Source organism: Lygodium microphyllum, chromosome 10, assembly GCF_053477565.2.
Source record: "Lygodium microphyllum isolate KBCC chromosome 10, Lygodium_microphyllum_v1.1.10, whole genome shotgun sequence".
Taxonomy (NCBI): Eukaryota; Viridiplantae; Streptophyta; class Polypodiopsida; order Schizaeales; family Lygodiaceae; genus Lygodium; species Lygodium microphyllum.
Window position 1 is genome coordinate 83,703,481 of NC_141144.1, and position 72,089 is coordinate 83,775,569.

Genomic DNA, 72,089 nt, shown 5'->3' on the forward strand with positions numbered 1-72,089 from the left:
AGACAAAAAATCATTAAACCTAATAGAGAAAGAGAGAAAAAGAGGGTGAGGGTGAGAGAGGGAGAGGAAATGAGAGAGGGAGAAAGAGAGAAAGGGAAATGAGAGTGAAAAGGAAATGAGATGGAGAGGAGAGAGAAAAAGAAATATGAGAGAGAGAGAGAGGAGAGAGAAAAAGAGATAAAAATCATTAAACCTAATAGGGAAAGAGAGAAAGAGAGGGTACCCTAGCACCTCCTACATAGTATCATAGTACTGGGTACTTGGCACTATGATACTAGAGTACTAGGTGCTAGATACTAAGATGCTATGATATTATGTGCTAGGTACTGAGTACTAGGTACTAAATACTAGTGTTCTATGATACTATATGCTAGGTCATAGAAAAAGAGAGAGATGGAAGGAGAGGATAACAATTTAAGAAAAGAAAAGAATGATAACAAAAACAAATTGTTTGTTGTAACATAAACAAAATGGAAAACGAAGAAGAGTTGTTCAAGATCGCGAGGCGTATCTTATTCAGCGTGTCCCATGTCCTTGCTCTCAATGCAAGCTGGCAATTAGATGAAAACGCCGATTGTCTATAGAACACGTACGATGATTTGGCGAGTTTCAATCTGAGATCATTGATCAGGTGATTGCATATTTTCAGCAAATGGTAATTTGAAGTTAATATCAATCATGCATTGTACTCACAAGCTAATTGAATACCATATACAATAAGATTGGGTCTCGCTGGAAAATTTTCTATCCAGGGAGGTGATGTCTCATCCCAAGCAGGAGTGCACCCTTTGCGGCCAGGAGCCAATCCACCACTTGCAAGGCCAATCTATACCGTCAATGCCAGAGGAGACATGCAACCTTCAAGACCTACCTACAATCTTGGAGCCTAAGATGGAGACAATGATCGATGCATTGATTCCCATGGATGTCGAGACTTCTGATCCGCTTAGAGAGGAAGCATCCATACCATTATATGATGGGTGCCGAGTATCTTGGCTGAAGACATTGCTTGCACTCTTAAGTGTGCAAGCAAAATATGGGTGGAGAGATACGAGCGTGACCGAGTTGTTCAGGTACCTTGTACATACGCTTCGTTGAAATTTTTTTTCGGCACTATTATTACAAACATTTGTGCTTTTTCAAGTGTTTATGATTTTTTTAAGGTTATTGAAATATCATATATTACCACCTGCAAATACCATGACTGAGTCTCGTAATGATGCAAACATGTTTTACAAAAGCTTGGCATGGACTACAATAACATTCATGCATGTATCAACGATTGCATACTGTTTCGAGGAGAATACAAGACTATGGAGACATGTCCAAAGTGTGGTGCTCATACCTATCGACAGGACTTGCAAGGGCAAACCATCCCTCAAAAAGTTCTCAGACACTTTTCGCTTATCCCCTGCATAAACCACATGTTTCGTACTTCCGGCATGGCCAGCTTGACAATGTGTCATGCTCAGAATAGGTCCACGGATGGAGTTCAACGAATATTAGCGGATTCACGCGCATGGAGCCACATTGACTCTACCTTCCCAGGCTTTGCTCGAGAGCCAAGGAATCTTCGGATCGATCTTGCAATGGATGGCGTGAACCCATTCGGTCTGCGCTCAACTTCTTACAGTGTGTGGCCTATAGTCCTTGTCAACTACAATATCCCTCCATGGCTTTCTATGAAGAAAGGACATCTCATCCTTAGCTTAGTCGTCCCCGTTTGCTACAAAGTCAAAAATATGGACATGTATCTTCGTCCATTAGTCGATGAGCTTAAGATTTTGTGGGAGGAGGGTGTCACCGTGCAAGATATGAGCAGGCACGATATTGTCGGCGGTCAACCAATATTCGAGCCATTCTCATGTGGATGATGCATGACTTTTCGGAATTCGGAGAGTGCTCAGGTGAACATACCTCCATTCTCATTGGTAATATCTATATTTTATCTTGTTCAAGCAAGTATTCACTGGGTCGTGGTGTTGGAACAGGTCTGGCTACCTCAGGTTATCATGCATGTCCATTATGCGGGCCACAGTTAGACTTCCGAAGGTCACGAACCATAAAGAAGATGGTATATCAAGGACACGCTGCTTTCTTGCCAAAGGATCATGAACTCAGGGAAGGTTTCCTTGGATGATCTCCAACACGTACGAATGTCGCAAGCTGATACGAGCTGAAATGGTCCACGCGGAATCACATCCAAACAGAATGCAGCGGTTCTCAGTTTTCTACGAGTTGCCATATTGGACCCACTTGCAGGTCAACCACTTGTTGGATCCCATGCATATGTTCAAGAATGTGGGCAGCTTGCTATGGGACCACATCACAGGAAAGAGAGACACTATAGGGGCACGAATGGATTTGAAGGAGGTAGGTAAGATGGAGACGCTTTGGCCGCAGTCGAGTACTGATGGTCGCGTGCAACTTCCTCGCGCTCCTTGGGTTTTGTCCACTAAAGAAGAGCGCATTGTGAAGCAAGTAATCAAGTCTATCCGCACTCTGACGGGTATGATGCGTTCTCTCAGGTCCGCATTTTCTAAAGACAACCAAATATCAGGGCTAAAATCCCATGGCTGGCATAATATATATCAGGTTTGTACTACGAATGGATTATAATTGGCGTGCGTATTTTTCTATTTGGAGTGTAGTCATTATTCATAATGCTTTCTCATTTGTGGCAGTTTGTACTACCGATCGCGATCACAGGATGTCTTACTCCAGAAATACGCGGGGCCATTTACAAGTTGTCGACTTTGGTGCAATGGATCTCACAGAAGAAGATTAAGACGTCCTCTATTGAATCCGCGAGGCGGGGAGCAGTGGAGACGATCTGTCTCTTTGAGAAATACCTACCAACCAGCATGCTCACGATACAAATCCACCTTCTTGTGCATCTTGTAGATGAAGTGGAGATTGCTGGACCTGTCCATACACGATGGATGTTCTTCTTGGAGAGCTTCATGAAAACCCTAAAAGGCTTTGTGCGACAACGAGCTCAGCCAGAAGGTAGCATGGCTGAAGGTTGGTTGGTGTCTGAGGCGCTAGTGCATATTTCACAATGGCTACCAACGGTGGATCCAAACAGTGAAATACTATGGTTGCTGAAGGACGATGATAGACTGACTGGAGATGTGGTGATTGGAAATGGGGTAGAAAAAAGAATGGATGCCTCAATGGAGGAGAAGGTGAATCACTTTTGTATGTTGCACCATGCCTCTATGGAGACGTGGCTCGCCAAGTATCAGATCGCTAAGCAAGATCAAGAGGAAGCGTGAGCTGAATTCCGACATAGTACACATCATCGATCAATTCGATATCCCGAAGGCATGGAGGAGATATCGTGGTTCATGTCAACGCGATGGTTGCATGGAGCTTTGACCGCAGCGTCTCGCAAAGGAACATAGATCTCAATGGAGGAGTGGGAATTCTCGAGGGGATATAGTCCAAAGGTAATGAGGGGTTTAGAATCTGTCGTATCTAAATTTTATATGCAACATCTAATTTGAATGTTTCAATATACAGTACAAAATATATAGTACAGCATGGTCATGCGGACGGCAATTTCACATGGAGCGTATTGACAAAATGCGCTCCACAATGGACTCTGGTATCATGGCAAGGTTCGAGCAAGAGAGCCGGTGACGAGCAACGGATCCAAACACAGTTGTGGATGAGATGGAGTATTTTGGAAACTTGCAAAGTATTGTTACGGTGGATTACCGTAGCTTCTCCATGATACTATTCAATGTGCAGTGGTTCAAAGTGGTACTTGGAGGAGCTAGAGCAACAGTTCAACGAGGTCCATCTGGATTTCTCGAAATAGATTCCGAAAAAAAATGGACGGATTTGCGCGACACCTTTGTACTGACGACCCATTGTGAACAAGTGCATGGACTCATTTGTTTGCTAATTGTATTACGACATGGTTTATGTCACAATGGTTTGAACTCTCTTGTACGTGTTTGTGAATAGGTAATCTTCCATCCAAACCTCCGACAACCTCGATGGTGATATGTTATACCTTCAACTCCCCAAAGTGTGAGAGTATATGATCAAAGCGATGTTCCGAGCATAAATAAAGATAATATGCAAATAGAGGGATCGATATTGCAAGGGGTGGAGGCTGTCAAAAGCTTGGAGCCAGCATCGGCTAACAATGATGGAAATACAAGAGTCCAAGAACTCTTTGAGAACGAGGTGGACTCATTCTTTTGTGGTGACATGTCTATCGACCTTCCAATGTATGCAGAGTTGTGTCAAGAGATTAACATGGGACCATAGGATACTTCATACTTGGAGCATCCACTTACTCAATTCATTGACCAATCACTTATAAGGGTACATAAGATATGCATTTTAAGTGAGATTTTTTTTAATGATTTATATTACTATGCTTTGTATGATTTAAATTGATTATTCTAACATCATTTTTTATCTATGCAAGTGACATTTTCAGGATGAGTCGAGGGATGAGCGATGAGGAGTTACATGATATCTTCATGCGCATGTCTCTAGACCAAATCACAAGATTCAGAGATGTGGCAGACCAAGAGCTGTCTCGGTCTTCGACAGGGTGCTCTGCTAGATCTACTTCAACGCAATCGGATGCTTTGTCTTCGAGTAGACGAGCTCGACACTCCAGACTTGGGCCAAAGGGAGGGAGTGCTTCAGGGTCAAGGGGATGCTACAGAGATACAGAGGCAGTGAGCCCGCGGTCGATACGGGATACAGGTGCGACTCCTCGCTCTCGTGGCCCTTCTAGGGAGCATGGCTCAGGCTCAAGTAGATGCTGTGGAGGCATGGACGCGGTGTCTCCGTCTTATCGTTCAGCTGGAGCTGCGTCACCTCAGGGATTTGTCACACCTGTGGGGACGTCTACTCTAGTTACTCCAGCTTTTGCTTAGCTTGGTCGGTACACGAATGCACAGGGGTCTCCTGGATATGCCCAAGAGTGTGGACGCAGATGGGAGAGGACCCATCTTAGGCAGACTCCAAGGGGATATGGATATCTAGTCGATGGTAGGTCATGAGCCATAATCATGAATGATGAGGGAAGGAGAGTGATGGCTCGCATGAGAGAGTTGTGCCAACAAGTTTTTCGGCACGTCTTGGATCATTGGAAGAACATACCGGAGGGGAGCAAGGACTACATAGTAGTATCCTTGCACTAGGAGTTTCCAGTTCCAGCCTTAGATAGATTCTCTACAGGCTGGATGATGGATTGCATATGTGCATACATGTCACACAGACGATCCGATGCACACAAGGCAATCAAGAGTGGGGCTGCAAATCCCGAGTGGTTAGATGCAGACGATTGGCGCCGACTGAGGGAGGAGGCTATAGATTCTCCAGGACGTTGGAGTCAGCAGCGCGAGGCGGCGAGGGCACGACTCGAGGCCAAAGTGGTCCATCATCTTAGGAGTGGCGGCCACAGGACATATTTGGAGGACTTTGTAAGTTTTTCTTTTGTTTTGCTTGTTTATTTTTTTGCAATATTCTTTATAACAGTTAGCATTTTGTTTTCTTTGCAACACTCCATTACAAATCGCGATCCGACTGGCCTTGAGACTCAATATGCAAAGAGGCATGGTCTCACTTCATTGATCGACCGATTGTATAGACGTGGCGGCCCTGCAAGTCACTCATCTTTCTTGTTCGTAGTTACCATGTTTAATTAGAATGAATTATTTTATGGTGGACTGATGTGTTGTTTCTTTTTTTGCAGAGTCTGTTCGATGCTCCTTTGCGCCGGGACGAGCTTTCGGGGGACAATGATATATAGCTCGCCCTTGGATCCCTAGAGCTCACACACCTTTATTTTTGAGTTGCCTAATCTATGTAGACATTTTCTATGTATTAGTGATAACTTGTCATGATTGTACCAATCTCTTATTATGCGATTATATATTTATTTCATGTATCACTGTTATGATTTCAGTATACATTGTTTTTGTTTGCAAGCGTATTGTACATAGTGCAGAAACTATTTTGTATGGCTCTAATAAAGGAGCTGCCTTGCCACAAAATTTTTTTTTCCTTATTACCGTCGCTATTAGCATCACAAATTTTACTGCTCGCATTGTTATTGGCATCTTTATTTACGTCGCAAACCGTCACTATCAACGTCGGTATTTGCATCGGTAAATGCGACGCTGATACCGACGCTAATAGCAATGGTGATACCGATTGTTCTATGGCGTCGCCAATAACGATGCTTTTTGCAACGACGGGGGTAAATTTTGTTATTTGCATTTTCGTCGCTTTAAACGTCGGTATAAGGCCTATATCTTGTAGTGATACCCACTGGTAGATTTCCTACTGTCAAGATCTCATGCCATGTCTGAATCACAAAATCCCTGCAACTCTAGTGTATCCTTTCCATAGCATATACACATTTCTTGTGTACCTGTCAAGTATCGGAAGATACATTTCACTGCTTCCCAATGTGGCTTACCAGGGTTAGACATGAATCTACTAACAACTCCCACTGCATGGGCAATGTTAGGGCGAGTTGCAATCATGGCATACATCAAAGATCCATAAGCTGATACATAAGGTATACCCTTCATGGCACTAGCAGTTGCATTATCCTTAAGGCAATCAGATTTGATAAGCTTTGTATGTGGCAGTAAAGGCACACCAAGAGGCTTAACATCAACCATATTAAACATGTCAAGTACTTTGCTGATGTACTTGTCCTGTGAGAGAAACAACAAACACTCCCTTTTGTCTCTTTTAATGCACATGCCCAAAATGTGTTTAGCTGCCCCCGAAACTTTCATAGAGAAGGCTGAACTCAGCTGCCTTTTAAGAGCATTCAAAGTGCTCTTATGTTGTCATGCAATCAGCATGTTATCCACATATAAAACTAGCACAATAAGGCTTCCATCATCAGCCTTTTTAATGTATAAGTAGTGATCTGCATGAATGCATTTAAATCCATGGTTGAGCATAAAGGTATTAACTTTTTTATACCATTGTCTAGGGGCTTGTTTCAGCCCATATAAGTTGTATTTTTCTTGCCAAGGGTCCACCATTAACTTTAGGTTTTGGTACTAGGAAGGAAGAGAGAACTTAAATGCAAAAAATACTTCAAGTGGGGCTTTGAATACTATTGATTGAGCTATGATGAAATATAGGTATGCTGATATAATATGGGATAACCGAGGATAATCACGAGGTAGATGTGGAGTTCTTGCATTCCATGCTACAATTGCTTGAATAGTCTTTCCAACCAAAACATTTACTCATGGGGTTGTGGTTGGGACTAAGCTAGAATAGGTCTTGTCAATCAACACTTTATTGTCTAGAGGAGTACCAATAAAACTTTGGGTCTATTTGCTCAAATTCTATAGGCCATGATATTTACATTTTACAACATAGATCAAAAATGAAAATTTTCTAATGTTCCCATATTCATCATTGCTTAGCATTAGTTTTACTTCCTTCAATTAGAGCTTTTGAATTATTCTTCTTCAACTACACTTGCTATCCTCTTCACCTCTTCTCTTGTTATAGCACATGCTCATGTTATGACCTATCCTTTCTTCTAATGCAAGTCCAAACTATGGAACGGGAGATTGTTGGGCAATTCTTAGTTTTTGCAATAGATTTCCAAGTGAGGGAAAATTGATGGAAGGGAAAAATTCTCCCCTAAAGTAGCCCTTCATTGGTTTTATTTATTAGAAATTTAGCAGAAAGATAGAGAGTCTAAAAAACATGATGACATTGTTGCACAAACCATTCATAATGCCAATATTCATGGCTCTTATTAGTGAATTAGGAACTTTTACATAAACCAAGCCATGTCAACTAAAAAGCATTGGAAGGATAGCCCTATGGCAAATCTAGTCAAACTAGAGCTCTATTAACTCCCATTTCAATTCAAGCTCCACCACTTGTTAAGTCAAGCGAGTATGTCTTAGTTATTTGTAGGGAGATTTAGGTGAGGAGGGACCACAATTCAATGAGCCCCCACAAAATGCCTTTCTATTAATGGGATGGTTCATTTGCACATGAAGGGGTGAGGTCTTTTCATAAGGCTCTATGTTATTTAATGTCCTCTAGCTCTAAATTGTTTTACGATTCCTATTAAGGGTAAAATTCTACATCATTTGCAATCAAAAACCCAAATAGCTCCCCTACACCTTGATACCCTTCTTACTTAGCCTTGTAGCCATCTTCCATGTCTAACACTAGGCTAATTTACAGAGAGTCAGATGTGTTAATTGTTTTTTATATTGATAAAAAAATTCAAATTGCTACCATGCCCATGAGATACACTAGATTGGTTAAAAATCTTATTTACTCAAATGACCATTTTGATGAAAATTGCCAATTTGAATGATCTTGCACAAGAGATATTACTAGTATTCAATCAAATTCTTATCTTCAATCTCGATAGTATCCAATCCCTTCTCAGGGGTACAAGAGACTCGGTTGATCCTAGTAGCTTGAATCCTCCCATGCATGAGAAGTGTTTCTTAGTCAAATAGATATATCCTTTTAACGCTTGCTCCTACTTAGACCATTTAGAAGTATGTAGAGCCAAGAAAACCAATTGTACACTTGGATGAAGGATAACAATGCACTTTTCCTTGATTACAACAATGGTTGCATTCCCCTAAAATAAGGATTATAGTTCCTACAATTGAGTTTTACTTTCTTTAGGTACTAGTTGCAAAAATTATTCAACTAATTGGATCTAGTTATCTTTAGACCACAACTATTGAGGGTGTAGTCTCGTAGTTTCAACTTTCCATCCCTTCACACTAACCACAATATTTTTTATGAACCTCTTAGAGAAAAAGAAAGGGCATAGATTTAGTATGCTAAGTACTTTATGCTACCATAATATGTTGTTTAGAGAAAAATAATTTCTTTTTTATTCTCCTAAGGAACACTACACATAGGCGCGACAGGTCCAGTGTGGACCAGTGACAGTTCGGGCAAGACCAGGCGGCAGGCCTAGCATGGACTAGCAGGCAGTGGGTGGCAGGCTGCAGGTGCAGCATGGAGGACCAACGATAGTCCGGGTAGGACTAGGTGGCAGGTCTAGCGTGGAACAATGACACTCAGACAGGACTAGGTGGCATTTCCAGCATGGACCAGCAGGGAAGGCAATGGACTTCGCGTCCAACGTGACGTTGCAGACCATCAATCACGACATGCCAACGACCAAGCGCTAGCACTACCATCACGATCGGGAGTTTGGCAGGTGCCACGTCGCCTGACAGATCATGGACCTAGATGGCGGGTCAACGGACTCATCTTTCGTTTCTTTTTCAAAAATATTTGGGTTAGTTTATCTCCTCTCTTTCGGGAGTTCGCACATGCAAACACAGTGCGCAGATTTGTGCAAATTTAGGCCCAGAAAATTGGGGATTTTCTAGATTGAGTGCTGTTCATGCAAAATTGAGGCATCCGTGTCAAAAATTGCAGACATTGTGTGTGTTTGAATTGGGGATTTTGTCAAATTTACTGAAATTTTGCTCATTTGAGTGAAATTTCTTAACATTGGATCCATAAAATTTAGGGCTTTTGATATATTGGTGAAATTTTGTTAAACTGAGTCAGATTGGCTAACATTGGTGCACAATTAGGCCCGAGAAATTTGGGGCTTTTTGCAAAATTTCATGAACTTTTGCTAATTTTACATGTTTTATGCTTTTAGGAACATGCATTAATGCAATTAGGTAAATCGGTTAATGAAATTTTGGGGCTTTTGTTGAAATCTGTGGATTTTGGCAAAGTTAATGCATGAAATGCACTTTGGGAATATTGCTAAAGAAATTTTGTTGTTATAAGTAGAGTGATTTGAGCATTTTTATCTCCTGCTTGTGCGATTTTGGAAAAATCACAGAGATTTATTGGTGTTTTGGGCATCAGAAGATGATACAATCACATACGTATGCAATACACATGTTGGACAACTTTCATTGAGTTGATGTATTGCTGAGTATTCATGTTGTAGCAGTCTTAGTGATCATTTGCGGATCGAAGATTGGTGCAGATGTATTTTTGGTGATATTGCTGAAGTGGGAGTTACCTAGCAATACTTTATGCATTTAATGTATGCTGAAATTGCAGTCACACTGCCGACAGTCATTCGTTCTACTGTTATACATGTACTTGGACTAGATCTTGCTATTATTTACTGAAAAATTGGACTAAAATCAATTGAATTTTCAGCTCACTTTTGTTGTTATGAATTGTAGCATTGAATTTCTGGTTTATTGTTGAAAAATGACTGCAAATGCTTCTAGATGCAGTGACACTAAATCCTTCTTTGAAATCAAGAGGTTTGATGGAACTGGCTTTGACTTGTGGAAGGATAGGATGCAAGGCATTTTGTTTCTCAAGGACTCTGAAGATGCTCTCATGGAGATTAAGCATGTAGCTATGATAGATGTGGATTGGGCTAGACTTAATAAGAAGGCCATTACTTACATTAAGATGGCAGTGTCTGATGATGTACTTATAGACATCAAGCGTCTTGATACATGTTATGCTATATGGAAAAAGCTTAAGGACACTTATGAAAATACAACTCCTGTGAATCAAGTGCATCTTATGCGTAAACTTGTGAACATGGAGTTGGATGAGTCTAAGCTAACATCTGAGCATTTGAGTGCTTTCACGGGGGTTTTGAGTCAGTTGTTGCAGGACTCTGGTTTAGCAACTTTCAATGATAAATTGAAAGCTATTTTCTTATTGATGACTTTGCCTGATAGTAGCTGGGAATCTTTGGTTGTGTCACATAGCAACAACCCTGCTTTGACTTTTGATGGTGTAAGAGGTTCAATTCTTAATGAAGAAATCAGAAGAAAGTCTAGTGGTGAAAGCAATGGCTCAGCTTACTATGTGAGAAGCAGGTCTGAAAAGAGGGGTAATGCAGCCAATAAAGGAAAAAGCAGAACCAAAAGCAAGGGCAAACAACAAGATGCCACATGCTATCAGTATGGACGTAAGGGGCATAAAAAGCCTGATTGCCGGTACTTCAAGAAATAGCAAGAAATAAAGAAACAACAGGGTAAGAAAAAGAAGGATGATAAGAAAGATAATGACAGCTCTTCCTCAAAAGAAGTTACAAAGGCAAATGTTGCATCTAGTATGGTCATTGAAGAGTTTCTAGACACTGAAGAGATACTTGTTGTAGCCTCATACAATGATGCAGATATTATGGCAACAACAGGTGATATGCACATCACCAAAAAGGATATAATTGATGCCTTACTTTCAGCTCATGATGGGCTATCACAATCATGGATAGTGGACAATGATGCTTCTTTTCATGTTACCCCCTCTTTGGAGTCATTTTCTGAATACACTGCAGGTTGCCTAGGGAAGGTTTACTTGGGTAATAACTATGTATATGAGATAGAGGGTGTTGTCACCATTCATTGGGCTCTTGAAAATGGCTAAGAGCTGGTTTTGCAGGATATCAGATTTGTACATGGCATAAAGAAAAGTCTATTATCAGTTGGGTAGCTTGATGCTAAAGGGTATTTTACTACCTTTGGTGGTGGATCTTGGAAGGTTCATAAGGGCTCTATGCTGATTGTTAAGGGCGAAAAAAGGGGGACTTTATATTACTTGCATTATAAAGCATTACTTGGCAAGTTCTTGGTTGTGGTTGAAATCCATTCATAGATGGAGCTTTGGCACAAAAGACTTGGTCATATGAGCCAGAAAGACCTTCAGGTTCTCTCCTCTTTAGGGAGATTTGATGTAAAAGGATCTGGTCTCAAATTTTGTAATGATTGCTTATATGGAAAACAAGTGAAGTCTCCTTATTACTCTAGTGTCGTTAAGAATTCTAATGCTCTTGACGGTACACTCTGATGTATGCACTATGCCTGGTATTTCATATGGGTTTGCACGGTACTTTGTTACTTCCGTTGATGATTTCAGTAGAAAGTCATGAGTGTATGTGCTTAAGAGCAAAAAGAAAGTGCTAGATTTTTAAAAAAAGTTTCATGCTTTTGTTAACACAAAAAAAGGGTTTAAGTTGAAAGCCATAAGAACAGATAATGGGGGTGAGTATGTCTCAAAAGAATTTAACAAGTTTTGTGAGATGCATGGCATTAAGAGGGAGTTGACAACCCCTTATAATCCTACGTCAAATGGCATGGCTAAAAGATTTAATCACACACTTTGTGAGAAAGTTAGATGCATGTTGTCCACATCTAATCTCTCGCAACAGTTTTGAGGAGAGGCTTTTAAAACTGCAATTCATGTATGCAATCGCTCTCCCAATCGTACATTGGAAAATGGCATTCCTGAAGAGGTTTGGTATGGCAAACTTGCTTCATATGAACATTTATGTGTCTTTGGCTATGATGCCTTTGTGCATGTACCTGTAGAATAGAGGACCAAACTAGACATGAAATCCATTAAGAGAATCTTCATGGGATATGGAGATGAGGGAGAAATCGGTTATAGAGTTTGGCTTCCTCAAGGCAGGAAGATAGTATGCAGCCGAGATGTAGTATTTAATGAGGCAAAGTTGTCAAAAAATACTACACATGGTGAACTTGACAAAAAGAAGGTCAAATTTCACCATGAATAGCCAACCATTCAGCAACCATTAGCTAAAAATTCTATCCCTTTTGATGCTGAAAATGAGCAGCAACCTATTGTGCAATAGCTAGAAGATCATGGACAGCAAATAGATGCACAGGATCAAATAGGATAGCAAGAAGAACTTGCTGAAAATAGATTATAACAGCAAGAAAATGCTGAAAATCAGTCACTTGGTGATGGTGTGCACATTCTTTAGGATGTAGGCCCACTGCATAATACGGATAATTGGGTAAGACGGTCTACACGTGTCAGAAGGCAGCCATAGAGGTTTCAGCCATCCTTGGATTACATTTCGTTGACTAATGAGGGTGAGCCTTTGACATTTAAAGAGGCACAATCATGTGAAAACAAGTGAAAGTGGGAGCTTGCTATGCAGAAAGAGATGAAGTCTCTATATGCAAATAACACATGGGAGCTTGTACCTTTGCCCAAGGATAGGAAAGCTACTCCTAATAAATGGGTTTACACAGTGAAATGTATTGATGAGAAGCCTAAGTACAAGGCACAACTGGTTGCTAAGGGCTATACACAAAAGGAAGGCATAGACTTCCAGGAGGTCTTTTCACCAGTGGTGAAGATGACTATGCTCCGTGTTTTGTTTGCTCTCAATGCATCCTTGGATTTAGAGTTGGATTAGATGGATGTGAATACTACTTTTCTTCATGGTGACTTGGATGAAGAGCTGTACATGAAGCAGCAAGAAGGATTTCCTATTTCAGGAAAAGAGCATTTGGTTTGTAAGGTGGCCAGTACATTTTAACTACCACAACCTATGTGTCAACACTTTGAAGTCCATGAAATACCTTACCTGTATAAGTCCATGAGTCCATAGAGCAGAGTTTATAGCATGTGTGGCTAGTGAGTGGCTAGTACACTTTAACTACCACAACCTATGTGTCAACACTTTGGAGTCCATGAAATACCTTCTAAAAATGAGAGTACTCAATTGGAGCTCCATCCATAAGACCTCTCTCCTCTATATTTTTTGTCTTCCTTTTTATGCTCTCTTCCTTTGCATTCTCTCTACAACTTGGACTTGCATGCAGCCTTACAGACCAAAAAGCTTCACCACACACTCACAAGTCGATATATTTGTGTGTGGCATGGCTATAATGCTATTCAATTACAACACTCTTTTGATGGCATGGTAGCTAGTGAGCTTGCGTGAGGAGCAAAAAAAGTTGTGGGCTTGCATAAGGAGAAGCCAAACGTGGCTCTTAAAATAAGCCTTGTTGTGAACTATTTTGCTTATTTTATATAATATTTGCCTATCACCAACTCCTCTAACCTTCATAGAGCCTCCTAGATTGTATATCCTTAGCTTCAATGAATATGATGAGTAAATATAGAGATTTTGTTGTGGCTATGTGGGCACCATAATTTGCTTAGGTAATTTCATGCAAAACACTTCCTTTTTATGTGCATACAAAGCATCATCTTGTACACATTCACCTCTATTCTCCTCCATGCTTTTGCTAACTTTTTTTAACAATTTGCATGTATCTATTTTCCTTTTTGACAAGGTTTTACAATTGTAAATAGTAAAGAGTTATGGTATTGGGCATGAAAACAAATCGAGTGTCTCTAATATAGAGGTATTAGTACCTGAATGAAGCAGTATTTCACTGCTATGAGTATTGGGAAAAAGCTTTCATACCTTCTATTTATTACATATTGAGTTTGGATTTAAAGTGAGAAGCATGGAATGATTCAATATGTCCTATTATCGTTTTAGTCATTGCAGACATTGTTACTTACAAACCCTAGAAGATCGATTTCTAGTAGTAGAACATAACGCAAAAAGATGAAGCACACACTCTCTCTCTTGAGTGCATGGACTTGATGTTCCACCTTAGCTATGTAGACTATTAACTTCAAAACCTTTGCTTTTTTACCATTGTTGCCCCATGGTGCACATACTTGGTGTCTCTCATTAATTTCCTAGCATGCTTCTCAAATCGATACCCCTTCATAACGTGCCATGTTTCCCATAAACATTTCCATTTCTCAACATAGCGTTCAGAGCTCGCATCCCAAAGTGATATAGAGATATATTGTCCAAGCACATCACATAAGACGTTCCATCGCATTTGTGCAAATATAAGTACGAAAGGCCTTGGCTTTCTTTCCTTCACTAATCCATACTAAATTGGTCCCTACATTACCTCGTATATTGTCAGTGGACACACTGGGAACACATGATTTTCAAATTTTACACATGATGTTGAAAGTAGAAACTAGAAACTAGAAACCCAAAGCTACCTTCCCCCCCAAAATGTATACATGTATCCATACATATTAGCATTCATTGTATTATATACCGTTTGGTGATGTACTCTAGCCTCACTATTTGGTAGGCTACTAGCTGCCAGAGCAAGAATCGAGAATTACTACCACCTCCTTAGTTACGCAAATATTTGTGTGGCCGTATGCATTGTCACTTGCTATACATTGGTAGGCTAGAACTGAATGTTGACAAACCAAACATGGCTATCAACCAGAAACGGCAACACATTTTGATAAAATTCAAGACCCCTTCCATCCCCACTCCCCCAAACAACAAGTCTAAAAACTTCAAGGAAAACTCATCTTGATAACTCAAAAATTGACCCTCCCCTCCCAAACAAAGGGGACCATCCAGAAATGCCCTTCCAGCATAGTGTGCATGATCAAGGCAAGAACATTATCCTTTCTAAAACAGGATCTTAATCACAACCATGAGCAGTAATCAACCATGATCCAAGAATGGTGGTTACAATGTAGCAATCTTTCTATAGGTCATAACTAAGAGTCTAGCAACTCAATTTCATGAGTTTGGGATCCTCACCCATTGAACCAATAGAAGCAAGATAATCCACTTCCCCCCCCCCCCCCCCCCCCCACACACACACAAATAAAGTGCTCTATTTTATCTCACCTTGAGTAAAAAAACAAATATTAAGTGAGCTAACGGAATGGTTCCACAGTCATCCTTCCATGGGTCGTTTTGTTGGAAGTGTCATGAGCTCAACAGAGATTGGAGGAGAAAGAGAGTGCTTTTTTACATCATCACAAGATTATGCACTTACTAACAAGGGAATATAAATCATAAAAAATAGCAATGAGGAAAAATGGAGAGCAACTCAATAATGATAGAGATAATCTAAGAGTTACTCAATAGGCTAAAATAGTCCCCAGATGATTGTCGGATACATAATGGGACAAGAAACAATTTGTTCCACTTCTTGGTAGAACTAGAGAGGTAGAATCTGTTAAGATTTACATAGAGGAAACACAATGCATACCCATTGTAGAAATAGAAAGATATAAATAGTGACGTGCAAAACTCCAATCCTAAATATAAAACGTAAAACTTAAAATGCTAAAACACAAACACAAAGAGAGAGAGAATGTGAAATATGAAGTGAATGAATCAATGTAGTAAATGAATGTAAGAGTGTACAGAATGCTCAAGGGCAGAGCAATAGAGCATCAAAGTGCGACATCCATCAAAGATAGATCTCGAGTGTTGTAACCACCAGTCAAAGATGAGAGTGTTGAATAATGAAGGGCAACACTAGTCACCAAAACACAACAATCAAAGGTGGAAATCTAGTCTCTTTTCTTTGCTTGAATCTCCATAGCTCTTGCTTCCACTGTGGTCAACAAGCTATTAATGAATGAGTACTTTCACTCTTGCACCACCTTTCAATATGATCAAGCTATTAATACACGAGTATTTTCACTTTTTTCCTTGAATTAAATATGTTCAATAAATTTCACCATTGATGATGTCACATTTGATTCCTTAGATTTGACAAGTAGTACAAGAAGATGATAGTATAGAGCACAACCACTAATGATGTCCATTTGATTCCTTAGATTTAATGACAAGTAGTGCAAGTTGATAGTATAGAGCACAACCATGAATAAACAAAAAAGTGTGATCAAAGCATGCAAATGTAGACACATGAATGTTATAATGAGCATGTTGATTTAAAGAGATGATGGGGTGGAATCCAAGCTTCTTTTTTTGTTGGGCATTGCACTAAGAGGGGGGGATGTGGAAGAGAGGGAGGGTGGAATTGGTTCATATAGATTTCTCTCAAGTCTAATGAAGTGGAATGAAGGGATATTTAGGGAGACAATTATCATCTCAAAATCTTTTACACTTGCCAAACTTGCAATCACCTCTCACATGAATATCTTTGTACACATGTGCACGCATACACACATGTATATATCTATATGAAGTTCAATCACTCCAAGTGTTGGAAGAGTAATTGAAAGTTAGATATGCAATACTATATGACTACCTTGACTCGCATTACTTTATGGTCTGGTTTATAAGTAGCAATGTATAACCATGCATTATTTTATATCACATTACATGTGCTTGGGACAACAAATAAGCATTTGTTTTCTTCAACAGAATTGCTTCTCAATCCAACACAATGCAACCCCTATTTTGTTGCACAATTTGATTGACACCAAAAGTATATTACAAGTTTAGTGAATTTGATCATTACAAATCAAGAACGATGGTGCCAATGTAACTCTAAAGATAACCTCAATATACTAAAGTGTGGAAGAGACATAATAACTTTCCTAGGATCACCAAGTTAGATCTAACCCAGACTTCTCAAGTCTTTACAAAGACCAATCTAGGTGAAGTGAGTTCAAAGAAAAGCTAGCATTATCATGTCTTGTTCTATAAATAGCAACTACATAATATTCAAAAAATGGCCATTATAGAGTAATGACATATGGACATGTGGAGAAGATGCCTCAACAAGATCCATCCATGTGCTGAACTATAGTAAGAATCCTACATTACACAATATCAAAAATAGTTGTAACCTCGTTTATGGCTATCTACAATTGTCATGATAATGGCAATCTTTGAAGTTGCCGCGATTCATCTTATTTAATTTGTTGATGCATTTTAATTCCAAGTCAAGTAATATATGACTATAAAACTTATGAGAGAAGCCCCTTAATCTATTGTGTTAGTTACTTGTCGTTCTTCCTATTTGAACTAGAAGTTTATAGAAACAAAGGGTTCGTAAAAACCATTCTAGTCCACTACAAGCTTGAATACAACTTGAACTTTCTATAATGACTTTTTGTAAATGAGGTAAGGTACATATTCATCTTCCTCTTGGACTAAAAAGAGGTGGGATGCAACTCAAGTGGCTATTTCTACTCTTCTCAAGCATAATAATGTCAAGGCCAACAGTGTTTATCATGTTTGAAAAACTTTTTGGCACAAATAACCTCCTTCAAGAACCAAAATGTGTATGTCAATCTTTCTCTCATGCACTCTTTTTGCATAGAAGAATCATGAAACAATTATTAGTAAGCATTATCCACAAGGTGTGACCATAGTAGCATGATGTAGGAGGTTAAGGATAGGCTTGAGAAATGATGAAGGCTCTGAGCCTCACATGGCATAAAAATCATGGGTGGTTTTTTCAATTCCATAAGAAATGTAAGAGAAATTATGATCGAAAAATTGGGTGCCTTGCAAGAGATTTTTAAAGTAGAACAAAGGCATAAATTATTGAGCAATAGTTAAAGGCCAAATCAATCGTCCCATCTCAAAACTAGTGCAATCTCATGTTTGTTGAGTGCCATGCTTTCTTGTCGAGATCGCAATGATATAATATGTTGGTGTTGTAACTTTGGAATATCCATTGCAATGTTAAGATGGTCTTCAAGTTCTTTGACAATAAAGTCCATACTCACACAAATCATAAACCATGATGTGAATCTAAGGAAGGCATAAATTACTTGAAGAATACAGGCACGAAGACTTGGTAAGGTAATCAATAGTGTTAGAAGGCATCACACAAGCACTAAAATCCAAACCACCACCATTCCCCCCCACTACACACTTTCTGTTTTTTGGGTGGAAACCACTATTCAATGATGATAAATGTAATGCAAAATCATAGGTGCTTCATGAAGGGAGATCCTAGTATTGAAGACCTAGCAACAATGATAAAACACCTCGAGATGGGCCGATAGTAAGCATCTCGGAGAGACTGTAGTAGTGAAAGACCAAAAAAATACGAGCATATGATATAAAGACCCGCAGGCAGGAAAGAATTGCTAGGAGAAGAATAGGGGCACTGGAGTGCCCCCCTTGTATTTACAAAAACCCTGGAAGATGGATTTCTAGCAGTGCAACATACCCCAAAGAAGATGAAGCAGAGTCTCTGTCTGCTGCAGATGAGTAGGACAGACCGACAGCCAGGAAAGAACCCACCAAAAACCACCATAAGAATACTGGCAGTAGTTTGAAAGCTTCTAAGACTCCAAACCACCCGAGAAAAATTTTGAGATAATCACGAATACTCCACCTCAGCTATGAAGCCTTTTAACTTGAGAACATTTGCTTTGATCCTTGTTGCACCATTGTGCACATACTTGGTGTCTCTGATTAATTTCCTAGCAGGCTTCTCGAATTGATACCCCTCCATAGCGTCCCATGTTTCCCATGCACATTTCCATTTCTCAACATAGCCATCAGAGCCTGCATCCCAGATTGATATAGATATGTCCAAGTACATTACGGAAGACATTCCATCACATTTGCGCAGATATAAGTAGGGTCGGCCCTTACTTTCCTTCACTGTCCATTGAAATGCAGAACCACTCAAGTGAAAACGTTGTGTGTATACTAATTCAGTGGACGTCAACTTCTCTATTCGTGCCCAATCTTCCAATGTGATATCAAAAAAGATGAGCTCCTGATTGGTAAATCTGTCCATAGGAGGGCATCTAAGAGGTATTGGCGAATTGGCACGCCTACGAAACCTGTGCCTGCTTGATGGGTTGCTGTACATGGCCACCTTCTCTTCATCAGTGGATACATGATACACAAGAGCCTCCACCAGTAAATCCTTTAACAACCTGCAATAATCATGCTTTCTCAAACGCGTCTTGAGAAAAGAAATCTCCATCAAAGGCCAACGCACAAGAGGGCCAAATCTTTGCCAGGCAGCATCAGCACTCTCTGTATCCTTACAGTTTGCCTTTACCCAACCTTGCAGCATTTTATAAACTTCTTCTTCATATAGCACGAGAAGACCATCAAAACACAGGAGCAGCTTTAGCACCTGGGATGAGATTTGTTTAAAGTCAGCCTCGTTCCCCTCATCCTTGAAATGGTCAGCTAGGAATGAGAGACTCTTGTTCACCAATTTCTTGAGTAGTTGGGTTTTCTTCATGCTTGTGCTTGCCTCCAGTATATCACAGCTACTTTCAAAGGAGAAGGGCAAAGATAGCAACCTCTGGATGCAGATGTCCACACAAGAATCCACCATAAAACGGTCCAAAAGCTTCCAGATCAATGACAGCTTATCGAGTGTACTTGCTTCTAGCTCACTCGTGTAAAGGTACTTCAGTACATCCAAAAAAGCTTCTTTTTCTGGTAGACCAAATATAGACATCCAGGTGTAAGGCCAATAAAATGCTGAATAATTTCATGTCAGAGACACAATTCTTATGAATGAGCAGAACAGAAAATCAATCCTTGTTTGAAGGGGAGCACACACACACACAGCCACAAGGGGGGTGTCTTCCTCAAGAAGATAATGCGTCAACAAACCCAGAGCTTAAAAACAATGGCATCCTCCTCAAATAACTACCCACAAAGGAGAGTTCTCCCTCAAGGTGTTTGTCCCTACCCATGATGCATCTGGTGAGACTTGAACCCACTACCTCGAAGTTATGAGGTGCACTGGACCATCACTATGGGGACAAGATGCATCACAGTTTTAAGAGCTAAAGCATTCAATGATATGCTTAAAAGTACCACTAAACTGGCCCCTATATTACCTCATATATCATCAGTGGACATAGTGGGAACACATGATTTTCCAATTTTACATGTGATGTTGAAAGTAGAACCCAAACCTACCTTTCCCAAAAAATTATAGATGTATCCATATATATTAGTATTCTTTGTATATAAAGGCTTCTGATTTTCTTAATTTGCACTACAAGCCCCTTCTATTGGCAAGAAAATTTCAGACTATTACCACATGGTGCCAGCCAAACATCAAGAACCTTCTCAGATGTTTCTTTGAAGGAATCTGCATCAAACATTCTTCGGAAATATAGAGATTCCTTTGCTAAAATAGCTGCATTTACATGCAAAAGCTCATGTGATTGCTGCCCATGCACTTTCAGAGAATCTGCACAAAAGATGAACAACCGTCAAAAGAAGCACTGGACTTCGGCCTACCAAGATCAAATTCCCAACTGAAATCCAACGTCCACTAGCAATTTAAAAGCGAGGAACCTACCCATGACAGCATAATGCTAGCAATCTGGTCAATTTATCTGACCATTGAAAGACAGTTTCTTACTTAGCCAGACAATTACCATTTTAAGAGAATAAGGTACAGTTTGGTAATGCACCTATCCCCACTATTTGGTAGCTACTGGCTGCCAGCAAGAGTCAAGAATTACTACCAAATCCTTAGTTATGCAAATCTTTGTGTGGCTCTATGCATTGTCTCTCACTATGGATGGCAGAATTGAAGGCTCGAAATGAAAGTTGACAAACTTAAACATGGCTATCGACCAGAAACAGCAAAACATTTTGGTAAAATTCAAGACCCCTCCCATCCCCACTCCCCCAAACAACAAATCTAAAAACTTCAGGTAAAACTCGTCTTGATAACTCGGAAATCAACCCTCCCCTCCCAACACAAGGGGACGATCCAGAAATGCCCTTCTAGCATAGTGTTCATGGTGATCTCATTTAAGATGGTATTAGATCAATTCCTTTGTGGTTCCAAGTGGCAATGTCTACCATGAAGGAACACATTGCAATAGTGTGCCTGATCAAGGCAAGAACATTAAGCTTTCTAAAAGAGGATCTTAATCACAACCATAATCAGCCATGATCCAAGAATGGTGGTTACGATGTGACAATCTTTTTATGCGGTCATAAGGGTCTAACAACTCAATTTCATGAGTTTGGGATCCTCATCGATTGAACCAATAGAAGCAAGACAATGAACACCCCCCCCCCCCCCCCCCCCCCCCAAAAAAAAAAAAGTAATAATTTTTAAGGTACTTTATTTCGTCTCGCCTCAGGTAAAACAAACAAATATTAAGTGAGCTGAAGGAATGGTTCCACAGACATTCTTGCATGGGTCATTCTATTGGAAGTGTTGTGAGCTCAAGAGAGATTGGAGGAGAAAGAGAGAGTGTTCTTTTACATCATCACAAGAGTATGCACTTAGTAACAAGGGAATATAAATCATAAGCAATAGCAATGAGGACAAATGGAGAGCAACTCAATAATGATGGAGATCACCTAAGAGTTACCCCAAAGTGAGCCACCAAGAACACTTGCAACAAGCTTGAGCCAAGAGTGAAGCACCAACCAAGAGCAAAGAATATTAAGTGTCACACACAATGTGTGGGGTGCCACATAAGGTTGCCTTTAAATAGGCGGCCCAAGAAGAGTCACATGGACAAGTCATGAGAGGGATCACTAAAAATGCCTTAAGCTTAGCTGATGTACTACAGTGCACAATCCACCAGTTCAGCCCTATCAACCAGGTCAATCATCGAGCTACCACTACCCTTCTGTCTGCAACCTAGCTCTCCTGCTCCACCAGTGGTGCCAGCACCCCTGCCTGAGCCGCGGCAGCCTCTTGACCCGCCAGCACACAACCTGTCCTGCGCCCAACTGGTGCTACTCTGCCTATGCTGCTCCGCCTGCACTACACCAATCCCCACCTATACAATGCTACCACCATCTGCTCATTGCCACTTGTACAGCCCGACATTGCACAATTTCATCTCAATCTACATAAGGAATCTAAGGCTCTTTGGCCTAGAGGCTCCGGCATGCATCCCAAGGTAGATTCCAGTTGTTGTTCACTATTGGCGCATACCCTAAGGTGACATTCTGCAAAAATTTGAGCTGTAAGGTATAAATTTCAAAAAGAAATTTAGAGCTTTATTCTACAGGCACTCCAAGGCAAGAAACAAGCGGCACAATAGCATTTAATTGCTACTACAATTAGATTGAGCAAAAAAAATTGGAAAATTTCAAGAAATTTTGGTGAGATTCGGCATTAAGTTGCTGTAATTTGTACTCCAAAGATAAGAAGAAAGACTCCGGTTTCGCTGTCCAAGAGGCATCAGCCAATAAATCAGCGGATGGTGATGCTTCAACCAACTTTGTGGAGGAGGTTTATGCATTTCTTACATGCAGTTATGATTCTTCTATGGCTGATTCAGCATTTAACACTACTGAAACATAGCAAACATGGTATTTTGACAGTGGAGCATCAAAGCACATAACTTCCAAGAAGTGTTTGTTTATCTCTTTGCATTCAGCCCCTACTCAAAAGCATGTCACATGTGCGAACAACAGCAGTTATGATATATGTAGCATTGGGATAGTCACTATTACTGTTGCAAATGGTTCTAGTTTCGTGATTCAAGATCTCTTGTTTATGCCTGGCATTACAAAGAGCTTGTTGTCTATCTTTGCTTTCAATAAGCATGCCTTTCAGGTCATCTTTGAGGATGACAAATGCATTGCCAGAGACAAAGAGATGCATTATGCACTCAGGCTATTTGGCACCTTGTATAAGGGCTTATTATTGTTAGATAGATATGACAGACAATCTCATGATGCTCTAGCAGTCACTACTCTTTCGCCCGCTATGTAGAATGCGGAGCTATAGCATGCCCGCTATGGATATATGAGTTTTGGGAGTCCATATGAGTATCATATGATAGATGCATGGCCTCCAATGGAGACTCCACTTCATCATGCATGCAAGGGATATATTTTGGGAAAGATGTATATCTTTGCCTTTAAAAAGGATGGTGCAGTGCATGATGTCCGAAAAATGCAACTTATTCACTCTTATGTTTGTGGTCCCATGAGGACGTGCACTTGGGGACCATCTTTACTTTGTTCAATTTATTAATGACTAGTCACGCTATACATGGGTATATGGGCTAAAAACTAAATCCAATGTTTTCATGCATTGTAAACATCTTGTGGCAAAGCTTGAGAATGAAACTGGTTTAAAAGTGCAAACACTTCGCATGGATAGAGAGGGGGAGTCTATGTCTCATACTTTATTGCTTGATCATGGCATTACACATCAAGCCACTATTAGAATGGCCCCTCAGCAAAATGTTGAAAAGCAAGGGGGTTGCCTCATAAATTTTGGTTAGAAGGCCTTCAATGCGCAAATCATGTGTTGAATCATACACTCACTAAGGCATTAAAGATGATCACACTGTTCGAAGGTTGACATGGCACGAAACACAAAGTTAACTACTTTCGGGTGTTTGGTTGCATAGCCTATGCGCATGTATCAATTTGGATCGTGAGCTCCACAACTTTAAAATCACTAACGGGATGACTTGAAAGTCAAGTTGACTGAGTATCGACACCTTCTTGCTAGGTTCTCTACCATAGGGGCTCCTAAGTCCTCAGATGATTAGATCACATTGTTTCTAAACAAGTTGCCAAGGAAATACTTCCATCTTACAGCCTATTATATTGACATTCTATGAATTTGAGTGCCAACTACTGCGTTACACTGGAGTGTTCAATCAATTTCATAGTTTGATCTCTATAGAGGAAACTCTCATTTGCTTCTTCTCAGAAGGGGAAACAAGGAAAGAGTAAAAAAAATTAAAATTCCAATCAAAATAAAAAACAAACTCAAAATCAAATTTGATATCAAACTAGTGAGACCCAAGGAAACTCCTAGTCCTTTATAAAACCCGGGTGGAAAAATGTACTGAAGAAAAATCGGTATTATTAGCATTGTTAGAAGGCTAGCCACTTTGATAACGAGTGTCAATCAAAGGCAAGAGGCACAACACCAAAAGCTAAAACACAGACCCCTGCCCCTCCGTCGAGCAACCCCCAGCAAGGGAGGCAAGGTGGTGGCAACCCTCAGCAAGGGCAATGGCAAGACCAAACGCATACTTCCACCAATTAGCCATCACAGTCGACAATGTTCTCAACATCGAAGGGCTTGGTCTGACTGGTTTGCAAAGACCCACATGATCTCCGTAGAGACATTTAAGCATGCAAGTCTTGTTCACATCTACGAGCTGCCTCATGACAAGGTGACTACAGAGACCCACCCATCATGGCCATGTACTTCAGCTACTCCTTGGATTGTGAACAATGGAGCTACCCATCATATGACCCCCATCGAGGACATTTTCATTTCCCGAGCCCCTAAAGTCGAGCGCATCTGAGTTGGAAATAAGTCCTTGGTCACAATTTAGGCTCATGATAATGTCAGTTTTGCCACTCACTGAGCTCAGATCGTACCACGTTGGATGATGTATACTATGTCTCCCAACTTGGGATGTGAACTTGTTATCCATTCAGCAACTTTGCTGGTTGGGTCAAGAGATCTTATTCAGAGCAACTGCAGTTGAGGTCCTTGACTCTTAGACTAGTTTAGTTGCTCACAATGAGGCACAACCCAATGGCTTGTACCATGTGACTCAGTTTCTTTCCAAGCTCACATTTGAGGCCTCTAAGTTCCACCACTTCTAGGCTTTAGCCACTATACAAGAGCCTATAAGCACCGAGCATCTTTGGCATTTTTACTTAGCACATCTCAAATACGACTCTCTTTATGAGTTGTCGTCGACAAATGGTTGATGGCCTTCCATGCCTGAAGCTATCATGGGATATCTGTAAAGCTTATGAACTCGGAAAACAACATCACACCCCATTCCCTCGGCAATCTACACATAGAGCTAAGGCACCTTTTACATTAACTCGTGTTTATCTTTATAGGACGACATCCATCGCCGCCTCAAATGGCATGTTATACTTCTTTTTTATTGTGGATGATCACTCTCATTACATGTGGGTATACTTTCTCAATCATAAGTCCGATGCGCTCACATATTTTTCTACTTGGATGTTGCTAGTGTGTAACCAAACTGATCATCATATAGGATGCATAAGGAGCGACAGTGGAGCAAGTTCACCTCCCGTGAGTTTTCCAAGTTTCTACAAAAGCATGGTATTTCACGTAAAAGGGATGTAGGAGATGCGGGAGAGAAGAGCACACACAACATAGGTGCCGTCAACAATGTTATGACAGCCTTATTGCACTTTCATATATATATGAATAAAGAATATGGGCGGTCACTGTACACGGGCAAGCCCAAGAGCCTTTTACCCCAACAACCTCCCACTAAAAGGCCAATGGGCCAGAGAGTAAAAAAAAGAAAACAAAAGAAAAGAGACAGGGTGAGGAATCATGGCATTTCACCCAATGCCCAATCAGAAAGCGAGCTGTGCAATAAGTGTCAAGAATCTCCGAGTCCAAGACATCCTGGAGGCAAGTGATCACGCAGCTCCATACAACGGAGCAATCCATCACAACTCATGAGTGCAAGGCTGTACATCATCATCATCAAAGTAGCGCATAGCATCAGTGTGGCGATACAAGACAGCGGAGAGCATCCAAACTCTCCAAAGTCAATCACTGAAAGAGGGGCAACATCCCGGACACAAGTCAGACGGGGTCTCAAGACAGTATGTGGCCTCAACGAAGCGGAAGACTGACATACGGCTATAGAATCAGCCATAAAGCACACTGAACGCGCATCAAGAGGCCTAAGAGGTCTTTGCGTCTCATAAAAGACAGCATGATGGCTGCGTAGAACCTGCTGGGCATCCAAATCCCAAAACCTGTAAGCCTTAAAGTTACCATCTCCATAACCAAGGAGAAAACATCTGCGTGACATAGGCTCATGTGGCATACTGACAGTGGCCTGGCAGCCAAATATCCTCAAGTGATCATAGGAGGATCTCATACCACTCCATGCCTCATGCGGTGTAATACCGTCCATGTTAACCAAGTAGATTGCCATCATAAGGGCCTCAGTCCAAAAGCCATAAGACAATCCAGCTGTGGTAAGCATAGCAGCAACCTTCGCCTGTAAGGTCAGGCACATGCCATGAGCAATCCCATAATACCGGGGGCATAAGAAATCAATGCCATATTGTTGACAAGAGATCCGTAAGCTTGGAGAGATAACATGACTCTCATAATCCATCTACAAGCATCTAGGCCTACTACTAGCAGAATCCATAAACTTGTCAAGCATAGTAACGGCATCCTCAATCCGTACCAAAGGGTAAGCTCAAACACGGTGGGTAGCATGATTCATGGAGGTCACAAAATACGACGCTCCACTAAGTGACTGGGAAGGCATAGGTCTATAAACTGCAACATGGACTAGATCTAGAGGAGCATGCCTCACACGATCGCTATAAGCCAAAGAGGCTCTGTACGGACCATGAGTACAATGAGGATAAGTAGCATGGAGAAGAGCAGATAATAAGCCCATATCACATAAAGCATCCATCTCAATGTGTCATACATGGCCTAGGCGACAATGCCATAACAATGTATGTGGTATCTGCATAACTGCAACCATAGAATCTCCCACATGAGAGACATGAACTACATAATCACTGCCATATCTAGTACCTCTAGCCAATACCAATAAACCACGACGGATTTTCCATGAAGTATCCCCAAGAGAGACATAATATCTTGCACCATACAACTAACTGACAGAGATCATGCTCTTACTGAGCGTAGGTATATTCAAGACATCACGGAGCATAAGAGAAGACCCATTTGGCAAAGCCAAGTGTATACCCCCTGTACCAATAACATAACAATCCTGCTCAAGGCCCAAAGAAATACATCCATCAACCTCCCTGTAAGAAGAGAACCAAGCTCTATGCAGAGTAACATGACAAGATGCCATACTGTCTAAAAGCCAATCAAAGGTATAGGGCATATCACTGAGCAAGTAATCTACAGGGTAACACGATGCCAGGAGTCTAGGCTCAGCTGCATCATCATGGGTAACTACATGCACCATACCACTATCAACAGTGGTCTCACCTACTGTATCACTAACTCTGCTCTCATGTCTAGTGCGGCGCAATCTTTTCTGCTCTCTAATCCACTTGAATCATTTACGCTTCACATGCCCTGTCTTTCCACGATGAAAGTAAACAGAACCTGTAAAACCTGTAGAAGAGAACAACTGCTCTGTAACAAAATGAGTAGGGCTGTCCAATATATCCAAGGAGCTCAAAGAATCAGGGAAACTCTCATTAGAGAGAACAGGCTCATTAAGAGGACTGTCTGCATGACTAGAAAAGTTGGAAATCGTCATAGCATACTGCAAAGGGGACTCATTCAAACCAGAAGGGGAGAACACAAAGGCATCAACCACGGATGCAAAAGCTCCCACACGGACAAGCCTAGCATACAAAAGCATGACATATCCAACCACTGTAACTCGCAGCCATAAAAACATAAGCATACCTCAGAGCCATAAATACATAAGCATTCCCCGAAACATAGGAGTATACATAACTTTGCAGTGTCTCATACCATGTACTGACATACAAGTGTAGCCAAGAACGCCAAGTGGCAAATAAACGTGCAAGAATCAAGCTCCAATAAAAGCCCAAATATCTGTGTAAAAGCATCCAAGTAAGAGGCTCTGTAAAATACATAGCAAACCATGTGCATACACGGGTGGCCATAAAGATCAACTGCTCCCTGACATACACGGGCAATAGCAACCCAAGGTCGTAACGGAAAAAACCAAGTCGTAATGGAAAAAGCCAAGTCAATGTCCAACTGCTCAAGGGAATACTCAAATTAATGTCGAGACGAGCTCAAACAACTGCCATCCACAGCCAAAGCATAAAGCATTCACCAAGACATCATAACCCGTACTGGGTAGCCTAGGCATAAACCATATCATAGATGAAATGCCAACTGCAAAGAAGTGACAGACAAACCCAAATCGAGCTCTAATCTCAGCTCAAAAGCATTCCAAAGCATAAACAAGACATGTAGCATAGTCCAAATACATCATGACATCATACTAAGTAGCCGGGAGCACCCCGTGACCAATAGACATAACCCAACTGTAGCATAAATAGCTTCAGTCCTGAAGTTTCCACCAGCAAATAATAGTCTAAAACTGAGTAAAATAATGCTCAAACCAAGCTCAAATCCATAGGCAAACCATAAGCATACATTCCCATATGTATAGGCACCAACCCGGCATAATTAGGCATCAAATGCCAAGACCTATAAGCATAAAATTGAAGTAACAGGTGGCTGCCCTGTTTTGGACAGATCTGAGACTGTTCAAAACAGTCAATGGCTGAGCTAAATCAGCTCCAAATGCATTTCACATAAGAGGCATAACATCCACAAGTGATCCGGTATCATTAGACATCAGTAGAAGCATCACATAAGCTACAGGCATACAAATACATGCTGTCTCAGACCTGAAATCTGTTGCAGAATATTATGTCATCAAAATTTGGCAAATCCGACATCACCATCGCGTCCGGAACGTGCCAAAACCCCAACTTAGACTCTTACCTTGCCTGAATCAGGTTCCGAATGCCCGAGATGTGACAAAAAGAGTGATTTTTGAGTCATTTTGCAAACAGCCGCAAATAAAACGTGGGTATACTGCTGTACTTGAGGGGCCAAATCAGGGTGGATAGGAGATAAGCAAGAGCCCAATGAAGGCCCACAATAGGCCTACACAAACCTAGGACAAGTCCAAGCAAGAGGTGAAGAGAACAAGCTTCAATGACGGAAGCTATGGCTGCCTCTTCATGAAACCCTATTGTTCATGTCAAAGAATGGCTGAGAACTGAGTGAGAAGCAAGCTCTCATACCTCGTGTAGATGCTGGGAAAAGCTCGCGAAGGAGTGGCTCTGATACCAGTTGAAAGGGATGCAGGAGACGCGGGAGAGAAGAGCACACACAATGTAAGTGCTGTCAACAATGTTATGATAGCCTTATTGCACTTTCATATATATATATGAATAAAGAATATGGACGGTCACTATACACATGGGCAAACCCAAGGGCCTTTTACCCCAACATCACGCCAACCTACCTCTACCAACTCCCCTCCATCGAATGGAGTCCTTGAATGTAGGAACCAGACTATCATGAACATGGCATGCTCTATGCTGTTCGCAACAAGGCTTCTTGAGTGCCTCTAGGTCGAGGTTGTTAACACTTTGGTGTACATCCTCAACCGGTGCCCAACTACAACTGTCCCTCAAAGAACAATCATTATCACACCCAAAAAAAAACAAAACAAAACAAAATAAAGCAAAGCCAAACCCCCAAAACAAAAGTTCACTATGGTTCCATCCAAGTTTTCAAGACTTGGTAGGCAACTGGGCACCCGATGTGCACCCTTTGTCCAATGCCCTAGCCTCTCTAGAGTGACTACTTGGACTCCCTTAGTAAGATAATAATCACCTTTGTAGTCTTGGTAGGCAACTAGGCAGCTACCGTGCACCCTTTTTCTGATGCCCTGACTACTTTGGGATGAGACGCCTTGGGATAAAAACACATAAAACCAAAAACGCTCAAAACCTTGGGTTGGCCTTCCTTTCTAGCTTAGTTTTTGGGCCTGAGAGGCGAGTGTTGAGCTAACATAAGCATTACATGCTGAATCAGCCACTTAAACAGCCCTAAAATCAATGAAAACCCTAAAATGATATGCAATTCGAGAGAGTTTTAAAAAGGTATGTGGTATGAGGTTCCAAAACTTTCTATAAATAGGTAGGCTGCTCTCCATTCAGCCCAATCTAATTTTTGCAAGTTTCAAGCCCTCTAGCTTTGCTAGGCCCACACCTCCGTTTGTAGAGGACATCTCAATCGAGGCTGCCTGACATTGTCTCCATCCATCATATGCCTATTTCCAGCCTCCATCATGCAATGCAATCTATATCACTTTTTGCTACATTTGCTTATCAATATCTACACCTGGAAATAGTTAGCAGTCATGTTTGTTGTACCTTGTCATCTCCTGCCTCTGAACTTCAGTCTAAGTCAGACGAGGACTTTTGGAGCTTTGATAGGCCTACCATGTGTTTTGATGGGGGAGGCTACTCATTCTAGAGTGGCTATCTGGGTGCATTTCTTTTGTTTGTCAGGTTCCAATGTGTTTTCCATGGGCAGTTTCTGCATTTCCCAAGCTGTCCACACCTACTGAACAATGTCCTTGCTAGTCGGATTTTTTGGTGGCCATCTAGCATTTTCTAGGCATTTATTATGCCATGACTGGCATTAAATGTTGGTCGACCAACATTTATGGAATTTCCAAATTGCAATCGGCCAGTTTAGGGATTTTGTGGCTATTTATAGCCATTCCCCACTTAGTAGTCATTTAGATCATCATCTTCCTTCTTCCCGAGCAGGTGCACACTCCGACTCCATCATCTTCCTCTGTCTCCAGTGCTGTTGTCATCATTAGCTTGATCTGGTGCCCTCACTAATGCAGGATCAATCCTCCTTTTGTATTCAGCATTTGTTCCTTGTTTAGTGCAGGTTTATTTTTTTCTTCTCTTGCACGTTGTCTCTCTCTCTTCCTCTGTGTTCAAGTTCCTTCTTCCGTTGCACACTCTCACATGGTATCATAGCCAAAAGAGAGGACACAAATCTGTGTGGAGCTGCAACACACTATCTATTGTTGAGGCGACCATTCCAAAGTGTAGGTGACCATCCCAAATTGCTCCAGACACCTCCCAAATCTGCATTTTGCTGTCACACAGCCAGTTCCCCTACAAGCGGCCTGTTTTCTCCCCTTTTTTCTTGTGTTTTGCTGCCAGCTATTATCTGCACCAGCAACTTTGGCAGCACAAACAACTAACCAGATTAGCAAGCGACAAGTTTCTACATCATCGTTTTTAGTAAACACAGCCTTTTCTTGTGTGAAGGGGACAATTATTTTCCTCTAGGCAGACCATCTACATTGAATCTTTCGAGATCCTATAGCTGCTTTCCACTGTTCGAGGGCCTATCTCATCCAAAATCAGTTTTTGTGGGTGTTTCTCATGTAGGATATCGAAGATGCCTTATCATCAATTCTTTGCTAACTCAGAGGATGAGATCTCTATTCCTTCCTTTGAGACAGGGAGAGATTTTCGTGCTAGTTCACGCAACAAATGGACGTCACCTAGCCCACTTGTTCGGAAACCCTCTCCTCCCCGTTCTCTCCATGTTTCATAGAAGGCCCATTCTGTTGGCCTTCATATGCCTTCCATGGCACCCTCTATACAGGTGCCCATACTCCCTTTTTTGCCCAAAGAAGACCAGCTTGATGGTTCCAACTATTTGCTTTCATCGTGTAAAGTGGAGTGTATCCTTGATACCTTTGCCCTTTGGGAGTTTGTTACCCACCCTATTCCCCATCCGGTGGAGGATCCCAACATTGGATCATCGATGGATCGTGTGGCCTTATGGGATCAACTCAATTCTACAGCCCAATCTTTCCTCTTTATGAGCTTACAAGATTCTGTCCTAGTCCATATGCATAGGTTGCGGAAAGCAATGGATGTGTGGACAAAGCTTGCTTCTTTGTGCCCTCAAAAGACATTTGCCATCGGATTACTCTCAAGAAGAAATTACGGATGCTCATTATTGATGATTCTCCTTCCATGAAGGATCATATCAACAGGTTGGAGGACATGAGGAATGAGCTTGTGTCCCTTGGCAAGACGATCTCTTCAGAGGATATGGCTATGATTCTTTTGACTCAGCTGCCATCTCCCCGATTTGATGTCATCTACACCAACCTTCTTACATTGAGGACTCGTGAGAACCTTCTATAGGAGAAGCTTGCCCCGCTTGTTTTGGAGCATGATGAGCGTGCCAAAGAGGTAGCCAGTGGATCCACCTCCACCAAAGATTTTGTTACGGGTTCAAAAGGGGGAAAGAAGAAGAAAGGGAAGTTAAAGGCTAAAGATAGAAGAGTTCTTCAGGCTGCTCGAAGAAGCCTAAATACCCATACTATGGGAAGGGGACACATCCAAAGGAGAATGTTGTAAGAAGTATCCTCACCTTCTTTCAAGAGCGAAGGATGGAGTTACAATGTCCGAGCCTTCTACCTCTACTCACCCATGTGTCAGTGTTCCTTCATATTGTTAACTTGGAGGAGCCTTCTTCAGTGGTTGCCCTATCTTCTAAGAGGCCTTGGCTAGTTGATAGTGGAGCTTCTAGTCATATAACCTTGTATTGGTGCCTATTAGTGGTGTTGGTACTTTGCCTTTGTTTCCCGACCATGCGTCGAGCTCCCTTTCACAAACCCTTTACGTTCCAGACTTGGGCTTTCCACTCCTCTCAGTTTATGGCCTTACTAGGCTTGGTACCCAAGTTATCTTCACCAAGCAAGCCGTTTATATTGAGGATTCTACTACGAGGGCGGTTATCGCAACAGGTTGGTAGGACAGCGGGCTTTACAGGCTCCATTCCCCTTCTCTTCTGAAGGGTCCTCAGAGGCAATTGTCTATCACTACACCCATTCCTGCTTATGCACCATCTTTTCCATATGTTCCTTCCTCTCCCCCACATTCTCCTCCAATGGTTCCCTCATACCCCCCATCCCTTTCTGAGGGAGACGATCTCAATGATGCAGCTATCGATTTCCTGGTCCCTAGTGTTTAGAGGGGGTTTTCCAAAATCATAAGGAGCTTCTTTATCGGCAATCTTCATTGACGAACTTCCTCGACATTGGCATTCCTCTTGCCACCCCAAGACCCATTTCTTCCTTGGCCTTCTGCCACATCCAGGATTTGAGAGGGGGTGTTAGCAGTCACGCCTTGTCATCTCCTGCCTGTGAGACTCAGCTTGAGTTAAAGGAGGACTTTTGGAACTTTGACAAGTCTACCATGTGTTTTGATGGGGGAGGCTACCCAATCGGATTTTTTAGTGGCCATCTAGCATTTTCTAGCCATTTATTATGCCACAACCAGCATTAAATGCTGGTTGGCCAGCATTTATGGCATTTCCAAATTGCAATCGGTCAGTTTAGGGGTTTTGTAGCTATTTATAGCCATTCCCCACTTAACAGTCATTTAAATCATCATCTTCCTTCTTCCCTAGCAGGTGCACACTCCAACTTTGTCATCTTCCTCCGTCTCCGATGCTGCCGTCCTCATCAGCCTGATCCAGTGCACTCACTGATGCTATGGGCTGCACGTAGGGGCTGATGAGTCCTCCTTCGTCGAATACACAAGAAGAGAGAGAGAGAGAATCTACAAGAGAAGAAGAAAAGAAACCTGCATTAAACAAGGAATAAAAGCTGAATACAGAAGGAGAACTGATCAGTCTCTACAGGCGGCCCACAACATCAATGAGGGCACCAAATCAGGTCATTTTCCTTCCTTCTGGCAAGTGAACCTACTGAACTGCTGCGTTTGTGATCTACCGCTGCTATTCAGATTGCCGCATCATCATACTTGCATTTTTACTGCCATCAACTTGCCACATCATCATCAGCTTGCTGTGTTTGCAGTGTTCTCTCTCCTCTACCTGTCTGACATTCATTCAGCACCGCGCACTGCTACATTTGCTGCTATCCAACATCTGGAGGCTATCTAGTGCATTTGGAAATCTGTCAAGAGTACGACACACTCTCCCACTCATCATCTCTGGCTCTATCCTTGAGACACAAGAGTTTGGGGTAGAGTCTTCATTCCTACACGGTTTTTGTGTTGCATGAACATTGTATATTCAGTACCCAGTCATTCATTCAGATTCCACCATGTTCATTGTCTCTGTGTTACCCTAAACCTAATTGTGTTCTCTTGAGTTTATGCTTTGTCATACACTTTCATTTATGTTTCTGCATTAGGGTATTTCTTCACATGTGCCTCAAAGATAGCACAAAGCAGACTCCTCAAGTATGAAATCTGGGATAATGAAACAACTCCCTACAAGTGATAGCTCACCAATGTCCAAGATAGTCCAAGCAAGAGTTGCTCAAGTCTCCAAGAAGATGATCCAATAATCTTCAACCATAGGCAGCATTCAAGAGGTCACACAATGTCAAGGCAGAAAAATCAATAATCGCAACAAGGATAGACTTACGAATGACCCCCCAGGCACTAGTACTGGATTTTTGCAATGAAGGGAAACCAATAGGACATCCAAGAGGCATAAGTCACAAAATGTTCATGTCAAGGAATGATCAAGCACAGATAGAGAAACACAATGTGTCCGACAAACATAGAATGTAATATGGAACTCAAGATATAGAGAAATCAGAGAATGAATGAAGGGAATGCTGATATGCTGAATATAGTACAAAGGGGTCCTAAACCTCCATATCTTGGCAATCAAGGATGGGGTGGAGCTAAGAGGTGTAAGAGACGTCAGGAACAGCTCCAAGAGTATGTCTTATTCATGACAGATCCCAATACGCAACAGCAGCATTCCACCAGTTTGTGATGATGATGACGGATGATGATGGCAGCAGAAAATACAAGGTAACAGTGAGATGCAGCTAAGTGAGGGTTGGTGATGGTGTCAGCACTCCATACTGGCAGCTGGAAGATGTACAACTATTGGGCGGCCTGCTGAATCTGTAAAACACAATCTGGATAATTACGATCATTGGCTGGATGATGTTGACAACAGTTGTGCAACCTTAGGGACTGCAAAATGCAACTATAATGGATCACCAACCCAATAGATGATGTCACCAGCAATAGCCAGCCAGCATGGGGGCTATATGGAGTAGGTAGCCTGCAAAACAGACCTGCAGGCGACTGAATGGCAGCAGTTAGCAATAAACCTCTACTAATGGCCATGTCCTCCAAACAGGTAGCAGCAGGTAGAAGAACTGTGAGGGTACTAGGCTGATGGCTGAAGGCTGGATGTTAGAATGATCAGGGATAAAGGGATGCTATTTCAAACTAGGATACCTACTTACTTTTCTCAATAAACACTACGCTATTTCTCACTTCCCATACTGACTGTAAGTTGAAGAGCCTAATAGTCTGAATTCCTAAACATTTATGTTGACTATGAAAAGTGGGGAAGAGAGAGTTTGAGCTCTTGCAACACAACACACAGAGAATGCACACAAGATAGGAAGCTGAAAACCCTAGTCTTTCAATCTACCAAGAATAAAGAGAGAGTACAACATACATAATATACAAGCAGTCCATAGTGTGAACACACTAACTAGAAAGATGACTAGATAGATACCCTTGGACATGTCCTAAGTGGAATGCCACATGGAATGAAAGGATACATATTTAGAACACAAGTAGTTTTTAATAGAAATTTTTTTTCTTTCCTATGAGTGAAACAGATCAGTGAAACATTTAGCAAAACACATTTCAGAAATTTTTAATAGAAATAGTTTTTTCCCTCAAAAACATTTCACCCCCAAACCAGTGCATTTCAGTATGAAAAGTTTCACTGTTGGATGGGTCCTAAGTGAGATGCCACACAAATGACAAAATACACATTTAAAACATTTAAAATGCATAAGTCAGCAGTTTTTTAATAGAAATTGTTTTCCGTCCTTTAAGTGAAATGGATGGGCAATACACTGCCTACTGAAATGCTTCACTAGTGAAACATGTTTCAGAAATTTTTAATAGAATTTTTTTTCCCCCCCTTTGAGTGAAACGATTAAGCGAAATGCTGCATACATGAAACATTTCAATAGTGAAACCTTTCACCCCTAGTGAAATGCATTTCATGATTACCATAACTTGAAAGAAGATATCCATTGTCTCTACAATCATGCTAGGCCCTTGGCAGCCCATCCAAGCACCCTTGGTCTGATAACTTGGTTTCTTTGGGTGGGCTTTTCAAGTATTAAAGAGGGTGGAGACATGACTCGTTAATTCTCCTTAAAATAGCCAAAAAAGCATTTATTGCTTATTACATAAAATAAATGGCTTTTTTTATTTGAACAGTAGGACAAGTGCACCCAATCCTCTATACATAAAGTCAGTTGTTTGTACGAGATTTTTTGTAAATTGGGAAAATTAGGAAATCTAACTATCTAGTCATCTTTCTAGGTAGCGTGTTCACACTATCTTCCTTAAACAAATCACCACATGAAAGCATAACCCCAAGGCAAGCATGGATACAAGTAATGAGGGGGAATGTGACATGTGACCAATGAAGTAGAAGATGGCAGCCCACTCATGGGAGGCTGCAATTTGTTGCAATACAATATATGTTCCCAAAACCACCACCACATGCTCGTTGTTCGGTAAGGCGGATGCCTTATCCTCATTTGCATGAACGTACTCACTCATCAAGCTATTAGCTTGAGCTAGCATACCTTGAAGCATGTCTCCTCTTGCAAAAGAGGGTGTGACAGACCTGCCATGGATCCGTCTTGGGGCAAGGTGACCTACCCCATGGAACATGTCTCATGAGGTATCACCCAACACTCGGCAGTCCCACAAGCGCGCAAAAGCATAACACAATACAACAAGAGAGAAGGGAGCTAAAAAACAAGGGCCCCTATTGAGGGCTGAGATTGTATTGCAGTAGGCACAAAGGCAATGAGAGCGTTACAAGGAAACATGAGGGCAAGAGGAACTTGGTTCACCGGCGAGGGTGGAGGTATCAACACACATCCAACTCAACTCAACACTGTGGGGGTGAGGGACTCGCACTGGAGGCTCATATCTCTCATACACACTTCCCCCCTTGAAGAACTTGACATCCTTGTCAAGTCCCAAAACCATAACTCAAAGCCCAAGGGGTAGTTGTATGAGAGTGACTGCAAAATTCAAGGGTCTGAACATGACTCACCATCAAGTCGGTTAGTGTCTACCTACTAGACTCTTTTACTTCAAAACTTCAGGGGTCTTTTCCGAATTGCTATCAAGGCAGCCAGGGTCTTCCCGCTAGGTGTCATGCCCACTCACTCGATTACAAGAGTGGAACATGGTCTTTTCAGACTATGGTTAGGTACCACACTCAATTTACAACTGTGGAGTGGCCCAAGCTTGCTTGACTACAATTACTAGACTTTATTGTGCACTTCAATCCATCCACCTACTTACCATATTTACAAGCACAGAGTGGACAGTAACCCGGCTAAGACGAGTCGTGTGCACTTGCCCAAACACATGGCTTGGCAGTATGAGTGCACAGAAGCTGGCAGTGGACTTGGAATCAAGGCGGGAAGCTCAACGGGGAGCATGCCATGCCAAGAAGGCAAGGCCCAAAAGGTGGCACCTTGCAAGTGGAGGCATAGTTTGGCCAAATCTGTCAATCCGTGATTAAGGTAGGAGAGAGCATTTGACCACGCTCGAGTGGCCACATCCCTCCACCTGTGTGAGGTAGCATTTAACCACCACGGGGTAGCCGCATGCCTCACCATCCAAGAGGATAGCCTTGAGTACACACCTCCCCTTGAAAAGAGTTGGGCCCTAGTTGCCATGATCTTTGCTTTGGCATGAGCTTGTTGTCTTCTGAAGAAGGGAGCACACCACCGCCTTGTGAAGGTGGCATGTCTCCTTGTGCGGAAGGCGCGATCCCAGCACTTCACACCATCCATCTTCTTTCTCTTGGACTTCTAAGGGACGGGAGCACCTTGAATAGGAACGCGCCAAGGAACACACAGTGCTACTGCATGTCTCTTTGCATGCTGCGAGAGATCCATTTCTCCCGCATCAAGCACCCTTTCTTGCTGAACACCTGAGGAGGGAGCCTATCCTATGTAGACTAGATAGGTGGAGCACCTGGACAAAGCATAGCTACCTGACGGGTTGCATCATATCGCCGTGCCTGCAATGCAAGGGTCATCTTCCCTGTGGTCAATACCATTGGGCCTGCCACCTCTGTCATCCAAATACAACTTTAACACGCACGAGTTTGGTAGGCAGCCCTTAGGCAGATCGTTCCATGTTGTGCCTATATGTATCTTGAGACCCTTGGTGGATGGATCAAGCTTTAAGACATGGAATGCTTTGAGTTCAATCAAATGCATAGCATTGAATCGCTTCACTTGCATGGCACAAGCCATTACTTGCATCGTGACTACTTTGATTTGGTCCTCAACAACCGCATAATACTTGAAGGCACAAGGTGTTGGGTGTAGACTAGCATTGTACCCCATAGCAAAAGTCAACAAACATCTTTTTGGGACATTGTCATATCCGTATCTATCTGAGGAGCACATGCACGAGCTAAGTCTTCACACCTAGGTCATTCCAACCTATCTCGCTTCATGATGAGCTACATCCACTATTGTGAATGACCTGGAGGATAAAGCCTCCTTGGAACCAACTTGGATTGATCATGTAGCCAACCAACTACCTCAATCTCACCAAGAAGATTACATCCTTTTGGTCCAAAGACCGAAATGGGCTTGAATGCACAAGTAGGCCTTCAAGCACCTCCTTGAAATTCACCTTCATAGTGAGCACAAACTCGATATCGACGTGTAACTCAGCCATTTGGATTCCATTCATGAAGATCCAATCATCGTGATCGATCCACACAAGAGACACCCCAACAATCGCCTCAGCTTTGCTGTATGAGGGCTCATTTCCTTTTGAATCAGTCATTTGAGTACAGATAGTTAACTCCTCATCGTGCTCATAGGAGTGGATGGTCACTTGCTCAGCAAATGTCACCCGCTTTCTCCTAATCGCGGACTTGGATTGTTGAGGCTCGGGAGTCGACATGGAAGTCTCATCCTTCATCTCAGGAAAGAGTGTTATGTTCTTAGGTTTCTCATGTTTCGCCTGCACGTCAGCTTGGGCCTTTATTTTCTTCCTCTTCTTGAAGCTCAGTTTGGCTCCTATCCTTTCTTCTGTATTGGCCATTCCATTATTCTCCTAGCACAAGGAGGTTGTTGGATGACCTTCATTTGCATTGGAGGTGGCAGTTTCTTTATTCTCGTGGCTCCGCGACTCTTCTACTGTGCAACTCCGATGCCTTGCAGCATGGTGAGTGGCCGTTTCTTTAGACTCTTGGCTCAATTGTCTTTGTGATGGGCCTTGCGGTCTCATGAGAAGTGGCCATTTCTTTAGACTCCTAGCTCAAGGAGTTCTTTGTCTTTTTGATGGGTATTGCAGTCTCATGGGAAGTGGCCCTTTGTTTATCCTCCCGATGCAAGGAGCTTGCTTGGTGTCCATCATGTGCATGGGGTTTGGCCATTTCTTTATTCTCTTGGCACGAGTCTTCTTGGGTGTCAACATGGAAGTTGGCCGTTTCTTTATCCTCCTAGCTCAGAGAGCTTGCTAGATGTCCGTCATTGGCATGGGGGTTGGCTGTTTCTTTATCCTCCTAGTGCAAGGAGTCTTCTCGGGTGTCAACATCATGAGAGGTGGCCATTTGTTTATCCTCCCGACTCAAGGAGTCTTGGGTGGTGACCATTTCAAGGTAGGCCATTTGTTTACTCTTCCAGTTCAAGGAGACTTGTTCCCCCTGCGTGTCAAGAGTAAGAGTTATTTTAACGTGGACCTCATAACCACGTGCCCCGCCTTCCCTTGAAGGTTGGGTTGAGAGGGTCGCATCATCATGGAAGTGGTCACAAGAGTTCGAACTTGACTTTGTGCCATAGGGGGGGTCACCTCCACGTGAGCTCGAACTCAACTCCGTGCGGACCAGCTTGTTCTATTGAGCTTGGGCCTCAGCCCAGCATAGCATGATCATGGCCCTTGCAGCCTTCTCAGAAAAGGTTGGGGCACTCGGCCCGTCTTCATCACCACTTGACTTTGCAGAGTCGTCTTCAGAGTAGTCGCTAAAGAAGTCATCACTCGAGCTTGAACTCGACTGAGTGCGACGAGAGGCAGTATGCTGTATTTTGGAGGAAGTCATGGTCGACATGGTCACCTATTTTTGAGTTGGAAGGGGCAAACTTGTCTTCTAAGTCACAAGGCCCAGCATGGTGCCAACCGCAATCTCCGCACTATAGTCCTTTGCAATCCCTTTCTTAAGGGTACTTTCATACTCCAGGATATCCTAATCTCCCGCTTCTATGAGGTGGTCGCACCATTCCTCAATCCTGGCATTGACATCCTTCAAATGAGTCTTTATCCATGCGAGGTCACATAGAACATGTTCAATGTGCTGCTAATGGCACTATGCCAAGGGGATTTTCACTGCCTTTGAGCAGATCCACCTTGGTTTGCCACATTTCCCTTCTTTTAGATTCCAATGTCATGTGATCTACTAGGAGCTACCTTTTTTCGACATACATTCATTCCATCTCCATTTTAAGAATGCAGTTTTAGGCATTCTCATAGAGGTTGTTTTCCTCAAACCACGCTCACCCTCCTCCCAGGGGCTCGCATACACCCGCCAAGGAGTTTTCTCTAATACCATAGTATGGGGGAGTTTTGGAAATGGGAAAAACTGGAGTTTCAAAGTTTCAGCCAAAATTTGGAAACGGGGAAAACGCGTTTCGGATTATACACTAAAATAAATACAGTATTATGTGGGTATGTAAAATGTATAAATGCCTACAACAACATGTACCCAAATTTCATACAAAACTTTGAGTCTTCATGTCATATGGTTGAAATCATGATTCATTACACATATCATGACTTACGAGTGAAGATTGCGGAGTGAAGACTCAATGGTTGAAACTTATGACAGCTTAACACGATTAAGACTCAATTTTTAAAACTTAAGGCAATAAAATGAATTATAATTTATGACTCGTGAATCATCTATGATCTAAAGAGCAGTGAAGATTGGCATCAAGAACAGTGGAGACTGACATCAAGAACAATGGAACAAGAATCAAGATGCATAATAAGTGAAATAAAGATACAATGATACATATAACTATGTCATATGAATAATTTGTCAAAAATCCAAAGTCCAGTGAGCACTAAGCATTGTGTACTAGTCTCTAGACTCTAGTAACTATTGAGTAATAAGTATCAATATCAATGAATAACTGGCAACTGTAGTCTGAACTCTACAATGCTAAACTAACTCCTGTATATCACAAGTCATGACTAATCTGAACTCTAAGGATCTCTACACCATCTCCTCGTCCAACTCCGCGGACCCTGATCAAGAATTTGATCAAGCAACCTCAGTCACGGCCTTAGACTTTGGCTCTGACTCTACCTGTGATATACGACCATGTGTGACCCTCACTCTGACCCTTCTCTGTGCATGAGTCTCATGTACCGGTGCCGATAGCTCCTCTAAAGCATGGAGTAGATATTCCGCTCCTATTGTGATATCTTCGGGATGTCACGCACCTTCTCTATATCAATCTTGTCAACATTCACCTCTAAAGATTGTTGAGAATCAGCAATCACACTCAAACAGCCTCTTTGTATGGAATCTCAGGGTCAAGGACATGCAGGCTAACTTATCCCATATGCACAATGGTGCCTACTGCAGTTTCCTACTTTCCTATAAAGCATTGTACTTGCTTCCTTTCTTAATGCAATGATAGTACTCTTTTCATTTCAGTAAAGTGTCAATGTCATTGTCCACATACACAAGATTGTGTTTATGAGTCCAAGTCTCAATCTTGGAACCTAATTCACTTGTGTAACAAACAGTGTCCATTCCATCATGAGTCTACACTTCTCCTTCCATCCTCCATAGCTTCCGGTTATGTCATGCTCTAGATCCCGCATTTCTAACATGGTATCAGAGCCCAGTTGGGCATGGCATTGCTTCTCCAGCCTCTCTTGATTCTTCTGAACCTCCATCCAGCTCAGTGTCAGTGTATGACTTCTTTTCTCAACTCTACTCTCACTGAAGCTTCCATGGCAGCCATAGCCAGCAGCACCCTGTCAGATTGAACTGCTTATATCTCACTCCACAGGTCAAATCTCTTGGAGCTTCCTTCTGGAAAAGTATTCCCCAACTCATAAAGCTTCCCTGTATCACATCAATCTAGGACATTGGACCATCTGGAGCTCAGCATTGTGAAAATCCCCAATCTCTGTTCTGTGTCTGCCATAGCCAGACAGGACCTACCTTGCTTGGAGCTTCCATAACTCTTCAACCAGGCCATTTCAGCCCACGATTTCTTCTGGAGAGTTGTTCCTCTGCTCAAGGCGTTTCATCTTGGCACAATAATCAATGACATTGATGCTCCCTGGCTCCAGCATTGCAGAAATTCGACCTCGCTGTCCAGATCTGCGCCGATTCTGTTCGTGGCACCTGCGCGCTGCATACTGACCACGATCTGCACAATCTCTATGGGGCTTTGGTAGCCCATGACATAAGCTTCCTAGATATGTAAAAAGTTTTGAAAATGATGCACTGTAGCTCCTGCAATAAGCAAAAAAACCAGGCCCCTGTCTCAAAAACCCTAAATCCACCATAGCCAAAAGCTTCAAAATCTTGACATTTTTCACTGTTTCTCTCACTGAAGTTATCAACAGTGATTTTAATCACTGAGCAATACTCTCTGAAGTTCGTTAAAGCACTGTCACTCAGATCTGAAGACATCAGCATCAAATCAAGAAGGGGAAGATCACTTGGAGTAAAAGACTTTTGCAGATTTGGTATTCATTGACACTCAGTTAATGCTTTTTAGCACTTGTGTCTCTCAATCAATTCTTCTGTTGCTCAAATCTAATAAAGTCCAAAGTTGATTTGCTACTGTTCCCGTAAATCCAACATGGGCAAAGACTCGCCAAATGCTCGATTCAAAGGAGTCGGATTCCACACTTGGCAAACCCGCATCAAGCTCATCCTGATGAAGAAGGGTCTCTGGGCCATCACAAATGGCAAAGAGAAGAAACCGCGGGACGCAGACCTTACAACTACTTGGCAAAAGAATGATGACAGAGCCCAGGCCATTATCAAATTGGAGCTAGATGACAGTTATATCCATCACGTGGATAACTGTGAGACCTCACAGGATACATGGAAAAGACTTGACACCCTGTTCGGTGCACAATCTAAATCATCAAAGTATGGTCTCCTAATTGAATTCTTCAGGCTTGAAATGAAGTCCAGCACATCACTTGCCACACATCTTAATTACATGGAAGGACTACTAACCCAACTTGCAGGAATCAACATTAAAATGGATGAAGATGTTTGCATCGGTGTTCTACTTAAGAGCTTGCCTCCTGAATATAATAACGTATCAACAACTTTAATCAACATGCCAAATCCTGAACTTGTTGATATCCAGGCATCACTATTAGAAGAAGAAAAGAAGCTAAAAACCAAAGAAGAACCAAGTACCTCTAGAGATGAGCATGCATTATATGTTGGCAACAGGTACAAAGGCAAGAAAGATCAGCTCTTTTGTGACTTCTGCAAAAGGACCGGACACACCGAGAAGTTCTGCCACGCAAGAAAGAGATCCCAAAAGGCATATCTAGTCGCAGTCAAAGAAGAAGAAGAAAATGAAGCAAAGGAAGAAGAAGATGAAGATCACCAGGATCGAAAGGACAAGACTCATCAGTCCTTGTACTCTCATAATTCTGATAGACTGTTTTAATAGCCTTGTATTTTCCTTGCCCTAATGCTTCCTGCCATAAGCTTTGTAAACTCCTTATGTAACTTGGCATTACAGTCCCTGTACACTTTGTGAGGCCCCTGTTACAGCCTCTGGATGTCCACCATGTTTATGGTACCCACACTTAGTTTTTTCTGCAACAGCCTCTGGTGTTTTGCCATGTCTGTGGTATGCCCACACTTTGCAGGTGGTTCTCATTACAGCCTCTACACACTTTGTGCCTTTCCTAGTTGTGATTGAGGAGGGGTGTTGAGAATCAGCAATCACACTCAAACAGCCTCTTTGTATGGAATCTCAGGGTCAAGGACATGCAGGCTAACTTATCCCATATGCACAATGGTGCCTACTGCAATTTCCTACTTTCCTATAAAGCATTGTACTTGCTTCCTTTCTTAATGCAATGATAGTACTCTTTTCATTTCAGTAAAGTGTCAATGTCATTGTCCACATACACAAGATTGTGTTTATGAGTCCAAGTCTCAATCTTGGAACCTAATTCACTTGTGTAACAAACAGTGTCCATTCCATCATGAGTCTACACTTCTCCTTCCATCCTCCATAGCTTCCAGTTATGTCATGCTCTAGATCCCGCATTTCTAACAAAGATGAACGAGACAAAGATATATCATATGAGATAAGATTCAATATATTCAATGTTTATAGATCTCACAATTTACAATCCAACTTCCAAGCAATATCAAGTATCAAGGTTAAAAAGTTAATTATACATAATACTAATCATTATCAATTTACCTGTGAAGACTCAAGGGATAGAGTGATCCTCTTAAGAAGCTGGAGATTGCAATGGCAAAATACCAAATGCTCCAGCTGGGCAATTGTGAGCTTGTTTCTCTTTTTGGGGTGGAAGAGAACCCAGGTGCTTCAATTCCTCTTAGCAAGCTCAAACTGAGCAATGAGTGGGCAACAGTCGCTACCTCTCAATGGAGCGGACTGGGAAGCCGAAGAAGAGGAAGGAGTCGAACAGCCACTGTCTCTTGAAGAAGCAAACTGACGAGGAGACGGTATCAAACAATCACTATCTCTCGATGGAGCAGATTGCAAAACCGCGGGTCGTGGTAGCCACTATACCCGAAAATAGGTGGGAGAAGATTGCCACTAGCATTGTGACGATCTCTAGGAGATCGTAGCACCAATCAATCCTCGATATGCTCCCAAGGACTTAGTGCGCATCGGATGCGTCTTATTGCCATGAGTATAGTACTCTGATAGCTGATACAAAACAATCTCTGTGGCCCAGAAAAGAGAGGTGGCAAAGGTAGTGCCAGGTGGGAGATGCATATGCTCTAGGGGGTGGGATCGAAATCGGCAAGCATCGGTGGTGTGTCCGGTGATACCACAATAGGAGCACCCAATAGTTTGGTCATCTGTTGGTAAAGAAGCCATGGGTATCAGTGTGCCTTGCTGAAGAAGGAAGAGGTCAGCCATGAAACATGAAATGTAATATCCGCCTCAAGGACTAGGAGGGCAATGGAAGGGCGGAAGTGAGTTGCCAGCTGCAAACACAACCTACAGCAATGAGGGAGGAGCCACCGCTGTGCAGAATATCACCGCCAACAGTCTTGCTGAGCCGCCAACAGCAGGGAGGAGCCGCCAATAGTCTATCTGAGCTGCCAATAGTAGGGAGGAGCTGCCACAGCAGAGAACAGCCACCAGCAGTCTAGCTGAGCCGCCAGCAATAGAGAGTAGGTTCACGAATACCGCTTGGTGCAACAGAAGAGCTGCCAGCAGTAAATGCAGCAAAGGGGAAGTGGAGGCGGCGGCAACAGCCCTGAACGCAGGCTGAAAAACAGCAAGCGCAGAAGGGAGCAACGGCCAGTTATGGTGTTGATGTAGCAGAAGAAGAAGAGAAGTGGATTTGAACCTACAACCGGTCTTTGCCTTCACTGGAGTGGAGGATCTTTACTACTGTTTAAGCAGATCCAGGTCTAATACCATGTCAAAAGACGACATACCAGCGAGACAGTAGGGTTTGCGAAGAGGAACACGGAGTGAACTCGGTAAACATTAAGAAGAGAAGAGAAGAGAGAAGAAGCTCTGATGAATGAAATGATGAAAATCGGAATCATGGAGTGAATGTGATACAAGGGAACAATGGTGCCGTAGCACAAGGAAGATGATGAACACAGCCACTAACCACGAACCACAATGTCCTCCTAAAAGGGTGTGAGGGTAGTGGAGAGGCTGGAGAGAAGAGGTGACGGACTGAATGAATCAACCGTGTAGAATGAATGATAGAGGCAGCCTATAAATAGGCAAGAGACTATCTAGGGTGGCGCTCGGAGGAAGGGCGTAAGCTATCTAAGGTGGCGCCCCACTGTGGGCACCCAGCCCCTTTTTGGGGCTGTCCATTGTGAAACCCTAAACACAAAATGCGAAACCCTAAATGCAAAACGCAGAACGCAAACTGCTCTTTGGGGCTGTCCACTGTGAAACCCTAAACGCAAAACGTGAAACCCTAAACACAAAACCTAGAACACAAACTGCATATGAAGAGTTTCTCAACACATAGCACACCAAATAAATAAGCGTGTGAGTTCCCTAGTTGCCTCCACAATTACCTGCCTCTAAAGTCCTACATAGACACTTCCACCATGCAAGGAGCCCTTTTGCCCACCACCACCACTAGAAGATGGCAACGGGGTCCTTTTTGCAATTAGACCTAATATGGATATGGATGCACTTCTTTTTAATGGGCCACTGGCACCTCCAATTTGGCTAGCGCCACTAGGCCCACTAACCTCTCCTTGCCCTACTGGTGCTTCACTAGCCGATGTGGTATTGGATGAGAGGATTCATCTTCTTCTACCTCAATACCCATACACTTTCGGTGCCAAGGATGGAGACTTACCGTTACTTTTGCCGGCACATTTGCGCAAGGCCTAATGACTTTGTTGGGAACACATGCCAAGTGGTCTTTCACACATGTTACACTCCCCGATTTCTCCAATCCACAATAGTTGCACCGCCACTTCTTTGATCCACTGGAGCCCTCGTATCCCTTGATTGGAGTGACATAACTCCAATATGGATCCAGCACCATGACTACCCTTTAGGTAATGGAAAGAATAAGAAGAGGAGGAGGAGGAGGAGATGGCGACACGATAGCAAAGGCGGGATCTGGAGTGCTTAGTGCAGCCTGCAAGACTGAGGAGAGTCAAGACTTGAGACAATCACGATTTGGACTTGGCGCCCACATTTTCTCCCTGGATAACATGCTATACGTTGCTCGTTTTGAACCATAAGACACCGAAACGCCGGTCCATAGTTTCCATTTCGGCCTGAAACGGCTAGTCCGTTTCACAGTCCCGAAACGCTGTTTCGGGATACTATGTCTGATACCAAGCGTGACAAGCCCGCCATGGATCCCGTCTTGGGACAAGGGTAACCCGCCCCGTGGAACACACCTCATGAGGTATCACCCAACACTGGGCGGTCCTACAAGCACATGGAAGCGTAACACAACACGGCACGAGAACACAAGTGAGCAAGGGGCTAAAAAACAAGGCTCCCTCTTGAGGGCCGAGATTGTATTGCAATAGGCACGAAGGCAATGAGAGTGTTACAAGGAACCGGAGGGCAAGAGGGACTTGGTTCACGGGCAAGAGTGGAGATATCAACACACATCCAACTCGACTCAACACCATGGGGGTGAGGGACTGGCACTAGAGGCTCATATCCCTCATGCATGCAAAGGGCAACTACCTTGCTATGTGAATTCCAAAGCGCTCGTGCCTGTAGGATTCACCACTATCTTGTAGCACACTTCTACTTCATCACCTTCCATGACTTCATGAAGGTCCTTTGCTTGAGACTCCTCATCAAAATCCAAACCATCTTTACTTCCACCCTAGCCTAGTGCTAGTTGATGAAATCCATCTCGATGCCATAAGAGGTCTCCATCTCTCCGGATCTGATTCATAGGTCAAATATTACTATTCTACAGGTCACTGATCTTCATGGTAATGATCTACAAAGCGCTGAGCCATTGCATGGCCTCTCTATATATCAAGGACTAAGTAGGGTTGGCATCCAAGTGCCTCATGCTTATTTAGAGTTGCACAAATCAGGACTTTGTTGTGTTTGCCAGTTGTCACCTGTTTTGCACCCATCACGGACCCTATGCAAGACACATGATCCATAATCACACTGGCGAATAGAAACTAGCCTATCCAATCGGGCCACTACCCCTACCTTTCTACTGACTTCCCTCAGGGTGTGCACAATGCCTCCTGCCACCTAGATGTGCCATGCCTTGCCAATTCCTCATCGCTACACAAGTCCTAATTGAGTGGCGTGATGTCTACCTTTGTGATGCCTTCTACCTTCTATGTACTAACTTCTATCTATTGCATACTAACTGTCTACACAAGTTAAAGAACCCTGCCACTGTCTACATACTAATTGTCTGTTATAGAACAACTCACCTAGCTATAAGCATGAACTTGGGCCTGATTCACTGTTGCAATGTCAATCCATAGCAATACTACCATGTGATGTCTACCTGTGGCTGTGAGGAATTCTCTCTCTCTCTCTCTCTCTCTCTCTCTCTCTCTCTCTCTCTCTCTCTCAATGTGTAATTGTGTTAATTACCAAAAAAAAGTACAAGATTTCAAGATGCAAGGTGGGTCTAGGCCATTATGCATAAACTAGATACAATAAAAGCAGCAAATACAAAAGAACACAAGTTCAAAAAGCACGCTAGAACTAAATCAAGAGTTTCGACGAGATTTACTTGTGCTGGCTTGAGCCTTTGCTGCCAATGTCTCTAGTACACCATCTTCAAAGAAGTCTCCCAATACTACAAAGGGTTGGGTCACTGATGGTGGGTGTCACGATAACGTGAAATTTTGAGATGCTTTAAACTTGCAAATAACTTCTTCTTTTTTGGAAATAAAGTGTAGCTAATTATATTACTTCAGAAAAAACCTTGAATACAAAGAAATGCTCATGCTCAACAGACTAGCTGGAGCTGATGCAAAGTCACACATATATCAAATATGCAGGCCTCTCAGGGCAGTCTAGGGGGAATGGGGGCAAGAAGCCATGGAGGGGGGGTGTATCGCCATTTGGGGCTGCCTGCCTACATCACGAAAAACAAGTCCTGGCAACCCCAAGTGCGCATGAAGTGAAAACGGAGCTCCTAATGAGCTCAAGACTCGCCCTGCACCTATTCCCATCAGTCGCGAAGGGAGTGGATGATGGAGGTCCAGAGCTCTGCCAAAGTCGCCTGTACAAAAGGTCTCTCTCCTCCAAAAACCTCTTGACACCACGCCTTCCAGATGTGCCATCCAGTGAGACTCCTTGCTATCTCCCATATCTCAGAGCGGTCTGTTGTGGGCTCCAATACCTGGTGGATGGGTAGCGCCTCCAAGCCGGCTACTATGGATAGGTGCTATGCAGCGGAGAATGTGGCATGCTCCTCTCCACACTAGCTGTGCCGCCTCACACGACCAAAGGCAGTGCTTTGGAGTTTCTAGAAACTGTTGTGTACAGCGTCTACATCCTCCATCCTTTTGCATCTGGGATAACTAACTCCCTACCGCCAGGCTTCCATGTGCCACCAGCCATACGAAATATGATACCCTCTTCGGTCTCCAGCTATCCCATAGGCAGCACCAGAAAGTCCGTCGAAAAGCATCCGTGATGTTGTGCTCCGCCCAGTACCTGCTACTTGACAGCGCCCAGTCCATGTCCTCCTGCATCAGCACGTGTCTGCTAATCCTGGCTGTGTACTCCAGGAACCTTGATGGCTTCTTGGCAACCGCAGGCAGTGGCCGGCCATAGCCACTCTCTTGGATCCCACTCCAGCTCATCAAGTGGCCTGCCCTCCCGAATCCAGAGGCCCCACTCCCGAAGCTCCTTCTAGAAAGTAGGATGTACCACCCTGGGAAGAGAGTGCTTAAAAATTAGGGCCCAATACTTGAAATTCAATAGCTGAAATATTGGGATTTCAGAGAATTCCAAGAGGTGAGCCAACTAACATTAAGTTTGGGGTAGAATTTGTCGTCCAAGGACCAAAATTGAAAACCAATCCCCGAGCAAACCAAGGTACAAATTGGTTTAAAGACTTACAACAAGATGTATTGAAGATTGAAGGGGATCTAGCTAGAGCTCAATGTACTTCAACCTTTAGCAATACAAGTTAAAGAAATACCATAAGGAGCACCACTTTTGGGCCAACCTATTGTCCAATGTCCAACATCCAAGGTTAAGTGGTAACATTTGCATTTTTCAGTTTATGTAAATTTTGTGCTTGTTGTAATTAGTGCTCAATCAAGTTATTTACCACCCTATTCAAGAAGGTTGGTTTCACATAATATCCACTTCACATATGCTCATCAACCAATTAGATGCAAACATTTGCCTAAATTATACCCATGTTGACAATGCTCTACCTTGCATTAGAAAGTGTGGACCATCAGTGAAATGCATTTCCCTTCAAGAAAGTGATTGCCTTTTGAATCTTAGAGAATTCAATGAAATTGCCTCCCGAATAGGCTACATCAAATTGTTGATTGGAAGTCAAAGCTTTTGGCCCATCTTGTGTACCACTGAAGGGCTCAAACTTCACCACTTTCCACTCTCATTATAGTCCTTTGCTACCTCCTTGGGAATCAAATTATCATAAACTTGCTACTGCAAAAAGGGTACACTTGCTGCCTTTGCATCATAACAAGCACCATAGAAGCATCGGCATGACCAACATTCATTCCTTGAATGTTATACATACCAAGGGATATAGATGTACTACCATATATGCCATTTTGTACCCCAAGCATCATGCCAATACTATCATACATGGGGTTTTGCATTTCGCATGCCATACCCAAATACATTGGGGCTTGCATTCCATACATTGGTTGCTGCATACCATAAGGATTTGTACCATGCATCTCCATACGCAGTTTGCCTTGCTATCCAAAATCCATTGCATTGGTACTACCAAGACGGCCTTGCATTTGCATGTCTTGCCCCACTAGCACTAGCTGCATTTACTCATTGACAAGATTGGGATCATCTTGAGACGGTTTTGGCATTGCCTTCAATATATCCTGTTGTCCAAAAGCCCTTGAGAATGACTTCTTGGAAGAATTCAAAAACCGAGTAAATTGAGGATCTTTTACCAATTGTGCAAACATATCAACTACTCTCCTCAAACGATCTTTGAATTGGTCATCAAATTCCTCCTCTTCTTGCTGATCACTAGCATCTAGTGGTCTAAAGGAGCCCACTTCTTGCTCTAAACCCACATTTTCTCCTTGCAGTCTAGGTTGCATGCCCATTCCAAGATTATGCATTGTGTTTCCTCTATTGCTTTGTGTACCTTCAAATTGTGAAGCATCATCATGACTTGAACCCAAACCACTGTACGATGGCATGCTTGCTGTAAATGCACTCAGCTGATCGCAATTTCAGCATTATGTAACTTAACTAACTTGCACACAAGTGCCTCAAGCCTACCTACTCAAGGAAGTTCATGGTATCCCGGAATGGAACCATGCAAACAGCCCTCCTTTCAAAAAGGGTGGTAATGATCTGATTAATCAACAATTACAACAAGCGTAAATTCAGATAAACTGAAAATGCAAATGCTACCACTTAATCTTGGACAATGGACAGCCTGTTAGCCCCAAAACTAGAGCCCCTTATAGTATTTCTTTATCTTGAATTGCAATTTGGAGCGAATACAATGAGATGCTGAAACTCATTCACTCTCCAATTGCCTCTTGATATTATAAATGACCAGCAAACCTTCAAACCGATTTTGCCCCTGGTTTGCTTGGGGAATGGCCTTCAATTGTGCTCCCTAGGTGAAAATTTCAGCCCCAAATGTTTGTTGGTTGAATAGCCACTTGAATCTCCTAAAATTGCCCCAATTTTAGTGACTGAAATTCATGTCTCTAGGCCTTCAATTTCTGAGCACACTTTGCAAGGTGACTGTCAAACCCTAGTTTCTGATGTAAATTAGGGTTTACAGCAGAGATTACTCAAAATTTTCACCTTCAATGGCTAATTTTACTGGAAATTACTAAGGATGAGAATATTGAGAAGAGAAAAAATTCAAACTTCTATTGCAAGAAAATGAAAGGAATCAATTGTTGCCCTGTCGAGATAGCCATGAAAGCTATCTCCATTGATAGAACAACCCGAATATGATGTTACTTGGCTGAAACAGCCCTAAAACTGCTGTCACCTACTGCTATAGTCTCTCCTTAGCATGTCACTAGCTCTTGGAGAGACTCTTGCCCGCTGAAAATGGCATGTCAATTGTTACAGCAGCAATAGTAGCCTTCACTTTCTCTCTCTCTTAGCCTACACAAGGCTAGAATTATCCTCTCTCTCTTTTTTTTTTCGTAATCTGTAAACGCCCTGAACAACGTACTATGCTTAACAATTATGATATTCGCTTGTTTTCGAGATTTAATATAAAAGAGAATGAACACTTAAAGCTGAAAATGAAAATTACTCACAAAATTACAGCCATGAAAATGTAAAAGTAATGGAGACAAGATTGAGGGTTGAAGATGGGCAATCCCTCCCTCCCCCCCTCCCCCCCTCCCCCCCCTGAAGGAATGTATTTCTGCTCAACCCAAGTCCCGTAGGGAAGAGCTCAGTTACAATCAACCTGAGAGTGAGGAGAAGTAATTCTCTCTCACACAAGATCATGCAAAGATGTACAAACACACATGCATTATCTATTATGCAATGATAAGAACTGATTTGTTTACAATATGAGAGAAGAAAGAGGGGAAATCAACCTTTCTCCATTGTTGTTCAGCAGTACATGGATAGGGCTTGCTTCTTGTTGCTAAAATGGAAGAAAGAGCTCGAGAAGGAGGTGCTGTAATGAATTTACAGGCTTGCTGTCCTGTAAAACAGCAATGATAGAAGAGGGAATATGGAGAAATTTGATAATGGAGAAGTGGGGGATGATGATGGGGATGTATAGGGCCAGTTTTTGGCTATCTGTGTTTGTTGTACATGAGTTTACAGCAAAGAAAAATGATGCTGAATGAAGAAAAACGAGCTCTTATTTATAGGAGAGGGAAGAGCTAGTACAAAAGGGAAAAGTGGAGTAGCACAAGACAAGTGTCCAACCACATGTCATGAGATGTGACAAGTTATGGGACACTTGGAAACTTGTGTGACAAGTGTCTTGACACTTGTCTCTTCTCTATGGCTTTTTTTTTTTGGCTAAATACTGTCAAGAATAGAAACAACCAAATTTAGTAAGCACAATCAGAGCACAAAATTTACTATTTTTAGAATGACATCCCTATTTTTTAGGACTAGCATTTTTAGGCTAATTCGAGGCTCCTAAAATTTAGGGATCTCCTAAAATTTAGGAAACCCCCAATATGGGTGTCATATGAAAGCTTTTTCCGTGTACATCGCAAAAACGGTATTAGAATCTTCATGTGACTTTCCTATGCAAAGAAATGTGCATTTCAAGCTTTCAACCCACACATACACATTGTACAAGCATTTCATGATCATGCCATCTTGTTGATTGTAACTGTCTGTTCTGGTGGATCTAGCGCACACTTCAAGGAATCAATCCTTTTTGTGTGCAAGTCTAACCTTGATATGCGTGAGTTCTGGTCACAGGCACCCAATCGGGCCATATATGTGGAAGTGCGAACTATCTTTTCTCTAATCCACCACGTGGGTCCACCATAACCTGTGACCACTCATCAGTGGCCAGCTCCAATGCACTTTTCTTTATATCTAATTAGTGCAAAGGAAACAAATTTAATAAATCATTATATAGACAAATTAATGAAAAAGGATACAAATTCTGTTTCTATAGAGTTGTGACATAATCCTCTCTCTCTCTCTCTCTCTCTCTCTCTCTCTCTCTCTCAAAAACGGTTTTTCCATTTGCATGGGCAAGTTTTACCAAGTGGCAACCTTCCAAAACAATTTTCAACATTATCTAGCTATATTAATTAATTTTTCAAATATAAATTTTAAAAATCAATTTAATAATTATTTATGGCTTTAGAAAATACTATGACTGATCTACAATTAAATTGGCTAGGCCAATTTATCATCCAAGTGGTCCTAGGTACTCAATATCCCAAAACTAGAATTAATTAATTAATTAATGTGAATTTCCTAGTGTCACCACACGGACACTAATGGTTAATTAAATATTCCAGGCCAAGTTTTGACATCAGATACCACCTAGTACCTATCAAGCATAACTTATTACAACTTTTGCCAATGTCACCCATTGATCACAAGGGTTACTATTAAGGTCTCACTATCACATAATTGACTTGCGTTTCACATGTGTATCACACATGTGTACAACTTAATAATTGTCAAAGCTAAGCATTAAAAGTATATGTCTTCTTGACAATCCAATTCCTATACACCAAACCAAGCACAAAAGAGTTACAATTCATACAACTCAAAGGGGTCTGAGGGCTTAAATGTAGTGAAGAAGTTGGGTTGCCAATCGTCCCAAATGTAGCACATCGTCCCTACGTGGAGAGGTGGCCAACATCACCAAATTGCTCAGAGCTCTTTAGAGCATTTGGATTGTAACAAGAACATTGGATACGTATGATTTCATTAAACTTTGCTTCCATCATGAGTCGTACATCTAGCCAAGAAGGTAAAGAAGATGATGCATCATCCTCCTCATTGAGGCCATAATGTCTCCTTAGGACCTCTAGTGATGGAGAAACTGGAGAAGGCATTGAGGAAAAAGTCTCCGCAATTGTGAGTTGGTTATATGTCACTTATGTATTTAGCACAAACCAAGCCTCAACAATAGCTACAGGGCTACTCTTTAAAAGAGCACTAGCTCTGATACCATATAAAGATATGCTAGGGCTTACACAGAGAAAACATAGAATGTATAAAAACGGCCAAAACACAACTCCTCAAACCAAAATGCAAAAACACAATCAAAGAAGAAACTGAATGAAATGTTGTAAATAAATGAATGAATGTACAAGATGCTCAAAGGCAAAGCTTTCCAATAACCAACAGCTCTCATGGAAGCAAGCTAAGGGAGGATTCGGGATGTGACATACACTAGATCCGGATCAGAGTCATCAAATAGAGCAAGCAGGCAGCAAAATGCAGCCTATAGGAGTGTGTATTGGGCTATAGATGTCTAGGAACAGAGCGGCAGTAGTATGACTTGGCTGGACCAAAAACACGGCAATTCCAGCACCATCTAATCAGGGTGGCAGCTTGGAAAGGCTAGAACAGCGGTTGCAACTGACATGGAGTCTGTCAGAAGCAGTGAAGGAGTGATCAGCAGCCAAGTGACAGCAGTAGATTGCAAAACACTGATTGGGACCAAACCTGCAGCAACGTAGAAAGCTGCATCAGTTGTAGAGTACAAAACACAGCATGGATAGGCCTCCAGATGGCTAGGTGGCAGCTGGTAACAAGTCATCAAGGGCTAGAGAAGGCATGGCAGCAATAGGAGAAGAGTTAGAGTTTGAGGTTTGGGGCTATTTAAATGAGCTAATGAAGGTTTATTTTGAAATGCTCTTTCTTTAGCTTAACAAGAGTGTCAAAGAGTGTTGCCCTTTGAGAACAGATCCCGCATGCAGCAATACCGTCAAAATCTTGAGACGGGAGCAGTAGACTGGAGCTGAGGGGGATGAAATGCAGCAACCAAGGGTCAGTCAATGCAATAAATCTGATGTAGAGGACTCGGGACAGCAGGGCAGCAGGCTGGATGTCAAGCAACAATGCAAAAGTGTACAGCCTGGAAATGGCCTCTAGATGATGTTAAAGTCATGTCAATGATGACAAATCCGATGTGGAAGGTTCAGAATCAGCAAAAGGCAGATCTACTGATAATGATGTCAACAAACATAGCAGCTCCAAATGAAAACACAAATCTAGAACAGGTCACCGACTAGGAATCAGGTCACCATAGCTGAGAATGAAGTCACCCAACTTTCTAGAGTGAAGTCAATACTGAAGATGAGGTCACAGTTGCAAGCAGCAGGTTAGGAGGTTGGACTGCAGCAAATCAGGTCAAGATGGGTAGCAACAAGACAAACGCAACGGATTGAATGCCATGCAGTAGTTGGCAGAAGGAAGCAGAGTATCCATGAACAGGCTAACAGCTGCCAAGATGTTGATGTAGAAGGCTAGCAGCAAGGGCAACACCATCGCATGGTGCGACAAGGATAGAAGATGATGGTGACAACTATGGGCACAAAAGACAATGAGTGGTATGTGTTAGAGATTTGGTCATTCCCAAGATGAGCACATTTAGGGCAGTTTATGCAGTCACACCATGTTCAGGTGCACGTTGCAACAATTTAGCACTCCCCAACAGTATGGGCAAGATTTTGGGCAGGTCAAACAGGGCAGACAGTTTATGCCATGTGGCAGGCAGTTGTTCACTCCATTTTCTTTATTATTTTATTGTTTTATAGAGTCGACCATATTCAGGATCAGTTGGCCAGATTTAACTAGACAACTTAATCAATTTTATGTATTACTTGATGCCTTGTTGGTCATGGCCCTAAATGCTTGCTTCCAAGATTAGGACAAAAGCTTGAGTCCTTTTACAAGTTCAACAACTCTCTCACTTAGTAGGTGACATTAGAGATACAATTCCAAATGTTGTAGATCTAAGGAGCAACCCATATGGGATCATATAAACACAATGGGAGCTCCAAGCAAGACCGCATTGAAAGGGAAGAGCATCAGCTTGGAGGATATGGCATGCAATACTCTACCGTCACACATCATCATGCTATGCACATCTTCTATCCCAATCACTTCACAATGAGGACATTTGGCAGCATATCGCAAGGGGAGCTATGATTCTTGGGCACATAAGCACAAGATCCAAGCCTATACAAGTGAGAGCTATGTATTGACAAAAGGGTATACACAAGACTATTGGAATGAGCACCCTCAATTCAAATCAAGAGTGAGTGGTGTACCATGCCATATCATGTATCTCTCTCGACCTGTAATTCCACATCTATGAAGGAGTCTCCTGCCTATGTGAGACTTTTAATTTTATTAATATAATGAACATATAAATGCATGGAAATAGAGGAGGCGGCTTCCTAGGGGGCAGAATAAACCCAATAATACGTCAATGTCATGCATTGTAAATAAGTAATTTATTGTTCGATTATTTTTACAAGCTTTTGTTGTATATGTTATGGTCCTGCAAGTTTCAAGCCCAATGCTCAAAGCAGACCTGCCCCACTGTCTCTCTCCTCTCTTTGATGAAAGAAGATAGCCTCTTAGGCAGTGATTCCAAACCTCCCCTATCTCCCACCTGAAAACGCAAGTGTCTTTACTCTCTTCATATGCTAAAGTAGCTCTTAAGGGTGAAGCAATGGTTTCTCCTCACTAATCTATCATGAAATACCTGAGATTTACCAACTTTCCACTTATCTACAAGATAGCCTACGGTGATGAGCGGAAATGAAACTAGCAGTCTCGTATCTGAAACCCTACAAGGAAGCCTATGGTGATAAATGGAAACGGAACTCATAGTGCCTTTAGCTGCTATTACCCTTACGTAGCATTTCACAACTCTACTCTCTGGAAGAGTCGTTCACTTCGTTCAAATTAATTTATTACTTCACTGTGGGGGTAAAACGACACCTGCTGCTGCAAAATGAAGATAGAAGAACCTGGGCAGGTTTTTGTAGCATCCCTCTCCTCCTGCTGCTCCTCTTCTTTTTCTTTTGGTAACGAATTTGGAGTTATGGATGTGTCGTCGTCGTCGTCGTCTTCTTCTTCTTCTCTTTCGTCGTCGTCGTCGTCGTCGTCGTCTTCTTCTTCTTCTTCTTCTTCTTCTTCTTCTTCTTCTTCTTCTTCTTCTTCTTCCTCCTCCTCCGTTGATATTGGTTTTGGTGTTCTGATGTTGTCTTGTTCTGCGGAAGAGGAGAGGAACAAGCGCAGCTTGTAGTCGGAGTACTTGGGGTTGTTGAACGCAAACCCGAACATCGGTTCCGCCATAGCATTCCTCTCGTCAGGAGTTCCCGGCGTTGTCGAACTGCATGCAGAAAGGCAGCTCATATGCGTTACGTTCCGCCTTCTTTGCTTTTTCTCCAAATTGGCATCCCTATCTATTTTTATGCTCTATCTTTACACTAGTTTACATTTACATTCACACTAGTTTAGAATGAAAGAAATGCCGAATCTATACCCTATCCTACAGCCTACATGGCAATAACTTGATTATAAATTTTCCATTAAATTTTTAAAATTGTCGTTTTGTTCCACAACTAGTTGGCCCAACTAAAGTTAAAATTTAGCATTAGAGGAATGAAAAGGGGATGCCCTCCCCCCCCTTACGTTTCAACTAATGATAATTTTTTTTTACTTTTTTTCTCATTATTTTGAGAAGAAAATTCTTTTTCTTTTTCTTCTCTTGTTTTGAGAATACAATATCACAAATAAAATATCACTTTTCTTGAATCGTTTTGTTTTTTCTATTTTTACAAGCAAAGCTTTTTGGTTTTGCTTTTTTTTTCATTTAATAGGTGGAGTCCCTAGGAGTTGTGTGTACATCGTGTCTAGGGATCAAGTTCAACAACGAGGTGATGTGAGTCCTACCTATGAATCTTATACTTGTTAATTAATTGCAATATTTGTGGCTCATGATTCTCTCACCAATTGTGAGCACTCACCAACAATCTTTGTGAGTGGGTGACTCATGTAGACATCTCATCGTACTCTAGCCCATATTGTTTATACAATCAACTTGTATGATGAGGTGGAAGGCTAGTTGGGTCCCCAATTAACCTCACCGCTCAAACAATCCATTCAATTAACCTCTCTAGTTGAATTCAATTAACCTTGCCATCAATTCATGGTTGAAGCTAAAATATAGCTTACCTTTCAAGAGCATGCGCTCGAAAAGTAGCCTTTTCATGGCACATGATAATTGGATGCATGGGATGAGGAAAAGAAATAATCAAAATATGCACATGACATTTCCACCATTTGCATGGAGAGATCTAACAAGGCAATGATGATTAGCAAGAATACAAGCTACTATGTTGCACAAGGAAAGTCTTATGTACAAGCTTTTGTGCTGAACAAGGAAAGGCTTGTGTATACCCATGAAATAAATGTAAGGAGTGAAGAAGAGTCTTGGTTTTTGCACATGATCAAGTATAGAGGAAGGGATATAATGTAAGGAGTGGATGCATCAAGCCTTAAGGGCCATTAGGGATTTGTGATAATACCCCTCAGATTAGCAACCAGCATGGAATAGAAGAGCAACCAACATGAAATAGGTGAGAGGCTTGGGTGTTGTAGACTCTTGGAATGCTTTGTCTTTCAAACATCGGGAGGCATTGCAATATACATTGTGAACATAGGGAGAGCACTGCCATAAGCAAGAATTGGCCATATAAAGAACTATGTGGTTGTAAGGGACACAACCTTACAAATCAAACAAACTATTGCAAAATGGCATGAAATATAGGTCCTACCTACCATGCATGCTTCCGCCTATCCTTGCTTGTGGGCTTGAAACATTAATAATGGGAGGTCATGCCATGAGAGGTGGGAGCTCATGCAAGTAGCATGGGAGGTGGAGTGGATGTGCATGTGGCAAGATGGCAACAACAATGGCATGGTTGTGCTAGGTGTGGTGGCCAGTGGGGAGTGCTGGTAATCACACCAATCATGTGGTACACATAGAGAGAGCACATGCTCAAGGCCGCCGCCCTTATCACCCCTCCATCCACACTTCCTTCTCCTATCGACTTTCCTTTCCATCGGGTTATTATATGAAGGTGAGCATGCCAAGCATGCAGCGAAATGAGAGAGAGAGAGAGAGAGAGAGAGAGAGAGAGAGAGAGAGAGAGAGAGAGAGAGAGAGAGAGTGTGTGTGTGTGTGTGTGTGTGTGTGTGTGTGAGGTGAGGAAGAGTGTGAGTGAGTGAATGAGAGTGAGAGAGAGTTGTTAGATGTAATTTACATAAACTTATGTAAATTAACTAATTTATTAATAACTTAAGTAATTTTAGTAATAGCTTTATTAAATAGTTAAGAATAAGGGACACACACACACACACACACACACACAGAGTTGCTAGAAGTAGTTTTGTAAAGAAAGAGAGGAGACACAAAGAGGCAAAAAAATGGACTTGTCATTTCCTTCATCAAAAGAGAGAGAGAGAGAGAGAGAGAGAGAGAGAGAGAGAGAGAGAGAGAGTGTGTGTGTGTGTGTGTGTGTGTGTGTGTGTGAGTGAGTGAGTGTGTGTGTGTGTGTGTGTGTGTTATCATTTCCTTCATCAAAAGCGAGGGGTTTTGTAATTAATTGCATAGCTTCATTTAGTTACACACATAGTTAGTTTTATATATGTAGTTAGATTTAGTTAGTAAATTTAAACTAAAACTAACAGTTTAGTGATTTATCATTAAATAATTTTTAATTCTCAAATGTGACATGGGTAATTGTTACACTCAAAATTAATATAGTTTTCTCATTAGTATTTTTAAACATGAAACTAATAATTATTATACTTAGAATTAATGTAGTTTGCTTATTCCTTTCTATCTCATCATTACAAGCTTCATTTTAGCACAAGCCATTACAATCTCATATATACAAACTTCCACAATATTAGAATCTGCCTTTTTTTTCTTTTTCACATACTAAACAATAAAGAAAGGTAAAGAAAAGCAAGGCAAAATACTTATCTTCTTGAAAGATGGGGGAATAACACATTTCTCCATAATTATAAAATAACGAAGAGGCATGTACCAGATATTTGACATGCTACTTGTATAGCATGTTTTTTTATACTTTTATGTTATTGCTCTAGTTTTACCAAATTATAAGATAATTTGTAACAAAAAAATTTAATGAAATATGAAACTACCACATCTTAGACTTTAACCAAGTAACTTTTTTTTTGTTTTATATTTCGCAAGAAGGTACTCTCAATTAAGAAATCCTAATATATCATTTAGTTTTCTTAAACATATAGATAAGGATATAAAAGCATATTTAATCAAAGAATGGCAATGTTGTTTATGAATGAGTGGATGTTCTTATGCTAATAAAATACACAACAACAATGCATTCCATGCAAATACCAAGTCAAGGGGCCTTATTAATGTCTTTTAGGAAAGGGAAGACTATGGATTCTAAAAAACTAGGTTGATATGTGTAGCTCAGTAAAGGAGTTTGAAGTTCTATCTGCAGTTCTTGCATGTTTGCTATGTAGCAATTTTACAGACAGTATTTAGATATGCATCATGTTTCGAAGTGAAGTATCTTTGTAGATAGGTTTTTGTGTTATTTAAATACATGGAGGATGTTGAAAGGAGAATATGTATGCATATGTAGTTTGAGTCACTGATCGTGATTTTGAACGTTCACATTTCTTTTGGTCGTACGCGCCATGGCCAAGTGGAAATAAAAACAAAAACATTGTATTTTCCAAGGTGATATCTAGGTAGGGTGAGGTTCTTGCATGCAAGCCATCCATCCTGAACGTCGTTGTTCTTTCAACAAGACGGTTATTATTCCATAATATAATGCATGCAAACTCATTCTGATCAACTCTTTGGAATGCCTATCATCAGCTTGGCTCAACTACATTTTCAAGCAAATTATACCATCTTTCATTCTCATGATCTGCTTGGAGCATTAGGTCGAATGGAGAGCTTTCACAATGGATCTCTATAATCATTTTGATGGATTACCTATGGAGAATGCAAAGCTCTATCCTTGGACCAGTGGATTATGCAGCATGTTGAAAGCAAACACATCCGCAATATCGGATGTAGTCAATTCTAGTAGATGGTTGCAAAAGCAATCCATCATTCCAAGAGACTAGAGAGTTATCAAGAATAGATCAACGGTCCAAGGTTCTGTTCGCAATCTCTCTTGTTGTTTTGCAGACCGAGATGGATGTATTAATGATGCTCAATAGTTGAAGCTGTAACAGCTTTGCATTGAGAATTCATTTGGTGTAGTCTCATAAGAGTGATACCACGTATTTGTTTCTCTCTTTCTTCGTAAGACATGGTCGGCATTTAGTTATCATCATGTTGACTCCGTGTTGTTGGCATGCAAGGATGAGAATAGTGCTTGACAAAGCCATTGTAACTTGTATTTCTTCTATAGATGGATCATTATTTTGCGAGTTGACAGCACGATGTTGCATTGTGACTATACCATAGGATGCGCACATTGTTAGTCTTCCAATGATGCTTTCACATTTTGTTACCCAAGATTATTCAAATTTTTCTATGTCGTACCAAGTTGCAACAAACGGTTTTAGTGATGTTTTTGTAGAAGCCATAGTTTTTCTTTTTCTAGAAGTCCTGAAGGATGCCTTGTGACTTTTTTTCTTTGTAGCATCCATTGATGTTGATGAGAACAATATGCTTTTATCATAAAATTGCAATACACTTGATCACGGAAAAACATGCCATATTTTGTAATTTTATTTTTCTAAAAAAGAAGATAGTTTATTTTTTCAACATACAAGGATGACGAATTTTTTCGCTTAATAGTAATTCTAATAAAATAAATAAATAAAATCAATAAATAGTAACAGTACTTCAAAAGCTTTAAAAAACTAAATGAAATGAGAAAACATGCTATATAGCATGTCGAAGAGTTGGCACAAATCTCTTCATAATTAAATAATTCTGGGAGAAGGTGCCATTCCCTCGGCCATTGAAAATATTCGATTTGTTGAAGCCTTATGTTTTCATTTTTTGCAGTACATTCGAAAGTTTGTTACGCTTTCGTTTTCTCCATATGTTCAAAAGATCATTTTCGTTTCACTACTATTTACTAATCCTAAAAAGAACGAATGACAAAGATTTGAATCTAACCTTAATAAACTAAAAAGACGAAGGACATGAAATGAGAAAACATGCTATATAGCATGCCAAAGAGTTGACACAAATATCTTCGTAATTAAATAATTATGGGAGGTCCCATTCCCCCATCCATTCAAAATATCCGATTTGTTGAAGTTTTACATTTTTATTTTTTTCAATACATTCGAAAGTTCATTACACTTTCGTTTTTGCTATACATTCAAAAGATTGTTTTCTTTCATTTTCGTTTCACTACTATTTACTAATTCTAAAAAAAATGAATGACAAAGATTTGAATCTAACCTTAATAAACTAAAAAAAACTAAGGACAAAATTGTTTAAACTAATCCTAAAAAGAACGAATGACGAAGATTTGAATCTAACATTTTAGCTTGCAAACGTGATGATTGAGGAACTGATGTATGCATCTCCACACACTTGTGTATGACCTTCCTCTCTCCTCAAATAAGAGACGAATTTCATAATGAAGAGAATGGCTCATACTACTTAACTCTCCCCCCTTTATATATGCTTTAGGCTTCCCAAAGTTCAATTTAAGCTTTTTAAAGCTTTTGTGGTTTACAAACTTGAAAAGCCTAAAAGCTTTCAAACACTTAAGCTTTTCTTTAAAAAAAATTCTTCAATTTTGGGTGTATGCTTATGTTTTCCTTCTTTAACCCAATAAAATAACAAAAAAGATAATTACAAAATGTCACATAGTTGCACTTCCAAACATCACTAAAACCATGTGTTGCAAGTTAGTATGATATATTCAAATTGGAATCATCTTAGTCAACTAGTTGTGCAAGCATCACTAGCACACTAATAGTATGTGCAACATGCAAAGTAGTCATGATGTGTCATCATATCACCATCTCACAAAGGAGTAATAGAATATGTAGGAAAGAAATGCAAGTTTTGATAGCTCTATGAAGCATAATCCACATCCTTACATGCCAACAACACATAGTTGACATTATAATAATGAAGTATCGATCCTATCATGCAAACGAAGATCGGAAGCCACTATCTAAACCTAATTGAATGTGTCAACCTAGTTCATGTCTACATGTCTATCAATACTCTTAACTATATGGGCCTTCAATGCGCTCTCTCTCTCTCTCTCTCTCTCTCTCTCTTTGTGATGCTTTGTGCATTTGGCTGCCAACTGTGGGGGCATGCAAGTGGGTGAATACTTTGATGGAGCACTGTCCATCACCTTTAATACCTCTCTCTCTCTCTCTCTCTCTCTCTCTTTGTGATGCTTTGTGCATTTGGCTGCCAACTGTGGGGGCATGCAAGTGGGTGAATACTTTGATGGAGCACTGTCCATCACCTTTAATACCTCTCTCTCTCTCTCTCTCTCTCTCTCTCTCTCTCTCTCTCTCTCTCTCTCTCTCTCTCTCTCTCTCTCTCTTTGCATTTCTATGTTTATCACCCCAAGTCTAGCTATGCAATAGAGAACCATGCATGCCTGTAGTGATAGGCTCATTTGCTACAACCACTAAGGGGCCTCACTTCTTTCTCCACTAGTAGCAACTAATGTTGTAGCATGCTAGACACTCAATTTTGTGTGATAGCATTGACTTTAGAAGGGGAATCAAAGTGACCGATAGCAATGACAACAACATTACCACTACTGCTTCCATTGTAATGTGAGCATGCACTTGGGAATAGTGGACACTTTGTATTTGTCTATGCAATCGTTATCAAATGCCTTTTGCCTAAACCTCATCTTCCTGTTGTGTTGAGGAGGTCAATAATGACTGCAAGGTCACTCCTACAAATAGAAGAGGAAGGAGTGACAAGATCTTAGAAGGAGAGGTTGTAAGAGTTTGTTGATAGTTCCTTGCAAAGCTTTTGGAGCTGGTGCTCACTACAACATATAGATCCAATAACGACATGTGTAGCGATGTTATTAGTCTATAGAAAAACTAGTGATATATGCATCACTCTTAGCATCGGTATAGTCATCGCTCAATGGCAATACTAATAGTGATGGCCATACCAATGATAGTAGTGATACATATAGTGAGGCTAATAGTCCGAGCTAATAGCAACGCATATATTGATGGTTGCAGTAAAATAGCGATGCTAATAATGACAGTTGTAGTAAAACTTGTGATGCCTAGTTACAATTTCATATTCTTCCACCTTTCATTTACAATTAAACATACAACTAAGTTTCAAAGATTGTACATCAAGATTCAATAAATTGTAAACCTTTCCACCAAAAACAAGTAATCCATTGATTGAATGTCCAAAAAAGCACAATTATAAGATGACTAACATAGTACTACAACAAAAAGTGATAGGGTAGAACAACAATAGGAAAAATTTCCTATAATAATCGCTCAATGCGAGCTACACACAATGAAAAAAAAATGTGTGTATAAAGTAAGCTATATACAATCAGTCGAAAAAAGTATGTATGGATCATAAGGCCAAAGAAGAGAAGGGTACCCTATGAATTCAAGCTCCTATAGCTAATTTCCGTCTGACATTATCCTGACACAACAAATCATTGAAAGGGCTCTACAACATAATCAAAGATCAATCCAAACTAGACAAAGCATTATAAAACCAAAAATTGGATACACTTTCAAAAGGGACATGGGATACCAGACCATTATGCGCACAAAGCGTTTTGATAAGTGCAACCTGTCTTTCTTTTGACCATAAGCAATTAACTTGCCAGGTTTTCCATTTTCAAAGAACACCAAAGGAACACTACCAATGTGAGTTATCTTGTGCAAGGTATCATCTCCTATTTCCATATACTCTTCAATTTGCATTTTTTCCTTCCTATGAAACCATTTTGCTTGACGTGTCATATGGTTTATAGCCCTTGGATCCAAAAGCTAGTCATCCTCTCTAGGGGGGTATGTCATGCTACCAAGTACATACTCCATAGCATGAAAATGACCTCTAGATGATGAACCATCTCTAAAACCATAGCATGTACCTCCATAACCACCTACATAATGATCATAATATCTCTTTCCCCGTGACCTATAGACATAGCATTCTGCTTATGGTAGCATTCTTTCTCAAAATGACCAAACTATTCACAGTAATGATAAGCACAATCTCTAGGAGCTCCCCCAACCTCTAGGCATCAAGTCTCCATGACCAAAAGAGCTATGACTATGAGCAAAGTTGTCTCCATGTCCACATGAAGATCCTCTAGCTCTGGATGAGCTAGAATGACCTCTCTAATGGTAGAATACATTGTCCTGACTAGCATTCTTCCCACTACAAGATACATTAAGACCCAAATTTATTTCTTCACTAAAAAAACAAAGCAACAGACTCCTCAAACCTAGGCATAGGACTACCTCTCACAGAAATAGCAATGCCAAAGGACTTGTGTGTAGGTCCAAGCCCATTCAAAGTAACATAAATCAAATAGTCATCATCCAAAGGTGCTTTATCGAAGTAAGGTCTTCCGCAATTTGCTTTATCTCTGCAACATAGCCACTAATATTCCAATTTCCATGCCATGCACCATATGATCTTTGCTTTAGCTATATTTTTCTTGCCTTTATGCAAGTGCCATACATTTTCTCAAGGATCTTCCAAGCATATTTACATGTGCTAGCCTTTTTGATGTACAAGATTAATGTCTCTAAAATGTATATAGACAGTGAATGTAAAATCTTGCTATTTTTACTTGTCCAGCCTTTGTAGGACTTCTTTAGTTCCTTTGTGAGCTCTATAAGAAGTTCACGGTATGCATCTTCACATGTAATGAGGTCCCATACATCTCTCCCCACCATAAGCAAATTTTCCATGTGATAGAACCACACACTATAGTTGTTCTTAGTCAATTTGTCACCAATAATGTAAGTAATGTATCATTTTTTATATTATGACAACTACAATTTTAGAGAAACTAGTAATATGCAATGTGCCAAATCACTATTCAAGCATGTGAACAAGTCATTGGAAATATCCAAGAGAATACATATAAACTAAGTTCCAACGATATGGTTGTCAAACATGTATAGAACTACTATCACATATATCCATATATCATATCATATGTTATACATCAACTGTTTAGCAAGAAACATTGAAAATGGGACTCAAATGGTGCTTGTATGGTCCAAAAAGCATCAAAGTATAGGTCGAAAATTGAGAATTTTCCATCCCTTGTTTCTACAAATTTTTGTACCAACAATGAAGTCCATAATAAGCTCAAATCACACTAATTCTTTTGGAATTAATTTGATAAAACTTTCCCTTAAAAATTGCACCTGAAAGTTGTATAGAAACCAACTTTTTAACCTTGAAAAAGCTAGTTTAATCTAATTGCAGTGTGAACACAAAAGGCATGAACTAGTTCAACAAGATAACTACTTTTAGGAGTGAACATCCAAAAAGTAAACTAGTTCATGGGCTCTTATGTGAAAAGGGTTTAAGATCATTGAAGACTTGCCTAAGCATTAAAGGTTATAGTTGATAACCTTAGCCTTATTATTTCAGCCCATAGCTATTTGTGTACAGTGCAAATCAGCACGAGTCTCCTACATGGCATGATGACGATGATCTAGATCATGTCTTCTTCTCCTACTCGATTTGATTTAGATCTTGAAGCTCTAATGCGTGCCCAATCAACTATTTTTAAAAAAAGCTTCTCTTTCTCTTTTTTGTCTCTGTTGATAAATCCATTGCTTCTCCAATAAACAGGCCATATGCTTTAATTTGCAAGCTATCCCTTTCCAAGCACAAGCATGTCCCCCTACTCAAGCAAGTTGTGAGCTTAAGTAGCCCCCAAGCTATGAGCTTTAGTAGCCCTTGAGCTTCCAACATAAACATACATCTAAATTTACATCCCAAAGAGAACTAAAATCTTGATGTAATCCATTATTTGTAGCCTTTAATGGCTTTCCAAATGTGCTCAAAGCAAGTAGCACTAATGCCTTGAATCTGAGCTACAATGGCTCTTTGAACATGTGTACCTATTTTGGGTTGATTAGATGAGGATTTGTACATGATTTAATTGTGGACATCAAGATTTGAACCTAATGTAGACCTCAATTTGTCACGCTCACTGATTTGATTCTTGACTTTGGCACTCCTGCTCCGATACAAATTGAATGGATTTTATTTAGATGCACAACAGAAGGGAGATGTCACAAGGTATAGAGCCTCAATCCATCTTCTTCTTCTTGTTCACTTTTCTCTTCTCTCAATGCATACAAATGAGTATCTCCCAAAGTGGATAGATACTTTGACTTCAGGATACTTTACACACAACCTTTTTTTCTTTTTGCATACAACCATAGGATATGAATTAATTTATATTCTATTTCTCAACATGTCATGAGAGCTGAATTTTAGAGTTGATTTTAGAGCATAAAAGTGGTCCGAGATCCATAAAAGAGGCGATTTTGGAAAAAATGAAACGATCATGGATCAAGGAGTTGGAGTTTTCCTAGATCATTTCAATGCCAAGAATCCAATGCAATTGTCCATTGATTGATCGGACTCCATTTGACCCCCCATTTAATGGCCGCAAGGTTTGGTGTTATGAAGCAGCTACCTAATCTGAAAGCCGAAAAGCAAATGACGGAGGCTAGGATAATAGATTTCAATGCCAGGAAGCTGCATGTCCTCCAGTCGAATCGCGAATCTGAGGTCATTTGCCCCTCTGTTTGGCCTGAAACTACTTGTGGAAGAGTGTGAACGCGCAGGAGTGAACTAGTTTTTTTGCAAGTTAGAGCTTGATTAAAAGAAGCTTATGAAGAATGAAACATGACGAATGGGCGGGGAGGTGCATTTTGTTGGCGACCTCTCAATCCATCAAAAAATGAAATTTTGCAACTATTCAAATCATCCTCCCTCCTTGTGGGGCCAATATGCTAATTTTCCACACTTTGATTCGCTCTAGACTGCACAAGCTTCGACACATTGAATGAAAAGTTTAGATTTTAGTCTTTCTCTATCCTCTTTCTCTCTCGCCATAAACATGGTTCATATCGGTTGAGAGGATGAGGGGGAATGGGTACCCGTTCTTAATGAGATGCGAGGGATGGATCAAGGAAGTGCAAAGGAGGCATCAGCAGGGGTGAAAAAGAGCATCAACAACTTCTCATTTTTGAAATATGATGTGTACATATGTGGATTATAGAGTAAGTGGCATTTCATTAAATTTTATGATGAAATTCTCTTTTTTTTAATGGAAAACGATTGGCAATGATTGAATATGCTTGAATATGTCTAAAATTATAGAATGATCAATAATTTCTAGTAATTCATGTAATGATAGTAAAAACCATAAAACTCGCAATGCAAGATTTAGTAGAAAAATGATAATTTTATGGGTTTTTATGGTTCAAATGGTATTCCTATGGAGTTGTATTGAATATAATTTGACTCACAATTCATATTAGCTTCATAAATTTAAAAAAACAAAAGAAATACTAAAATAAATTATAAAAATAATGAAAATTATATTTTTAATAGAAAAGAATAGTTTAAGGGTGAAAAAGGTTATTAAAAATTAGGGAAAGGTCCATGACTATATAATGGCTATATAGAGCATGAGGTTTGCCTCAGTAGTCTACACCCATTTGTGTGCTAAAGTGGTCATTCAAATGGTGCTTTCATAGAAAAAAATATCGTGAAACATAGAAAACACCCTACATAATAAATGAGCACATAAAGAAGCTCAAATGCCAAGAATTTTACATTAAAATATAAGTGCTTATAAATTAAAATAAGGCATATAGGATTCATTTAATATTTTTAAAGGGCTAATAGCATGGATTAGTTTAGTGTTGTTTCTAAGCAATGCAGTAATACACTAGAAAGGAAATCATTGAAAGAATATTTTTCACATGACACATTGGTTGGTTTTTGGTTAATTTGTTTGAGTACTATATGGCATTACACCTTGCATTTGCATTCTTATACATGGTATCAAGAAAAAGGAAGTCTCTTGGATGCATTGTAATTGGTTGTTAAAACTGTTGACTAGCAATGAGAGTGTGTGAGGATCCCTTTGCCATAGCATAGTATGATTTTCTTTAGGGATTCTTATGCAAGGAAATAAAATTATCTCCTATAACAAATTATCAATAGAGTGGGGGACCTTAGTAGTCAAAATCTCCAGGTAGGAAATGTGAATTCTAGGTATAGTGATAGTGTGCCTCTTGGTGGAAAGAGTCCAAGCCAAGCAAGTCCCAGTAGGGCTTACAACACTTCCATGAGAGGTGACTGTGAAGGTAAAATTGATAGGACCATTGGAACTACAAGTGTGGATGAGCATTCCTACGAGTGGTTCCCATTTTGTCTTTGGAACGGTTCTCGAGAGACCTTCCCCATCTATAAGTGAATCATGCTTTTAGGTAGATGTTCATCTTAGTAAGAGCATGGTGCCTATGAGTGAGAAGTCACAATGTGGACAAAGGAAAGTAAAGGCATCCCATATGAAGAAGATGCAAAGATTGCCAAAGGTCTACCTGTGTACCGGGGATGGAAGTCATAAGTGTGTGAGACTATTTGTTCATAGCAATAAGTCCACATTTAGTCTATGCGTAACTGCTTCTCAAAAAGGAAGATTATCTTTGCCACTCCTTGCCTTACCAATTCAATTGAGGACATCCTTATCTCCTTCTATGAGATCCACTGCACTAAGTTTGACAACTTATAAATGGCCAAATGTATCTTTAGAGTGAGACAACCTGCAATCATGATTGGTATTATGAAATGTCACAAATATAATGTATTATATATTACAAATTGATGCAAAATAGAAAATACAAAGAGCACTTAATTAAGTCAAGGACTATCTTGGTCGGGACAACTTGGCATATCGTATGCTAATTGCTGGGTCATAGTTGTGCTCAATGATGGGATAAGTGTGGAGCTCCTATTGTTCAAGAGTTTGACCATCCAATGTAGACCAGCTCTCACCTAGTCTCTCATCTCTCACCTAGTCTCTCATCTCTCTCTCAAAACTAGTGGCTACAATCACAAGTAGTAACAGTAAACAATAGTACCAAGATTATAATAGACATACCTCAAGCTTGTTTGTCATTGTAGTCTCTCGCGAGTCTTTCGCAAGCTAAAGGGTATCTCACGATCCTTGTGTAGCACCAAGTGCTTCATGCCACATCCCTTGCACTCTCATAGTTGCACACTCTCCCTCACTCTTCCTCTCTCTCACATTCCCTTTGTCAATAGCGCACGGGAGTTTAAACCAGTAGAAACATAAACTTAAAGAAAGGAAGCTCACACAAAGTTGGCATGCACTCGAATAAGTTGTTCCATTACCTTTCCTCCCTTTATACATCCTTTTGGGGGTTTCCACCCTTTTTTGTCCTTGGGCATGTGGCATAGGAGCTATGTAGGACTCTACTTACAAAAAAAGTACAAATTGTACAGGAGTGAGCCCAGTTTTTGACTTTTATAGATCACATTATTCAACTTACATTTGTTGATGTAGATAAAATATTTAATTCTTCTTGTTGTAGGGCATGGCCTTGCTTCTCCATTTGGGTTTGGTTTGTGATGGGTTTAACATTACCTCCTCCTAGATATGTGCCAATCTCATGGCACATCTTGGGGATGGACTATTGTGAGAGACATTTTAATGGTTAATGCTGGCATAGTTATCAACGACATTCAGGATTTTGAATATTGGTAAGGGTGCATGGTTGTGTGCTAGCTGCTAAGGACAAGGTCAAGGTTGATTTGTCGTTGCTATGCGATGAGGCCATGGATGGTGGAGAACACAAGGCCACTAATGTTGAGGAATTAGGAGTTGTCCCACAAGCAAACTGATAATGTCACAACTCCTAATTACACAAGCAAACTGATAATGTTGTCCCACACTTGAGGACCCAAAGGTCCTATTCTTGATGAGCCCTAAGTATGTGTTGTGGGGACAAGGCTAAGCGGTTGAACCTGCGAAGAGATCGAGCTTGAGGACCCCTAGGTGCAGTGATAGTGCAATATGCTTATCCAAATTGAACTCCCTTTTCTTGTTCTTCCTTTTTCTTTTTCTTTTCTTTGCTTCATTTTTGGGTGGTTTTTTGGGTGGAGGATGATTGTCGTTCCTCAAGAAGTGGCTAGAGTGTTCTCATTAAGCAAGCCTTGCTAAGTAGGTAGCTCTTTACTGAAAGCCTCAAGTTGAGCAAAGACTCTAGGTAGAATGGATGAGTGCATTTGGAAAATTTGCTATCCACCATGTCTTCCAATATACTTATGTAGTAAGAAGATAGGTGCAATGCACGGAGATGTAGGCATACCATGGCTACTCCACCAATCCCCACATTCACATCAAAGCAAAGGGGGGAGAGTCCATCCACGTAGGGGGCATGTGGTTGTTGCAATAGTA

The 72,089-nt window shown here is 41.2% G+C and overlaps 1 protein-coding gene across 4 annotated transcripts; it reads right to left on the reverse strand.

Annotated features, from left to right (window-relative positions):
• Nucleotides 1-18,145: 18,145 nt before the first annotated feature.
• On the reverse strand, nucleotides 18,146-57,972 carry LOC148030226 (BTB/POZ domain-containing protein At4g01160-like). Of its 4 annotated transcripts, XM_087687224.1 has the most exons (4): nucleotides 57,691-57,972; nucleotides 57,573-57,654; nucleotides 20,616-20,771; nucleotides 18,150-20,002 (listed from the first exon to the last, which is right to left on the reverse strand). In XM_087687224.1, the coding sequence occupies exons 1-4, from the start codon at nucleotides 57,958-57,960 to the stop codon at nucleotides 18,918-18,920; spliced, it is 1,593 nt and encodes a 530-aa protein (XP_087543350.1). In that variant the 5' UTR covers nucleotides 57,961-57,972; the 3' UTR covers nucleotides 18,150-18,917. The 4 variants fall into 4 exon arrangements, with proteins under 4 accessions (XP_087543352.1, XP_087543351.1, XP_087543350.1 ...); XM_087687226.1 differs by lacking the exon at nucleotides 20,616-20,771 and having other exon boundaries at nucleotides 18,146-20,002; XM_087687223.1 differs by having other exon boundaries at nucleotides 18,151-20,002; nucleotides 57,573-57,972.
• Nucleotides 57,973-72,089: the final 14,117 nt, after the last annotated feature.

Coding starts and splice junctions, on each gene's coding strand:
- LOC148030226 (XM_087687223.1), bottom strand. CDS start 57,960: ATGAGCTGCCTTTCTGCATGCAGTTCGACAACGCCGGGAACTCCTGAC. Junction 20,772..57,572: donor TGCTACAAAAACCTGCCCAG/GTTCTTCTATCT, acceptor TCTTTTGTGCAG/ATTCTCTGAAAGTGCATGGG. Junction 20,003..20,615: donor TGTTTGGCTGGCACCATGTG/GTAATAGTCTGA, acceptor TTGGTCTACCAG/AAAAAGAAGCTTTTTTGGAT.